This window comes from Necator americanus, chromosome IV, assembly GCF_031761385.1.
Source record: "Necator americanus strain Aroian chromosome IV, whole genome shotgun sequence".
Taxonomy (NCBI): domain Eukaryota; kingdom Metazoa; phylum Nematoda; class Chromadorea; order Rhabditida; family Ancylostomatidae; genus Necator; species Necator americanus.
The window spans coordinates 30,793,418-30,859,731 of record NC_087374.1 but is presented as its reverse complement, the minus strand read 5'-3'; the positions used below and the strand labels follow the sequence as shown (position 1 = coordinate 30,859,731).

General features: G+C 40.0%; 3 protein-coding genes across 8 annotated transcripts; 1 reads left to right on the top strand and 2 right to left on the bottom strand.

Annotated features, from left to right (window-relative positions):
- Positions 1 to 2,808: 2,808 nt before the first annotated feature.
- Positions 2,809 to 31,298, bottom strand: RB195_003301 (uncharacterized protein; the record flags this gene model as incomplete). Of its 4 annotated transcripts, XM_064200900.1 has the most annotated exons (29): positions 2,809 to 2,866; positions 2,936 to 3,040; positions 3,103 to 3,264; positions 3,330 to 3,410; positions 3,549 to 3,620; positions 3,706 to 3,803; positions 5,844 to 5,949; positions 6,064 to 6,108; positions 6,170 to 6,227; positions 6,278 to 6,372; positions 8,565 to 8,639; positions 10,560 to 10,609; positions 10,669 to 10,718; positions 11,492 to 11,537; positions 11,592 to 11,653; positions 11,719 to 11,749; positions 11,818 to 11,916; positions 16,824 to 16,862; positions 19,293 to 19,407; positions 19,465 to 19,501; positions 20,641 to 21,701; positions 24,830 to 24,904; positions 24,990 to 25,065; positions 25,115 to 25,270; positions 25,347 to 25,478; positions 29,065 to 29,131; positions 30,802 to 30,903; positions 31,081 to 31,182; positions 31,239 to 31,298. In XM_064200900.1, 29 exons carry the CDS (start codon positions 31,296 to 31,298, stop codon positions 2,809 to 2,811), a joined length of 3,315 nt encoding a protein of 1,104 aa, XP_064056779.1. The 4 variants fall into 4 exon arrangements, with proteins under 4 accessions (XP_064056779.1, XP_064056781.1, XP_013294114.2 ...); XM_064200898.1 differs by lacking the exons at positions 2,809 to 2,866; positions 2,936 to 3,040; positions 3,103 to 3,264; ... (6 more) ...; positions 6,278 to 6,372; positions 8,565 to 8,639 and having other exon boundaries at positions 10,553 to 10,609; XM_064200899.1 differs by lacking the exons at positions 3,706 to 3,803; positions 5,844 to 5,949; positions 6,064 to 6,108; ... (19 more) ...; positions 31,081 to 31,182; positions 31,239 to 31,298 and having other exon boundaries at positions 3,549 to 3,583.
- A 4,387-nt stretch (positions 31,299 to 35,685) lies between these two features.
- On the bottom strand, positions 35,686 to 41,085 carry RB195_003300 (uncharacterized protein; the record flags this gene model as incomplete). Of its 2 annotated transcripts, XM_064200896.1 has the most annotated exons (6): positions 35,686 to 35,870; positions 37,960 to 38,077; positions 38,157 to 38,236; positions 38,299 to 38,494; positions 39,164 to 39,238; positions 40,894 to 41,085. In XM_064200896.1, the coding sequence occupies 6 exons, from the start codon at positions 41,083 to 41,085 to the stop codon at positions 35,686 to 35,688; spliced, it is 846 nt and encodes a 281-aa protein (XP_064056777.1). The 2 variants fall into 2 exon arrangements, with proteins under 2 accessions (XP_064056777.1, XP_064056778.1); XM_064200897.1 differs by lacking the exons at positions 38,157 to 38,236; positions 38,299 to 38,494.
- Positions 41,086 to 55,737: 14,652 nt separating this feature from the next.
- On the top strand, positions 55,738 to 64,595 carry RB195_003299 (uncharacterized protein; the record flags this gene model as incomplete). Of its 2 annotated transcripts, none has more annotated exons than XM_064200894.1 (8): positions 55,738 to 55,788; positions 55,867 to 55,925; positions 59,163 to 59,235; positions 59,308 to 59,457; positions 61,663 to 61,793; positions 62,919 to 63,030; positions 64,348 to 64,491; positions 64,545 to 64,595. In XM_064200894.1, 8 exons carry the CDS (start codon positions 55,738 to 55,740, stop codon positions 64,593 to 64,595), a joined length of 771 nt encoding a protein of 256 aa, XP_064056775.1. The 2 variants fall into 2 exon arrangements, with proteins under 2 accessions (XP_064056775.1, XP_064056776.1); XM_064200895.1 differs by lacking the exons at positions 55,738 to 55,788; positions 55,867 to 55,925 and adding exons at positions 61,511 to 61,517; positions 62,723 to 62,728 and having other exon boundaries at positions 59,214 to 59,235; positions 59,308 to 59,398.
- Positions 64,596 to 66,314: the final 1,719 nt, after the last annotated feature.

The window sequence follows — 66,314 nt, the reverse complement described above, 5'->3', positions numbered from 1 at the left end:
GTACCCTGCTTCCTAAACCTAAAAGCTCTGCCATAGAACTAGCTTTTGCTGCTAACGACGGTTCTTCTCACTTCTCTTTAGCAATGTAAGCATTGAAAGATTACGCTGTCTTCGCACAAAAAGTCTCAAAAAAGTAAAAAACTAAATCGACGCGAATTGAAAATCGACCTTGAAAAACAAGGCGGTGTGCTAGGAAAATGGTAGTTGCCGCAAAGCACTCGTCGGATAACGATTGCCGCTTGTTCGGCTTATGTGAACAGACGAACCTTTTCATTGCTTTCACGTACAGCAGGAACCACACGCTCCCTCAGTTTATGCCCATGAGTCACCCCATCCAACGCCTGGAGAGCAACGCAAGCAAAAGATTAGAACCATGAAACTTCAGCTCGACTACGTTTTAACGAGAAACATTCCTCACTCAGATATCCAAAAATCTAGAGCTATTTGAGGTGTCACATTCGACTCTGCCCACCATCCCACTCTTCCCAACTTCAAGATATCAAAGTTTCACAAGGGAAGTTTCACTAGTCCCCTTGATCGAAATTTGACATGCTGTGAAAGAAAAAAGAGAAGAACCAGGAACCTTAAGGTTCTGAGACTTTAGGGCACCCTCCACTGAGATAGCGAAATTCGACAGCGCAGAAAAAAAGCTGCGTCGACGTCCGTTTGAATACTTTTGGTGTAGAGCAAGCCGTAATAAAGATCTTTACGGGGCGAAACCATCGCTACCATCACATCCGTCGAGGAGGACCCAGTAGTCGCAACTGCAGAAAAAACACCGGAAACGACGTCAACTTCAGTACTTTAAACTATTACGAAGTCATTTGTCATTCTTTTTCGTCCGTGCACTCGGGGCGCAGCGCCTCGAACCTCTGTCCTCCTTTCTATTACTTTGTTTGTTTGTTTGTTAGCCGTTGGTGTTGGCAATAATGTAAAGCGCAAATAAAGTCCAGTTACCCAAGTTTGAAGTCTCATCTGGGGTAACGAAATACTAACGGCAATCAATCGGCAAACAAAACTCGTGTGGCACTCAATCAGAGGGAAGGCGAGCACACAAAGAACAAAGCCGTCATACAAAGATAGAAAGCCATTTCCACTTCTTTGGTTACATCATGATAGGATCAGCCCGCCTTCTTCAATGCGTTCTGAAGATTCCTCCGGTTGTTGTTTCATTCGAGTTTAAAGAGACGTTAGAAGAAAATGGAACGTTTCCAAAATAAAAACTCATGGTTTTAGACAAAAAGATCTAATCAGTTCTCCAGTACTGCATAAATTCATAAGAAATTAAAAACAGCGAACAAAGTTGCAAATCGTCATCAACATCATTAGCGTTCCATCAATTAAATGAACAAATTATGTGCAAGAAATCAGTCATAGTCATAATCGAAAAAATCGTAAACATCTTTGCTTTGGTTACACTTTGTAGGAGTTTCAAATGCCCTCTCTTAGCTTGGAGGTGGTAACAAGGGAATATTCCTTAGTTCTGTTGTCATGCGGCGAAGACTTCGCGCTTGGCCGTTCAAGAATCATTTTTTAGAGTCTGCCAAACGCTTTCCTCCGAATACGCAGATACGTTGAAATACTTGACAACAACCCATGCGTAAGGTAAGATTCTAGTTCAAAGTTTCTACTGAATTTTGCCGTTAGAGAGAACGATGATATCTGAAGTATAAAATTTGTTTCTCCTCATGCGTTTATCCTCTTTTCTATCGTCGAGTAGAGCTCCGCAGTGTCGTTTGGGAACACCTCTTCCTCCGGGGAAACTCCGGGGAAATTTACCCAGTTTTCCACACTTAAACGCCAACAATGATTCAGCTTTCTCCCGTGATACGTGCTTGAAGTTAATCTCTCCTTAAAATCAAGGTAGTGCAATAACTTTCTGCATATGTGTCAGAAAGACTCATTTTTATTTTTATAATGACTGGTAATTGAACCCGTAGCACTGGGGTATTTGTTCTCAAACATTTCTTCAATCCTGTAGAAGTTCTTGTCCTTCAAATCGCGCATCTATAGCGGCGCGTTGTTAGTGAAGCATTGAAGTTGTTGTTCATATGATGTTCGCGAACTTGCACTAGCAGCTGTTCAACTGCTGTGGCTGTGCGAGAGTTTCTTTGTTGGTCACTCTCTCGTTCCACTGTGCTGCCGCTGTTGCTATGAAGAAGTTCTCACTCATATCGCCATCTTTCTTCACATCTCCACATCACAGTACAGTTTCGTGCCAAAAAAAAACATTATCTTGAATATGAGCACTCCGACATATAAAAGGAACACAGATACAAATACAACCTGCAGAACAGAAACAAAAATACATCTAACTTTTGTGCGATAAACTCCCCTCTGCCAACGAATTTTAGTAGTTTGCACTATGGTGGGAATTCCTGCGACACCTTTTGTTGATATAATACCAACACTTTTAACACCTTATAACGAACAACACTCACGATCGGTTGGCGCGAAGTTTCCACTACTGCGAGTTTATGCGATATTTCTTCTAACACAATTGTGAAATCAGCTTTTGAAATCCTTTCGATTTGTAACGAACTGTTACGATCCTAGCCCCAACACACTCCTGCACCTTCTTTGAGAAGCTGATAAGAACAGTTAACCTTGTCCAAGGAACCACTCCACTCTTTATTAAATCCATTGACTCATGTTCGACACTTTAAACAACATTCAACATTATTGAACTTTATTGATTCGCTTAGCAATGTTTGACTCCGAGTAGTTAACAACACGTCAGTATTTGCAAAAACATGGATTATTACTTGAGATTCAAACCAAAAAAATTTTTTTCAGAGCTTCAACATATCAACGATGAAATTTCGGATCTGAGGGGGGCTCTCGAGTGGGTGATACTGCTTCAGGCCTAAAATACAGAAGTAAATACAGTCTGTTACAGTAATTATTACTATATCGAACATCGAATTAAGCTCACTCATTCGGTGTCCTGTCATCTGGTTGGTCAGGAGAACATCCTATTACAAAAGGCTTGTACCTTTCTCCTAGTAACCAACCCATGGTGTAATGGGGAATATAGTCCCTAAAATTCGAATAAGGATACATTTCTCTATTTTCCCCAAATATTTATCATAGAGCACTTACTGGTCTTTTGCTAATAAATCGCTGTAATTGAAACTGGCTCGTGGAGTTCTTGTCAAACATGATCCGTACATTCTCTGCCATTCGTAAGAAAATATTCCAATAATTGTAGAAATAAGTCCAATAAGCTTAGGGTACAAGTACACGAAATAGTACAGAAGGATCCTAAACCTTGCCGTATTCATTCATGATTTTTCAAATGGATATTTCTAAAAAAAAAGTATTATTACTGCAAAACTCCTCCGGACAACAGCATGGCTATTGTCGCTGTGAATTTCACGTTTATTCTGGGGGATGTCGAAGCGAGTGACCTGTAACACTAGAAAATAGAAGCGCTTTTTCGCCGACTTATCAGTCTTTTCCCGTCCTCCTGGTTTTAATTCTACTTTCTTTACTTAGAACAGTACTGAAAATGGAACAATAAACTTTGTCAAACCACTGAAACACACGTGTCAGTCTTCTCCGACTCATCAAGGAATTTCATGTCTTTCTCACTGAACTTCACCTGTACATTCACTGTGCTGAAATAAAATCGTTGTGCATAAAAAAAACTGCACTCAAAAACTACGTCAAACAACTACGGTATGAAGCATAAAACATCGTGACCTGTCCGGAAATTCGATGATGTCTTTCTGTCCTTTTTTCATTGCTTCATGCGTCAAGCGTGCCAGTACTTGGTAAGAAACTATTAAAAATGAGGCCCACTATGATATGAACCTATTGATATCCATTGTTGATTTAGGCACTCTTCTTTCTCATATTTACGGAAACAAACATGAAGATCGGTCAAAAATGCTGAGATCAACAAGAAAATCAATTTTGTTTTCACATACATTATCACGCTAGATATGAAAGGGTTTATTACGTTCTTGTTTATTTTGTTTATTTAACAAGGTGTACAAGGAGAGCCTTAGGTATTAGAAGATGTTTTTATATATGTCTTACTGGTTATTATGAAACATCAAGTTTCTTGCGTCTAGTGATCAAAATTATTGGAGTCTTTTAAATTTCTCGTTAAAAGCAGCGTATCACGAGAACGACATGGTGCGGAAACCCCAGGAAAAACGTAGAGTTCAGGCCGTAGATTGCGGAACCCAGCGCAGTTTCGCCCATCTCCCCCTAATCGTCGTAAGAAAACGACCGTACTAGTTAATACGAGGTACTCTCACGTTCGGCTTCCCTCAGCAGCCTATTTATTGGTTTTACTCAGGTGGGAAGACCTCACTGATCTTCCACTGCTCGCTCGTGGATGAGACGCGTGGACACGTTGAAACTGATTTCGTAGGAAAGAACGCCGAACGAGCGCGCTCCTTTGTACACGTTCAGCCCCCCTTAGCAGACTACTGATTGGTTTTACTTGATCGTGGATGCGGTGCGTGCAAAAGAATGGCGCCTTGCAACTGGTTTCCCAGAAAAGAACGCGCCTTGTCTTTTTCGTTTCGTTCGAGAATGTCTATTTTCTTTTGCATTTATTTGGTCGAGGACCGTGTGAACCACACCCAAAATCTGTCATGCTGAAAAGAGCATGATAAGTGTTTTTTTTTTATTGATTGCACATGTATAATTTGTGAATACCACCAGAAGAACTCCTTTTGATATTCAGCAGAAAATTTGCGCGCCTGCATTTACCTGAAATTTTTGAAGGCACAACAGATCTTTCGAATAAAGTGCTCCAAGTCGAGGACGATACGAACACAATGAAAACACTAGTACTGGTTTGAAAGCTCTCTGTGCAAGGCAGAATTGTCGGCAATCAACAGCAACAAAGTAAAATTATTTGCAACGCAAAACATAGGGTTTTTATATGTCAAAATTAACAGAAGTCGACTTGGAGAAGAATGGCGGAACTACATTGACTTTCGCAATCTACTAACCGAATTGTACGTCCTCGCTGTGGATTCCGCACCAGATCAACAAAACGCTGCCTTTAAGATGGGTGTCTGTAAGACTCAAGGAATTGAATGAAGCAAGAAAGAGAACAGGATTGCGAATAAACAGAAAAAAATACAGTTTGTGAAGAACGGGTACTGCGAGGACGTAGGAGTACAACATGATGGCTTCTGAAGTATTACCGGCGCACACAACACATAGCTGGTCTTCGACTCCGAGTTTGAACGAGCAATGTCCTGTCTCCGCGACCCAGCGGAATACCTATGGAATGCAAAGCGTAGGCCGTTCACATTATGAGAAGAATCGACGATGAATGGACTTAAAGAACGCCAGAGTGGATCCTGAAAGATCCTCGGGGACCGCAACCGCTACGCAACTGTATATAAGCTGATTTTCACTCGACTTTAACTACGTTGACGTCAATTCTTGCTTTCCTTATATCCATTTTATTACGACTGTCAGGGTCCGCGAACGATTTCAGTTGGATCATTGGAACTCTTCATCATACAATGGTTTTGCGCGCCACTCTAAAAGAAAAAGCGATCTGAATCTTGAAATGAAATGAAATCAAGCTGTAACTAACTTGGCTTAACCACTACCAGTTCTAATATTGATTACGGTGGATTTGCTACCTTCATTTATAAATGTTCATTTTTTCGCTCCCCTCGTATTACTCTTTTTCACACAAATTTGTAATGCAATCGTTAAGAAAAATTTATTTTCACTGTTCATTTCCAGATCATACTGCTATCAATCAATTGATCAATTGGCTATGAAGTCAGTTTAAAGCGCTTGACGCCAAATAGGTAATGACCAATAGTTAATCCAATGCATAGAGAGAGGCAAAGCCACACCGAGAAAGTCATGAACGAAAGCATCAACGTATAAGCTAATACACTCTGAGCGAAGTATAGAAGCGTGTCCAGGTACTGTGCCGAATTCAGCATATGCGAGTACCACCTGAAATTACACTGCATGTAGTCTATTTTGTGTTTAATCAAATGGAACCATGAACAATGCGCTCATGTGGAGTACTCTGAACTCCTATCAAAATGCTTTAGAAAGTTTTCTCACGTTTTTTCCTCAGCCCGGCGAACTTGAGCAACCCATCGAAGCCATCTAAACTGTTAAACTTCATCGGAGCAAGAATAAGTGAAGTTGCACAGAACAATCAGATTACCTCAGAGCTTCTAGCACAACCGCCAGCACAGCAACAATTAGGCATGACCATACCATCTCTAAAAAGGAAGAGTGATTTAGGGAGTACCCGGACGTCTCGGACGCTCACTTCCAGGGTCATGAATCCACCAGCTCTTGAAAAGTAGTGTGTCGTTCAATTTTGTGTGGAACCACATCCACATCATTCGGCCTCCCTCGTGCATTCTGGAAATCCTGAATTCAGCACAGTGGGAAACTTTTAACTCAAATCAATCAATTCCAATCGTGGATCTGTTGAAACTGTCAAGCAAATTGAATGCTATTTCATCTTTTTGTTTTTAGTATGTGTAAATTAGTGTTATGTAGTATTTGTACATTTGTGTGAAGTATATCTGGGACAAGAAACGGACTAGTATCGCACTTAAACTCATAGGTAAGCCAAGGACGTAGTTGATGACGGCTTGGAATTAGTTGCTCGCCTTTCTCCGAGCAGAGTGTCACAGTATATTGACTGCCTAACTAGAGTAAGCACAAGCTTGGGTAATCGAACCTTTATTCTAGTGTAAACAATTACATTGACAAACTATGACATACATGAGTACATTTACATTGACAAATGATTAAGGAAATGATATTAAGGTGGTGCGTTAACAGAAGATATCTGAAGTGAAGAGAAAAGGCAAGAGGAAGGAAGCAGGAGGCTCTAGTCACATCTGGTGGAAAACAAAAAATTCTTATGGCACGAAGTCTAGATCTATGAGCGAATGTAGCGGAGCATTCCTGAGGGGGGTGCTTATACAATGTGGACCGCTTGGGTCAGATGTATACTTTTTGATTGGGACCCAGAAGCTGGTGCAGCTGTATCAGCGGAAAAGAATCACGCACATCGCGAAATCACATCTGGTGGAAAAGAAGAAATTCTTATGGCATGAAGTGCAGATCTATGAGTGAATAACAACGTTGCAGTCGTTATATAGTTTCGCTCCTTAGTCAGACATTATAGTTAACAACGATGACCATTCTGTCAAATTTTGCGATTGTCATGCTATCCTTTCAAAGTCGGCAAAAGTACTTAAAAACGAAAACATGTTTGATTCTCAGTCTTTCTAGCTTTAAATAGGTTTCGGAAAGTAATTCGTAACTGTGCATGCAAAAACGAGTTGCAAGGAACTTGTCAACAGTCCAACATGAAAGCATTTCACTGCAGCTTCGCCAAACGTTGAACGTTATGGATGGATCCTCTTCGTGCAATGTGCAATATTTAGCTAATGTGACAAAATGACGTTTAATGTTGAAACATTTACATGGATCTTAGGGGTACAAGGTCTCTAAATGCGAAGCTTTTAAGGACATCCTTTATTGTATAAGAATTCGAAACTATATGATTAGATTGTAGTGTGGAAGCTGAGAGAGAAAGGAAAATAAGGAAAAAAAATTCTGGGCATCTCCTTCGAACGATATGACATGATGCAAATACCGCAGATAAAACATACACTCACAATGCAAAAAGAAAATCTGCGAATGGTTTTATGCATAGTTTGCGTGGGCAACTGCCGAAATAGTTGAAGTAGAATTATTACATTAAAGTGAAGGCAAATCCAGCCAAATTATTATGAGAATATTCTTTTCCCTTCGACACCTCTCTTAGGCTGCTTCACCAAACCGCAATGTACACATTACATATTTTGTTTCGCTTCTGCATTGTGAGCGCATATTTTCTACATGGAATTTGCTTGCATGAATCGTTTCACGAAGAAATCAGTTTCATCCGATATGAAGTTTTTTTTTTGGAATCCTCAAAGAAGGTCCTTAGAATGTCCTTAGAAGATGTTGTCGTTGTGTTAAAGAATGTCCTTAGAAGATTAGGATTCAAAAATGTTCCAAGCAGATGTTTCTTATTGGTGATTATTGTCGTGATGCTAAAATTAATATAGAAAAGAGTTATCTAAAAATTGTCGCAGTTATATTCATAAGATTTAAGAGGCTTAAGCAGGACGTGATCGAGTTCAGTGTAAGAATTAGATAGTTAATAAATACTGGTATTCTACTTCGATTTTGACTTGGAACCCCAGACATTCTTAAATGCCTACCGTGATTTCGTAGAAGACGGTGACAGTTTAACGAAATTCTGTCAGTGTTGTTGACGTGATGCAAAAGCTGTGATGCGCACGCATTAAAATCTCACTTCATAAGTTTCGTTCTCTAAAATCCAAGCTCTGAGGCCAACACTAATAAAATCGATAATTTCCGTAGGCCGATCTTTCAATTATTTTTTTAAGACAATTGGAACTTATATGATTAACTCCAAATCATCCCTTCAATCAGAAAAATCCGAGAAGACGTTCTCAAAATTGGTTGCCTTCAAATTCAAGACAAGAATAAATAAATAATGGAAAATAAAAAGATATAAGAAGTACCTTGATGGCTTGCAGAGAGTGAACAGCTCGATCGATTTCAAGTGTCTATTAAGCGACTGATAACGTAAAATTCTGCTGAACACGAAAGAATAGACCTCTGAGCATGAGATAAAAGGTAAAATAAAGAAATAGGCTTTTTTTCTAAAGAGTCAAATTCGGATTCAGAATTCTTAAACAGCCTTCGTCAGTGAAAGAACACAATATTTTGCTGCTATTATTTAATCCTTGGAAAATGACCATTTTCACTGACTCATTACCAGTAGCGTGGAAGTTTTGTTAAACAAAAAAAAAAAGATTCACCGTTCCACTGAGGATTTTTCTCTTGTTGTTTTGCTGCCTTTTGGCTAATTTCAATCATTCTCATTCCGCAGATGGTCTTTTGATCCACCAGAGGCGGTTGTAGCGCAGTCGGTAAGAGATTCCGCTCAGACTACACGATCGATCGATGGTTCGAAAACGATTTATTGGCAACTCAGTCTTTTGCCCCTACGGGGTTGATGATGTCAGAGTGAGAACAAAAATACTCCTTTATTCGTGATAGAAGATCCAGTAAGTGAGACACCTACCTTATTTAGGAAGGGAGGGGAGGGGAATGAGATTCGATGGCTCGCATGTTATGATTCGGACCAAAACTACCTGACTTGTGTGGCGATCATGTAAGTGGCCTCATTTGCGGAGGTAGACCTCCTCCAATCATATAGAGATTGGAGCTGAGCGAAAATACCACGCAATGTCGCTATTATTCAGTTCCTTTTTACCCGATTGAATCAGTTCCTATCTGACATCAATTCGATGAAAATCCTTGTTTTTCTAGCTAATAGGTAACTGTAAACAACTAGAGATCTAATGTGACAGACATCTGTAGAGATTTTCACATTTTTCCAGGAGATAGACAAATGTAAAAAAGAAGGAGAATTAGCAAAAATACATGCAAGAAGAGAATCCTGCTAGAATCTGACGACAAAAGAAACAAATCATGTTATTCGCTTTTTGAGTAGTGATAAACAGTAAAAAAATGAAAATAGGTGTTCAGATGAAATGAAAATAGGTGTTCAGATCCGTATTAAAAATCTGCTCGGTAGATAAGACGACACTTTAGGAAGATACTGCTCAGTTTCGTGTTCGTAGCACCGGGTCTTTCTCCAGTCGTAAGTCGATAATCGAAGAAAAACTGAACACAGTTCTAAGGCTCGCTTCTTTTTTGTATGTATTTTTGTCTTTCCAATTTTGATTTTGATAAATCTTAGACCGTTTTAAGGTTATGGAATTTGTTTTACTACACTTTTGTCTGCTTCACTTCCTTCCGTAAGGGAGCTGAGTTATAAAATGATCTCGAACGCCTTCTCGAAATGATGTCATTCATCAGTAATCTTCCAAATCTGGAGGAATTTGTGGGAGCACTGAAGGTATGGTTGAGTTTCTTGAGTCAAGCTTGCCTACGATGAGAGTTGTGAACAGATTTGCATTACTGAAAGCCAGCTATCACCCGTTCCATTCCGGAAACCGGAATTATTTTCCGGTTTCTATGTGGAAACAGGCCATATGATGCATCTGGACACACGGATAGGTACAAATAGAAGAAATAAAACATTTTTAGGAGGCTATAATTGAAGATGCAACGAATAGATGCTAGAGCTTTCGGCCTTTCTACGAGAAAGGCAAGAATTCCATGCAAAAATTTTTAACATTCTAGCTTTCAGCACCAGCAAAAGTAGGGACAAATTCTGAGGAGTTTACCGGGCTGGATTACTGCTAAACTCGTTATTTCTGCATATTCCCAGATATAAGTATATTGCCGCTCGGAATCTAGAAATTTTACAGCAGTATATGATTGCTAACGTCGAGCTGCAAAAGAAAAACAAATATTGAACGCGTAATCTCAAACGCCTCAACGCAAAGAAGGTTATAATTCATCGTTTGATGTCAGCTAATCCTTCAGATTTCAAGGACCTCAGAAAGTCGTCAATACACGTTTATTCTCGCTGCACTCAAAACATGTGATCAGTCGAAATCTTCGGCATGTTTGCTTTTGGTGGTGAATCGATCTGAAAATGCTGATAACTTATTCAGTGAAAAAAACTAAGCTATAAGATGCTAAAAGTACATCAGGTTTCTCAGGATCGTGACCAGAACCGCCCGGAGTGTCATGGGAAACTGAAAAGCTCATGTCATAAGAACATACATATACAATACTTCGACACAATATGTTCTATAAAAATACAGGTACCGCAAAAATCCTGCTAAGAACCTCTCCAGGTTCCACAAGTACAAGTATCTCCTACAAGTGAAGTTGATGGCATTGTGAACTGTGAATTATGAGTAAGATACTATGAATGCGTCCACTTTCTTGTTCTTCAAACCTGTTCTCAAGGTATCCGGCAAGCCGATGAGACATCTCCTGCTCAAGAACAACCTACACTATGGCCCACCACTTAACGATAACCATCGCGATGGTATAAGAACAACGGAGAGATGAAATATATCAGAATACGCCTGTTTGCGTAGTTTCCTGAAGGTTTCGAAGTGATACGTGGGCGTAGAACAAATCGAGGGGTAGCCGGACGTGAATTCATATTGCGGAACTTGCGAGGTTTAGCAAATGAAGCGCTAAAAATGTCTTGATCGAAAGCGGAGGCATTTGTTGAAATTGAAAAGGAGGCCCCACAACTTCTCCCTTCACCATCTACGTGCGTCTCCCCTAAGAAACAATAGGAAAAAAACATCTCGTGTACATGCTCCTTTCCAGAGCCCGCATCTCGTAATGTCGGCAAGGAGAGGTGCAGCAAAAGTAGGGCCCGCATGTAGCCCAGTAGCAGAAGATCACCATTATTTTTCTGTGAACTTCCGCTGTATAAAAGTGTTGCTTGTGCGCTTGAAAACACAAACAGTTGTATAAGTTTCTAGGTTTAACAAGCAAAAAAACGCACTTTTGATTTCATCGGCGTTAAGTAATGGTGCTCCGCTTTCTCCATCCTGGAAGAAATCCTGATAACTACTAGAATACAAAAATCAGAAATAATATGTTACCTTTTGTTGGCCATCCTTTCGATTTGAGCGCCTACCAGAAATGGTGATTGGTGTGAAGTCAACTGAAGTGTAAAGAGGTTTAGCTGAGGTGTAACGTGTAAGAACGGATAGAAGAAGTATGACGAACCTGGTTCGTCACATTTTGCTGTGGACTCCTGCTGCAAAAAGCCACAAAATGTCGACTCAACAAAAACTATGTTAGAAGAAAACATTAACTATGACTTACTTGCGGAGGTGGAGACTGCGGCTTCTGCTCCTTTGGCTGCGGCGGCGCTGCTGCCCTGGATGTAGGTTTACCACCACTTTGTCGATCCACTAATGGGGTCTAAATATCCTCCTATCACAGATTGTTAGAGAGCATGAGAATCACTGATGAGAATCATCTTTTTGTTGGTATTTTCGTGCCCATCTTCGTGGTAGGGGGCGGCTAGAGGTTTCGCTTGCTGCACGACTGATCGGAGGTTCCAATCCGCCGTAGTGCTCACCAAGCCTTTCATCCCTCCGGGGTCGATAAATTGATATCAGACTTGTCTTGGAGGATAAAAACACTGACTTAACACATCGGCTAGCTACCGCAAGTCATTGTATAGGCCAGTTACACGTTCGTAAACTTCAAACGATTCTGAATTGAAGTGAACGTGGGGGCGCATCGCAAGCGGATTGATTGACGCCAGACACTTTATCCTTTTTATCCTTTATCCTTTGTGGTAGGGCAGGATTAGCCCTGGCAGCCCCCTCCTTTATTATCTCCTTCACAGTTCAACCTACCACCTCATTAAAAATGATTTAATTCCAAAACAAGAACAGAGCAATTTAATGGCGAGGAGGCTAGCCGATGTGTCAAGTCAGTGTTTTTATCCGCCCAAACAAGTCAGGTACCAATTTATTGACCCTGGAGGGATGAAAGGCTTGCTTGGCACTGTGCACTGTGGGGCCATTCAAACCTCCGGTCGATAGTGCAAACAGCGGAACCGCGCAACACTCAACCCAGTGGAACAAGTACATGTAAATATAGGCCGCGTTATTTAACTACGATCCACGAATAAGGGGGGTTTTTAGAAAAAAAAAAAAAAGAAAAAAAAAAGGGACCTTTTCCCTCTCTTGACACGCGAATGGATTTAGGAGACAGGCTAAGGAGGCGTTTTGGAATAAGCATCAAATGAGCTCTATTCGTCCATCCAGAAGCACTTTAACTCTTCCCACAAAACCTCGCGATGATAGGAGGCCTGCAACGTGGACGTAGGTTGCAGGCCTTCCGTCCTGCAACCTATGTCCAGGTTGCAGGACTTGACATTGACCTCGTAAAGGTTAATACGTTCTCTGTATTCCTGGAATACACAGTAATTAGAAAAAAGCTCCTGACTCCGGAAGACAAGCCTGGGTAGTGCAGCGGCAGAAAGGACTGGGTTGCAGAAAACATCTAGATTGCCCAGACGTAAGAGGACTAGGATGTACTTACAATGCACGTTTACCTGCATTGGAAGCGGCTATTGGAGATAAGATGATGCAAGCCAGGAAGATTAAGAACAATGTCATCGGACTGACTGAAACGAGATGACGTCATCCATTAGATGCCGAATATTATTTATACATATACCGGATATTATACTAGAGAGGCCTTAGAAAAATGCGACAGTAAAGGAGTTGGTGGAGTGGTACTTGTCAACGCAAATACGGCAATAAATGTCGACTTTTTCGAACAACTTACAACCCGAACAGGACGTCTTTGGACAAAAAATTTGGTTCAACGCCTGATTTTATTGTTTTCATCGCTTACACCCCAACGTCAGGCTACGAGGAAGTTGAAGCTTTCTATATGAACCTAGACAAGTTCTACAGAGAACGTATTACCCCTTACGAGGTCAATGCCAAAGTCGGTCCTAGAAGAACGGCTGAAGAAAAGGAGATCTTGAAAGAGAAGAGTAACAATATCGGCTGAAGCAGCAGAGGTAGGTAAAAGTCACGCTCATCGGCAGTTTGTCAATGGTGGAACGAAAAGCTACTGCTCTGCGAAACACACATGGGACAACCAAAGCATAAGGAAAGATCGTTCACGACTTCTAACCAAACCTTTTCGTTTGCTACGTCTACTCGGCTCCTCACAATCTCAAGGACATGTCATTCCGAAGGTCTAAGATCGATGTGCCTCAATGTCAGTGGACAATTGTACATTAACCGTTCCGGAACCAAGTCTGAACATTCGAAGAAGCTACCACCTATCTTTAAACTTTCAACTCTCCTTTCTTTTTCAACTCACTGAAGCGGTTCTTTACCTTTTATCTGTCGATATACAAGACTTCAAAGCAAACAAAAGCAACAAGCAGAACCGCCTTGTTGTGTAAAAAAAAGGGCGATCAGCAAGACAATGGCAACTATTGCTCATTCTACTTAGTGTCTGTCATCTACAAACCCTTCAAAAGGAGAAGACAAACAAGAAGATTAGAGAAGATAAAGGACAGGTAAGCTTGCAAGCAGGACTTCGAAAATGGTTCAGTTCAGCTAGCCGCATACACGCCGTCTCAAAACTCATAGAGGTATCGCGAGAGTGCAAGACGCCGCTGTGTCTCAATTTCGTCAATTTGAAGAAAACCTCCAATACAGTTGAGACCGGAACGGTCATAGAGGCGTGGGACACCCAAGGCGCCCCTGCTCCATACATGAAAGTACTTCAAGTTATGTAGCAATTTCACGACCAACATTTCCCCATTCAACAATGATGTACCAATCGAAGTGAAGAGAAGGGTTCGATAAAGTGAAACAACTTCGAACTAAATATTTGGAGCAAATGTGGAAGTGAAAGTTAACGGTCCGCAGCTACACCATCATCGCCCCGCTGATGACTTGATTCTGATAACACTAAGTATCGATCAAGCGGAACGAATGTGGCCGAATTTGACGTAACGTGTAAAAAGATCGGTCTTCAGCTGAGTCTGGGCAAGACGATGTTCCTGAGGAAGGATGAGTTCCTGATGCGCCATTCAGAGAACTAATATGTTTGAAGCTCCAGGTACATTTAACTGGAACGGGAAATTAACGTAAAGAACGACCTGACCTTTGCGCTGGGCTGGAGGAAAGAGCGTATAAGAGCATTCGTGATGCAGTGAAGAAGACCAAAACAAACGGCTCTAAGACGACTTAATACTTCCTGCTTTGATCCACGCTTCGGGAACCTGGGCACTTCGCAAGCAGGAACCAAATCCGGTCAGCGTCATTGAATGCTCAGTTGAGAAGGATGAGAAATTGCTCGGAGTATTCCGCTTCACACGATTGAGGGAGATTTAAAGATTGGAAACGCCGACTGATTTCACAAGGAAACCAGGGTAGAGCGGACAATTGATGCGTTTCAACGACAACCGTTGGTTGAGAGGGGTGGCCGGCTGGATACCTCGCGACATCAAAAGCGCCGCAAGAAGACGGCAGATCCGATAATTAGACCCTTTCACAACATTTAAAAAGAATATGTGATGTTCTTTGAGACAATAGCGAACAGAGGAACTACTGGACAATCCTACGCGTGATCGGGAGAAACGCAGATACTGCTGGTGCTAGCTCAAGCAAATCGACGAACAACAAGAGCATGTGTGATGCAGGTGATTTGACTTTTGATTTGATTTGAATCATACACAAAGCGCATCGCTAAGTGATTATCTCAAGATGGAATTACTAAGAACAACAGCATGAAACGAGACAACACAGCATGTGAGACTGAAACGTATTTTGATCACCCTTTTCGAACGTTCAAGTAAAATACAAAGCCAATTCATTTTTACATCATTTGATTTTATTTTCATTTTTATTAATCGATCTTTTGTCCTCTACTTCTTTTTTTTTGCTTCGTTTTTTTTTTGCATGTTGGGTGAACATTTCAAGGGTTTCAGATTTCATCCCTACCCTATCTTCATAGCCAAAATTCTCTCTACTTGGCTATGTTTCTCTTGTTAATTATTAGGTTGAGGAATAAGTTCTTGCCGTTTTAATCGATCGTTTGTTTACAGCGATTCTTTTGTCGTAAGGCCAATCGTAATATACCATTTTAAAGAGGTTTTTCTGCTCTACAAACCGGTTGTAACCATTTTTTCGATAACTAAATGTTGCCTTAATTTCAGGCCTCTGAAATGGACATTCCAGGCGGTAAAAAACAACATTTTCGACACCTTCTTTACTTCGCCTTTCGCCGAGGTCAAAAAGCCACCGAAGCTGCTCGGGATATTTGCGCCGTGTATGGAGAGGATGCTATAACTGCGAGGACTGCTCGAAATTGGTTTGCCAAATTCAAAAATGGCAATTTCGACCTGGACGACTCTCTACGCTCTGGTCGACCTTCTGACTTCGACGAGGATAGTCTCAAAGCGCTTTTGAAGGAAGACGGCCGTCGATCAAGTCGGGAATTGGCCGAGAAGATGTACTGCGACCAAAAGACAATTTTGAACCATCTTCACTCGATGGGATTTGCCGAAAAACATCCTGCTTCACGACAACGCACGGCCTCACACAGCAAACATCGTCAAAGCCGCCCTCCAAGAGCTCGATTGGGAAGTCCTTCAGCACCCACCGTACTCTCCGGACCTTGCGCCAACAGATTATCACCTTTTCCGCTCGCTGTCGAACCAAATGCGAGGTGTTACCTTCGACAACAACGAGGACCTCGAAAATTGGCTCAACAACTTCTTCGAGTCCAGGCCCGGCGGTTTTTGGCAAAACGGTATTAACAAGTTGGTCGAGAGGTGGGAGCAGGTCGTAAACAATGACGGAGAATACATAGTTGATTAATTGCTTGTTATAATTGTTGTAAAATATCAGGATTTTTCAATAAAGAAAAAACGGAAAGAACTTATTCCTCAACCTAATACTTAGTCAAGACTTCGGGTTCTTAATAGGTCCCAAATTTCAGAGCTAGCTACGAGATTCAGTAGTTCTGGTGTATGCGTGAAATTAATAATACTCCAGCGCACAAGAACATATACTTGGCATATCATTCAGTTATCTCGAAGAAATAGGGCGGACATCGTTACTTCAAACAACCTCAAATGTGTACATATGTAGAAATTGAATGTCAGTTATTGTGGAAAATTCTACTGGTCCTATGCTAGTTGGTCAATAAGCTCCTAGAAAAAGACTCATGTTTCTCTATTGGCTCGTAATTATAGCTCACCAAGCACCAGTACACTTCTCTCATTTCCACTTTCTAACTCCAACACAGCGAGAAAAGTCTACCTTAGCACTAAAACTTACCTTTTCGTCACTCTTTGAGCTACTTCTGTCTGTTGGAGCCTAAATATCATGTTGGGATAAGCAAACTAAGCAACTGTAGCAGTCACACCAAAATAATTTAACAAAACGCTTTCGTTATGAAAAAGAAATTTCTAGGAATGTTTATGAAAGAAAATAAACGGTAAATTTCGAACAAGACTAATTGAAGAACAGAACATTTTGCACTTTCCTCTTTTCAGCAACATTAGAAATCGCAATCAAGTTTGAATAGCGTTTTGAATCATACACATAACTGTGTACAATTCAAAACTTTTTTTCTTCCAAAATGTTGTCGACTTCACAACAAAACGAAGATATTTGAAAGGAAAACTGAAGGAGCACAGGAACTCTGCGACTAAGGTACTAGCGCTTACAGCTTAAAATAAATGTTTGAATGATTCGGCGACTTCAGTGGTACCTAGGCATACGTTGCTTTTTGACTACAAACACACAATATGACATTGTTGAATAGGTGAATGCAGCGATCAGGTTTTTAACAATATCTTCTTTGCTACCTCTAACACATAACTCAGAAAAAGGGCAGTTGCAGAATCTCTTTAATGGTAATAGGAAGAAGAAGTTCCTACAAGATATGAATCGTACGCTTTTTATGCGTCTGAACATCATACATAGACAAATGCATATAATTTATAGTTCATAATCTGTAGACAAATATAATGTATAATTTTGGTGAGGAATTTGAAATTTTTGAGAAGTATTTCTTTCAACCAAATCTTTATGAACACATTGACACTATTTCCGACTGTCCAAAACAGTCTTGGAAGTTGTCAATGCGCATTTGAGAACATGGTTGCCGTTTAAGAAGTTTATTTGGAAGAATAAAACAATGGTTTATGGTTAGATATACAGGGTGCGCCATAAATATTGTCACTCCATGAAAGGCGAATTATTTACGCGAAATTGATCAGAAAACAGCAATACTTTGATAATAATTCATCAACAATCTAACTAAAAAGAAGATTGGTTTTTGGTCAATATGATCTACCTTAAAGGCATCACCCCACTAATCTGGAGTGGTACGGATTTCCGGTGGAGTATTCGTATACGGGATTATTAAGAGAAGGGTGATTCCGTTCATTTCTTCCTAATTGCCGTAGAAAACGGCCCGGAAGACACGTCTTCGAGCGTTCCGGAGCACTACTTTCCAGAAGGAGTTCGATTGGAGCGCGCCAGCCTTGTGCACGCACGCATCTTCCGGGCCGTTTTTTACGGCAATTAGGAAGAAATGAACGGAATTTCCTGCTATGCTTTTTCCAGTGAGGACGTCAGAGTTTGAATAGCGGTTTGAATAAACTTTTAGCACAGCGTTTTTCATCCAGAATAGACCAAATGGAATAGTTCACAACATTGAAATCTGGCTCTGGATTTGCCGGCCATTCAGACACAGAAATGAAATTTGGAAACATTCTCCGCGCACCAGTTCTGCGTCCTTTTGAACTTGTGAGCAGGCGCACCATCCTGGTTAAAGTTCTAAGTTGGAATTTAAAGGGTTTTTGAGCTCAAGGAAGCATTTTTCCGTCAGAATGTCATTAAGGTAGATGTCTGTACTGACTTTGGCACCTTTTTCAACAAAAACCTATGGTGTCCGTCGTGTGGCGCAAACTCCATTCCAAACCATCATAAAAGCTAAATGAGAGTTCCTGAGAATTGTTTTCCCGTTCCTTTTTGCATCTTAACCGTTTTTGGCCAACAACCGCGTATTTTGACAGTTAAAAACGTGCTCAATTGGAAAAAAAGTTTCTCGTCGAGCATAGGCAGTGGTCCGCCATAGAGTCCCACTTTGACCGTCTGAAGGCTTTCATTCGAGCCAAGGTCATATTGAAAAAGAAAAAAACAATTTCTTTTTGTGAATCGGATTACTAATGAATTATTATAAAAGTTTTATCAAAGTCAAAGCGGTTGCCACGCGCCGCCATTGTGCACGCGTCGCATCCAAGTGGGAACGGTCGTGCATTCTCGTCACCCTATTCAAACAAAGGGCTGGTGTGGCGCAATCGATTAGAGGTCCGTTGTAGCCACACGGTGGTCGATGGTTCGAAACCGCACTAGTGCAAACCAAGCTTTTCATCCCTTTGGGGTCGATAAATTGGTACTTGTCTGGGAGGATAAAAACACTGACTTGATCATCGGCCGGCCCCCGCAAGTCATTGTATAGGCCAACACGCGTTGCAAAACCCGAACGATTACGAATTCCAGTAAAACGCGTTGGCGTATCCCAAGTGGATTGATACGTCAGTGACTTTTTCCTTTTATCCCTTTTAATTCGCCTTTTATCGAGTGACCATATTCATGGCGCACACTGTAGAGCTTTTTGAATAACTGAATCAGTGGAAATTTCGCTTTCAGTACTAGCCGGAGTCAACCATCTGCTCTTGTTGAAGACAGTTTACCTGTTTGAAAGAAGAATGAAAATTTTGGCTAAGACCTTACCGTTTCGGGTTCTATTAAGAACAAGCAGCAAATCAGTATGAAAATGATAATCAACGCTAGTATTATGATGAGGATTAAAAGTGGGACAAAAGTAGGTCTCCACTGAGATCCAGATCTGAGAATAAATAACGTATTAAAACGAGAAAATCAATGTTAGTAGTAAACTGCATACCCAGTCGAACCTTTGCTGTCAGAGCTTTGAGCGTCCCCTGTAAAAAAAAAACGCTGACTGAGGTCTCAGAAACTTTAGCAATGGACATAAATCCTTGCATAATCTAATTCTAGTTCTATTATTTAGCACACAGCCCCCCATACCTCAGTATTTATGCTGTTCGGGAATCAGCAGTTGAAGAGTTAAAGAGTTACGTCTCTTGACGGTATCTTCAGCCGTACTCCTATCACTTATAGTTCTTCGCTTTTTTTGATCTTTCTCAATGCTTTTTTGAATCAGCTTTTGTAAAAATTAGCGCATCGTTGTGTCATTAACGAAAGGTTAGAAATCTAGGTATCTATACACATCCCTATTCTGGATTATTCGGTCGTACCTCAATAACTCGGAGTTTTTCGCCTTTTTTTTAATTTCCAATGTTCTGTGCGTCAGTTTTCGTAAAAATTAGCGCGTCATGGCGTTTCAGTAGCTCATTCGAGGTTCTCAAAATTAAAAATTGAAAGAAGATCTAGCTTTGATCAGGTGCCAATCAATATTTTGTTGATGGGAACGAGTATATTGTTTTAATTATATGGAGCAATACGGCAAGCCATTTCTCTTTGACACCAGCTAGTCTACATTTCCTAACCTCTTCAAAGGAATTTCGCTTATAGGTGGCTTTGTTCATCTACATATACGTTTCTTTTTTTAGTGCGACTCCATAAGAAACGTAATAAAAGAATGAATGATGAAGCCATAAATTTACAAGCAGTTGGTACAATCTCCCGAGAGCAGGCGGCGATAACAAAGGTTGACTATAACGACCTCATTTTTTTAGGAAAAAAAAGTGTTGATTGTGTAGCAGAAAATCATAGCGCTTGCTTAATAAGTAATTGACGTAATTGGAAGTGTAGCAAGACATACTCAGAATCGTCGTTATGGTTAAAAAAAACTGAATGAAGTATCATTCATTCTGTCGAATTTTAACCACAGTTTAGTGGACTCAAATCTACACCATCCAATTAAGATCATGTATCTTTTTTTGCAGAGAATTAGCCTCCAAAAGCACACCTATTGCTTACCATCGAACTTATTTAGAAAAACACAACCACCAAAAAGCAATTACTGTACTGCTGATCCCTTTTTAGAACCTTCTTATCACCAGGCACATAAAAACAGAATAATGTAGATTGCATCCACCTGAACTTTGTTGTTGCGATGCATCATCGCCTCCTTGATGATGTTTCCATTGAACTTTCCGAGGTGGCCGTGAAGTTGTATGCACCTTCCGCTCTTTTTTAGGTTTGGTTTTTGGTTTTTCTCCCTGTTCCCAAGGAGCCTTTTCGACCTCTGCCGGTTTTATCTTATGTCGAGTATCCTTGGCGACACCGTGGCGAGCAGTTGATAATGGCCGTTTGGTTCTAACAGTTGTTTTTGGAATCTTTTTTTTCAGATCATCAATTACTTTTGCATCAATTACTTTCGCAGGTAACCGCGGTGCTGCAACCGAAGATTTGGTGGCTAATTTATCAGTTGCACGTTTCTGTGGCACAATATTCGGAGAAGAACCAGAGGTTACACTTTTGTTTCTAGCTTCCGTTCTCACAATGGTCGAGGAATTGTCAGATGTCTGGTCGCTCTTTAGAGTGATTTTTGCGGCACTAACAGAAGAGTTAGATACCGTAACGCCGATTTCTGCAGCTGTAGAGGTGTTTTTAGTTCCGTTTTCCGCAACTGCATGGGATTCTACAGATCCTGCAGCATTGTGCATGACGGGAACTTTGGAAAATACTATGTGCTTAGCTGCAGAAGGAGACTTGGACAGCGTTACACGATCACTCTTAGAGGGAGTTTTGGACAGTGTTGCGAGCTTAGCTCTAGAGGGAGTTCGGGACAATGTTACGCGTTCAGCGGAAGTGACTGGCTTTTCTTTCGAACCATTTTTCCTGCCTCCTTTTTTTGCTGGAGTTGTATCTTCGTTGGGAACCACATTTGGTTTCAATTTACGATCCGCATCGTCGTGATATTTTTCTTCTGCCCACGGAGCTTTTTGCCCAGAAGTACCATGAGCGTTTCCGGCTGAATCAGATGATTTTGCCACTCGCATATTAGATAACGGTTCGGGTGGCTCGAATTTGTCCGTAATTCCTCGGGCCGTTCTCACTCTAGGTGGTTTTGGAGGAAAGGCTTGTCTTCCAAATGCTACTCTTGTCAGTAATTCAGTGATCTTCGCATTGTCTACGTCCTTCTCTAGTGTGGAGCTGAAAAAAGTAGGTTCAAGCAAAATGGAAAGGAAATGGAGTTTGATTTCACTTTCTGTTGGGACAAATATTGCACCGATAGTAGTAGTAAAAAAGACAGAAACTAGCTGTATGCTAGCTGAAGACGGAAATTCAAAATTTATTATATTTTGACGACTATAATTTCACTTTCTCACCTTATAGCAAGACTTAGGATGGCGAATGGCAAAATATTGCCACTCTACAAGAATTTCATCATTGATTGACCATTGCGCTTTGCTGGTGACATCATTCTCATAACATCTGATATCTGTGAAGGGGAATGAACGTTGACCGAAACATGTGGATGCATCGGTCTTCTGAATTAACGCTCAAAGGAACGAACATATCCGAATGCACCAGCTACGTTTATCTGGGTGGGAAATTAAACATGATGAACGACCTGACCCCCGAGCTGGGCAAGAGGAGACGAGCGGCTTGGGGAGCGTACAAGAGCATCGAGGATGTAGTGAAGAAAACCGAGAGCACCCGGCTTCTTGCGCACCTCTTCAACACCACCGTACTTCCTACTTTGACTTATGCTTCAAAAACCTAGGCATTTCGCAAGCAGGAAGAAAATGCCGTGGCGTCATTGAACGCGCAATTGAAATAGTGATGCTAGGAGTATTCCGCTTCACAGAAGTAAGAGACACGATTCGAAGTTCTCTCCTACGTCAACGATTGAAGATAAGAGGCGCCGCCACGTTTGCCAAGGAAAATAAAGGTGGACGGACACGCGAAGCGCTTCAACGACAACCGTTGCACCAAAGCCGTGATCGAGTGGGCTCCCCTCGATATTTATTTTCTACAGGAAGATCACCGACCCAATGGTCAGATTTCTTCGGCAAGTCCTTCAAAGAAAATTATGATGCTCTTCGTGACTCTATAAATTGACATGCTTATTAAAGAGTGTGTATCATGATTTCGCAGGTGCGGAACACATCCAGCGAAAGCGTGAAGTTTGGGAAGAAGATTGCGGATTCCAGCGTGATTCCGCTCATCTTACCTTGATCGTCGTAAAAAAATGAATGAAGACGGTGTTCTTTCCTACGAAAGCGGTTACTACGCGCCGCCATTGTACACACAAAGCGGGAACGGTCGTGCATTCTCACCCCTTTCGAACAAAGGGCGGGTGTGGCGCAGTCGGTTAGGGGTCCGCTGCAGCCACTTGGTCGATGGTTCAAAACCGCTCTAATGCCAACCAAAACTTTCATCTTTCCGGAGTCGATGAATTGGTACCAGACTTGTTTGGGAGGATAAAAACACTGACTTTATGCATGGCCCCCGGAAGTCATTCTATAGATCAATTTTCGCGCGTTCCAAAACCCCAAAAATTACAAATTGCAGTAAAACGCGTTGGCAGATCTCAAATTGATTGATGCCCTTTTTTACTTTTTTACTTTATCTACTTTACTTTTTATTTTATCAAGGTTTTTTTATACTTTTTTATTCAAGTAAAACCAATGAATAAGGTCCTGAGGGAACCGGAACCTGTACATAGAAGTGCGTTCTTGTAGGAATTAAACCTGTTCGCACGCCGTTTTTTTTTAAGACGATTGGGGAAGGATGAGCTGAACCACGCTGAGTTCGGCATTCGACTACCCAAGCTCTACTCTACTACCCATTTTTGCACCTACACTTTCGCTGTGGGTTCCGTGTTGAAATCTTTGCCTTTAAGTGGAGCCTCAGGCACAATTCACTTCCCATTAACACCGTGTCTGCAGTTGCGTGACCACACGCAACTGCAGACACGGTGTTAATCGGAAGTGGTGAGACGGGTAAGCTCGCCCGTCTTCTCCACGTACCATATCCTGTGGTTGTTAGAGCAAAGAATGACAGCGACGGTCAGAAATGAATGGAAATTTTGACGGAGACTGTATGAGTGTAGCACATTTCCTCACTGCACCATTGCCTTTCTTCGAAACTGTCTCAGCAGTCGAACAAGCTTTTGTCAAAATCTTTGATTTTGAGTCCTTTTTCCTGCCTTTAGAGGTAGCATACCACGAATCTGGAGTGGTACGGATTTCAGGTGGAATATCCGTATACGAGGTCGTAGATTATGAAGATAGAAGTGGTTCCGCTCATCTCTTCCTGCATCACTGCTACAGCCGCTCATCGCTGCACATCGCGATGGTCATCTCGATTCCAACCCTTTTCTCCACTTCATCACTTCGAGCGCAACCGCTTACGTAACTGCACTGTACTTTATGCCGTTTTGACCCAACTATAGATGGTGATCCACAGTTACTGTGACGCAAAAATCTACTCACAACTCCGCACCAGTTAACCCAAATAAGGAATATTTTTCTATTCAATAGTCAGCAAATTTGGCATAAGTTTTCACACATCAAATACAGGATGACCGCCTTTAGCTTCAATACAAATATCCAGTCCTTTCCGGAAACTTTTGAGGATGTGCGCGATCAGTTCCAATGCCCATGCCTTACCCAGGGGTCCTTCCAGCGAATCCAGTGCCTTCTGCTTGAAAGGGCAGGCTTTTTTGCACTAGAACCGAACAAAGAGCAAAATTCCAAAAGATCAAGATCGAACGAGATTTACAGCCAAAATCCGTTTTGGAATCCGAAAGAGTGGTCTCACATTTCAGTGTCTTCTTTGCACCGCGACCGCGCACCCAATTTTGCTCGAAGGTCCAATCAGCATCCTTACCGGCTCCTTTGGCTCAGAGAATCACTGCATCTCTGGATTTTCCACAGCCCTCCGCCCTTCACGCGAACCACCTTATATATCGTCACATGATGTAAAAATGCGAGCCAACGCTATTAGAAGTCAGAAATCTGCAGCGGAATGTGTAGATTCGGTTGAGTTTAACTTTTTGACATCCTGCTGTGTGACATCCTCATATGAACGAATGTTCGTTTGTATTTTTGATGCAAATAACGTTTTCACACTAGCACCACTACCCTTCAAAAAAAACTTATGGTTAAGAGGATACAAAGAACCACCTTTTCTGTTCAATAACCAATGAAGTATTAAGCTTGAGAAAGAAGATAAGAACTCTATCTCTTTATCATCTTTCTAATTTCTCATTTTACTTGAGGCGTTTGTTAGAAATCAAGCTACATGTAATAAAACAAGTTGATTTCACCCACAGTTCTTCATCGATAGTGGTGTCATCCAACAAAAACACGTCGTTGATTTGTAAACCTTGTAGTGTACTCTTAATCCTAAACAGCTTTTTATTCCTTGTAAAACATTTCGTCTAAAAATACTAAAAGCTAAGAAAAAAAAAACGTTTTTTTGAGGACATACCATCCCGAATACTCTTGAAGAACTGAATCCATCTTGTAAATGTCTTCGAAGTTAACATGAGTGGTCAGTGAGGTCACTAGTAAGGAAAGTGTTAATGATATGAGCAACTGTAATCAGAGTGTTACCTTTAGTCTCTATATTTGCCCACTGTGGAACCTTCACTCGCACACCAACGTCTCCAATCTCCATTGGATTCTCGATCGCAATAATATCGAGAAAAATGTTGAAACGGTTCTTGTTACGTCCAAAAAATCTCCGGAATTCTGTCTCTACTTTACATCCTGAAAATAAACCGTTTTGTCCTACAGTGAACGTTCGCACCTTCTTCAAGAGTGGAATGTTCCGAAGGAAAATTACCTGGCATGTCAGTGACCGGTACAACAAAATGTATTGGAGTCTCTCCCAAAGTCGATCCAGTACCAGCAAAGTGTGATGTTACTGCTTTGAACGCATCACGCAAAAAAACACAAGGCTTGGTGTCTCTACCACCTGCAATTTCTTACATGCATTTGTAAAAGGTCTAGTGGTATCTATCGAGTGGAATGACACTCTAAAGGTCACTGAGTCTACAGAGCAGAAATGGGGTAGACCTGAGAATGAGCCCGAACGTCCTTAGCTGTAGGTGCACCACCAACGTTAATCGCAAAGACGAAAACGATCAAAGATATATTCGGGTCATAAATAGCTGCAAATTGGAACAGTTGCGCAAAAGTTTGCTGAGCGAGAGAAGGTGCAGTGGAGCTGCCGGTTGCAATCTAGCGATCTTATAATCTCGCTCCGCCTGTACTGTAGGGATTAGTGAAGCTAACACGGGGCCTCGATCACATTTCGATCGCAACCGTCAGCTAAATTGTGCACGGCTTCGAGTTCAACAATTAACGCAACTGAACCCGGCTCCAGGTCGTTTTGTCCAGGCTACAGGCAAAGAGATTGACCTAAATGGAAAAAGGCCCATCTCGATAGTCAGTTCGATTCTCAGTAGCAAGCAGTGAAACTATGTGACGTTCAAACGATATGAATTGGGCTGTGAGCATGATTGGTGTTTCAAGGATTTTTAAGGGGGACACTGACCTTGTAATTGCGAGTGTGTTAAATAGGTTTACCACCAATCGTTGGCGTTCGCATACTAAAGGTAGGATCACAATATCCCAGTGGATACATAGGAAGTTATGCCAAGAATTCGCCAATACAAACACAATGCAGCAGGACAAAGATCATTTGATCAAAGCAGTTTACGTACTCTTTCAGAACGACTGACCACCTCATAGTGGTACGGAGTTGATTCTGGGCATCGAACTGCGATCCGCAGAAAGGGAAGTCCTGTGGAAGTCTCCAAGCAGGGAAAGAGTTCGACAACCTCGAAACTTTCGTCTTCTTGGAAGCCTAGCAGAGAGTAAACCACTACTAAAATTGTCATCTGTTTCAAAAAAAAAGTTGCGAAGGGATTTGGTGATCCATATAGATTGGCACGACCTGTGTTGAGGCCAAAATTCGCCATTGTAGGGATGTTTAGTGTAGAAAAATTTCCGTGTCACGTACGAATCGCTTCAGTTCCACGCTCTCTGCGACCTGTCGTCTCAAACTTCGACGGACGGTATTGCGGTCGGTGAAACGAGATCAAATATCAGGTTGTTCGGGAGGTTTTTGATTCTAGACTGCGCCAGGCCACGCGTGCATCATTCGTCATAGAGACTGTCTCAGACTTCAAAGAAACAATGCAAGAAGAGTATCCGTAGACGCAGACCTACATCTCCCGGCTCATCTCAGCCCCGGGGCTTATCAAATTCTACATGATTGCTCGGCAAGAGGTCCAGTGCAGAAAAAGCGATATGCGGCAGATGAGTGAGGATACACTGGTCATTCACGGAGAAATGGGTCTACAACGACATGTAAGGGGCTGTGAAAATAAATAAAATAAAAATAAACAAATTAGTAATGTATTTGGAGATAGAGAAAGATAACCGTGGCAAGAAGCCCTTTCCATCTTTCTTGTCCGAGTTTTCAACACAAAACTATCAAAGGATGAAGTTGAGGAAAGTAGATTTGGTGGATTTAGATTAGGGGAGCGTTTGGGGTTAGGAGACCGGAATGAAGACGGTAATCGTCAATCGTATAGCCATGTTGATGGCGGCCTCTTTCATAACAATTTTCTTTCAAGAAGGGAGATCATTGTCGGTGGACAGCGCAATCGCGCAACGGCAGGACCGAGAGATCGAGCACATAATAGCCAGGCAGATGTGTGTATGCTCGATCTACTCCCTCTCGGTATTAACATACTTTTGTAGTGATTACGATCACAGTCCTCTTCGAGCACTGAGCAAAAATACCAGAGCCAGCCAGAGAATGGAAAAGAAAATCTCGACTCGAAGTGCCCGTCGACCTACGACATGCTTCACAGGGAACAAAATCAAGATTGCGAGCATACATAAAATGCCTCGAAACCATATGTGGCAAAAAATTTGGATTGAATTTTGGAAATCGTCAGAGGATTATTTGATAGAAAAAGGACATCGACGCTGGATCAAAATGCGTCAAACACTGTGGCAAAGACCAACTTCAGGTAAGCTAAGCAAAAAGATCTTTGTAATGACAGGTACAAGGAAATTTTAAAAAAAAAATTTTACAAAGAAAGAAAGAAGAAGGGATTCGCATTTTTCGTTTTGCAAAAAAATTCACTCGATCCTTTTTTGATCATCGACTTCTGTGTCAAACCCGATCATTCCCGCAAGTGAGGCTTCAGTTGGTGTGGTCGTCCGCTTCATGTAATTTTAGCGTCGTACATGACGTTCTATCTTCAGAAAGAAAGAAATCCGATCAGGAAACTGCGAATTGTACCTTTCTGTAAGAAAGGTGACAGAGAGAGTCTTCGAAACTACTGTTCTATATGCTTGTTGAGCATTTTGTACGAAGTAAATATCATCCTCGTCCATATTAATCGGTCTCTGAGTGGATCCTAGCTCCAGGAGCAACCTGAATGCCCTCTAAATTCAGCTGCATGGACCATATTGAGACCATTTCGGAAATCGAAGATAGAGGTTTGTCGGGGCAATCACTCTTCGTCCTAACCTCCTATGAGAGAACTTCTACACCGCGATGGCAAATGCAATACTCTCTGCGTTAGGGGGTACGACAAAGACGACAATAGGACACTGTATCCCCAAAGCTGTTCACTGCTCACAGCTTTGGATAATGATGTTTGGAAAGAAATTGCACTAGTGTTGACTGAAGATTTTGCAGCATTTATACCCTGCAGATTGCAGCTGACCAACACAGTTCTTTTTAGAGCTGCGTCACGCAGCGACGGACACCGCTGCCATCTAAGAAGCTACTTACTATGAGAGATCATTGAGAGATGTCTCCTTAAGTTTAGTTTTCACAACATCTATTTTCGTAGCTCTGATTTGAAAGAAAAATACCCTATATTTGTGACCTAGCGGAAAGTGCTGGATACGGCGGACCTGACGAGGTCCTTGAACCGTATACAACTGAGAATTTTGTTGAGATTACGGATAATGAATACGAGGCAAAAAAACGACTGAAAATCTGGGATCCGTAAGTTCAGCGAAGGCGGACACCTCAGGATCTGAGAAAATAAGTTCACCCACTGCCCAATTTATTTCAACCAATTTTTTCTGTTTATAATGTCACTGCTTCTTCCTCACTTGATTTCTTTCTTTACACTTTTCAGAATGGGGGCACACCAATGTGCACAGACGTATGTATGCTTTTCAGCTCTTTATAGTTTACCTTTATAGTTTGCGGTGAGGCATCTCTTCCTGTCATTGTGAAGATAATGTTCAAGCAATTTAATGTGATCATTCGTTCGAAAATGAGGAGAGAATATTCTTGTACATTACTCTCAACGGACAATTTTGTACATTGTGCCCATCATACCTCACTTCATTATTAAGGCTTTGTATGTCGCTTTAAATTACCCTCAACTGTTCTAGGAAAGTCATGTGAATAACTGTATTTTGTGACGACGTTTCATTGCTATTACCGAGTCTAGAATAGGAAAAGGGCCCAAAAATTTTCCACTACAGTAATTTTGAACGTAAGTGAACATGCATTTTACCTAGGTAATATCCTCTAAAGAGAGTGTCAGGGAATGCAGCACTTGTTTGCCATCCTGCCAAATCGACCTTAACATTAAGTATTACTTACACGTAATTCACAGTATTATTTGTACTTGCAGTTATGAAAAAAAAAGAAGCAGAAAAGAAAAAGCATCCAAAAGAAGAACTATGAGATACGGATTTGATTTTCCGCCACATGTTAACTTCATTACGTACACGATTAAAGGGTGCAGCAGAGGAAAGTTAGTGCAAGCCGGGAACTGGCAAACGTTATCAGATTCTTCATCTTACAGAATCTGGGCGTAGTCTTATCTTTTGTGTAAGATTTGTAAGATGTCGCAGTTCATCCGTTCAACATGGATCGATGAAAGGAAACGTGTCTTATAGAGCTGTCATAGTTTTCCGCCACAAGAAGTAATCCGTAGCAAGTTTTATAACTATCGAGGAGTTCAATTGTTGCGTTTTTTTTTTGCAAGGTTTTGAAGCGAATTATCCTGCACCGACTCATTAAAGGCATCACCCCACGAATCTGAGGTGATGCAGATTTCAGGTGGAGTATTCGATACAGGATGGGAGACTACGGAGAGAGGGTGGGGGGGGGGGGGATTCCGCCCATTTCTTCCTAATTGCCGTAAAAAAAGGCCCGGAAGATACGGCTTCATTCGTTTTGGCCCACCATTTTGTACAAGAGGGTCGGTTGGAGCGCGCCAGTCCTGTGCGGCGCCGCATCTTCCGGGCCGTTTTCTACGGCAATTAGGTACAAATGAACGGAATCACCTCCCTCTCCGTAGTCTCCCATCCCGTATACGAATACTCCACCTGAAATCTGCACCACCTCAGATTCGTGGGGTGATGCCTTCGAAGATAACGAAGATACAACGCGCGAACAACCAATTTCACCCTGCCGATCCACAAATGACCGTGTAGACAGGAGAGTCATCGAAGTGTTGTAGCTGTACTCGAACTTAACGCAGTTAGTTTCGCACACAGACCAAGGCCGTGATGTTAGAGTATACAATGTATACTAATTTGCTTTCTTCAGGCTAGGTTGTAGAATTTGCAGTTGGACCTGTTTCACACTTCTCGACCATTGTTGCGCAACGGTTCGATGTTCCACTGGTGATAATTTGAACGCTCTCAAAGCCAGCCAAAATCAGTGACCTGGCATCAGTTTTCTCCTGGGAAAGATCATGGTCTCGATCCAGCGGCAAGCCTCCATAAGTCATTTAAAGAGTCACGTGCGCGCTCCTAAACGCCTATGATTCTGAAATGAAGTTGGAAGTGTTGGGGTGTCGCAGAAGTATTCGTCGAGCACTTCATTCCTGCCCTTTATCCCAACCTGATGATACTGTTATATCAACGAGATTGAAGATGATTCTTGACGATAGAACATTAATCACTTCTCCCGACAATAACTTTGAGGCTGGTTGTTCTTGCATCTGATATCCGAGCTATCATCAATATCATCATTTGAGTTGTTCCAAGCAGTGAGGTCTGGTGTGGTTGTATAATCATCTGATCACTTCAGCAGCGGTAAGCAAAGCAGACATAGAACTGGACTACCCAAAGAAGGCAGCGCTGGTTGAAACCCCTTTTTCAAATAAGCGATGCGTGATGGATAAGTTGAGCTATGTTAGTTTCCATTGCGAATTTCTTAGCAGCTGCAAATTAGAAAGTTTAGCAGATAATATGATAAATATGCTTAGGGACAATGAATAAGTACAAGAAGTTCTTGCCTTGGATGACTTTCCGGGAATATGTACAGTAGCTAGTCGATATTGCTGCGATACTGGTACTTCACACGAGATGGCCTTGTATAAAAACTGGATCCGTGATACCTAAATGGACCAATGTGAAAAACATTGTGCGCTGAAGTTGCGTCTATTTACGGAACTATTTCAATGACGGCATGGCTATACCGTCCCGTCAGAATATGACAGATTTCTTTTCCCACTATAGTTGCACAGCTCCAATAGGTTCTATTCAGTTTCAGACAAGGCTAGTTCTCAACAAACCTTGTCTGCTCCTAGAGAGTGATCGAGAAGGAATACAAAATCGACTCCATGTTCAGTGCCGGAACCAGAAACTGGGCTACATTGGGGATTCGTCGACTCTTTCTAGAAGTAACGGAGGCAGTTTTTTGAAATTGATAACATTATGAACTGAAACAAACCGCTGAACTCTGGCAGAAAAGTAAGAAGAGTACCACTGGTATGCAAGAAGAAGACCTCATAACATGAACGATGAAGTACAAATGAACATTACACAAGTCACTTTTATGATTGTAAACACATGCACTGCTTCGCTCCTACGAATTTATCGTGATTCTGTCAACAACAACGAAGCCTTTCATTTTTCCTCTGAACTCGATGAATCGGTACAAGTCTTGTCTGGTAGAGCAAAATCGCTGGCACGAGAGAACGGCTGGCTTTAGCAAGTCATTGTGCAGGCTGCACGCGTGTTCATCAGTTTCTAACAATTCTGGGTTGGAGTCAATCACGTAGGTGAATCCCAAAGGGGATAGGTCAATATGTTAGTCAATATGTACCGTACCTTATCCGTGTGCAACTTATCAACAGCTTATTTTAACCCTTCAAGTTGCCTCGATAATTAAAAATTTCCATTGGTGAAATTTATTTATTACGCAGTTAAAGTGAATTAAAGTTATGACATATGGGATATGGTTTAGTAAGGTAACAAACAGCACCTTTCATTAAAAGGAAAGGATACATTGCTTTAAGAACATTGCTCCGAAACAGGGAAGCTTTTTTTTGAAGATTTTGCTGGTATAATTTCATACCTTTTGGTCCGAAACTAATATGGAAAATATTAAATACATGAAGAACATCCATGCAAGGGATCATAAAGAATTTTACCGAGAAAATGGAAAATATTGAGTATGAGGGAACTAATAAAAGAGTGACTATCCGGTATCTATAGTGTGCTGAACCTGATTGAGGCCCCTGGTCCACAGCACTTGATGGGGCAACGTGATGCATCACCGTCTTTATTGCGACCGTAAGGAAGCAGGGACCCTGAACAAAGTGGAATTTTCGCATTTAGTGTGAGAGAGTTAGAAGAACACATTTCCCACCCGATAATAACGAGTTTATTATCACCACTCGAAAAAGCAGCTCCGATGCTGTTAGTGAGGGAAAAAAGATATCGGGACACGCGCGGAATTAGGGATAAAATTAGTATAAAGTAGGCTCCATGAGTTTTGCTCTCATAGTAAATTTCATGATTAAAACAGGCTTCAATTTGTAGAGAGAGACTTCTTCTATATTCCCTCAGGATTTGATGCTTCTAGATTTTCTAGTTTTTTTTTTGAAACCTAATGGAGAAATATTCTAAATTTTGCCTTAAATTTTCGAGTTTTTCTGAACTAGCCTCTAAGAGATTCATAACACTTACAAAGACAAAAATCTGCAGTGAAGGGTTTTCCTTGATGCTCTATCAAAATAAGGCATCAAATTTTTTAACCGCGCTACCGTCATATCGCGACGGGAAAAAGTGCGAAGTCTCAGATTTTCAGCAGCGCGTCGCAATCTGTGCGACTTCAAACAAAGTCCAATAACTCAACTCATTGTTTGTAGAGATGTAGTTTGTTTCTGAAAAAGATTTTTGCTGCCACAAATCATTTTTATTTTCCACCAGATAGTTTTCGTTCTCTGAAAAGCTAGATGAGAAAAAGTTGAGAAAAATGCTAAATTGCATAACTTTTCTCAGACAGCTTTCAAAAGAAAAACGAGAGGGGTTCTGAAAAAGATATTTCAACCCTTCTATAAAGCGAATCTTCTTTTACAGAAAGCAGCCACCTTTGTCTTCATTCGTCCCTTCTGTAGTCCGTTATTTATTTGTATTTTAAGTTACTAAAATCAAACTAGTCCAGCAGTAATTTCCAATCAGGGCCTGATTCTAACTGCTAAGACGACATCTAAGCAACACCTATATGCGGCGAACAGTGCTTTAAACAAATAAAATTTCAGAAAAACAGCCAGCTTCTCAGTAACTTTTTTCCCGTTTTTTTTTTAAATTAGGATTTCGGCGGGGATCGAACGACTCATTCTCTGTAATCAATGTCTATGAGTGAAATTGTGTGTAGGAAGTAGAAAATAGTGAGAAGATGCTTCTAGAAAGTGATTTGCGACGTTATTAGGTTTTTTTTTTCAATCCGCAAAAAAGAAAAGTTCCGGCGGGGGTCGAACTCTCAACGGGTCGTTTTCATTGTTGGTGAGTAAAGTTGTTTGTTAATAGTAGGAAATAGCGTGAAAATGGTTATAAAACGTGTTCTCTGTCGTTTTCAGCTGTTTTTTTTCCATTTTGCATAAATAATGGTTCCTGAAGGGATCGAGCTCCTGATCATATGTTATCACTGTCAAAAGAACTGTAATCACTGTGTCGTCGAATACACGTTGAGACCTTCCTCATCAATTCAGGTTATATGTGCGCATATATACCGACTTACTCCTAATCCTTACAGTGAGCTATCAGTGGCGTCTATATTTTATTACATTTTTTATATTTTTATTTTACTTGCGACACTTCATATTAATATCCTGTCCAATTTGTTTCTTTAATTCTTTTCATTGTAACTAATTACATACCTGCCATACAAGAAAGATTGAGAAAGAAGGGGTCGTTTCCTGGAGGGTCTTTTTGGAAAGGGTCGTTATCAGGAGGGTTTTTTTCCCAATTTCTTTGACTCTTCTCCGAAAGTTATAAGACCACGTGTAGTATACACGATGATGAACTATAGTCAACCACCTACCAGTCGAAGTCTTTGTTTCTTTTTTTGATACTGCGTCGTAGGGGAGGTTGCTTAAAGGCATCACCCCACGAATCTGAGGTGGTGCAGATTTCAGTTGTGGAATATTCGTATACGGGATGGGAGACTATGGAGAGGGAGGTGGTTCCGTTCATTTGTTCCTAATTGCCGTAAAACACAGCCCGGAAGATGCGGCGCCGCACAAGGCTGGCGCGCTCCAGTCGAACTCCCTCTGTAGAAAATAGTGCGCCAGAACGCCTGAAGCCGTATCCTTCGGGCCGTTTTTACGGCAATTAGAAGGAAATAGACGGAATCACCCCCCCCCCCCCCCTCCCCTCTCCATAGTCTCCCATCTCGTATACGAATACTCCACCTGAAATCCGTACCACCTCAGATTCGTGGAGTAATGGTTTTAAGTTGTGCTCCAACAAGTTCCTCGGATCCCAACCATAAAGAAATTGTGGACGCGAAGGTTGTAAATGCTTGACGCGTATCTGCCACGAAAAAGACTGCGCCGGGTTCCACTAACAATGAGTTTGCCGATTCTTCCTTGAGTGTTTTGGCATAGGCAAATGTGTTTCCTTTTTCTTTTTAGTGCACCATTCGTGTATGTGAATAAATAAAAAAAGGGCAACAGGAATGATTTCCAATCAGCACATGCTACTTTCACAAAATTGAAGAAAAACAAGTACCGATGACAACAGCTTGTTTTTCGAACAGATCTTAGATCACATCTTTATTCCTTCGGAACGCACCCTATCCATGAATCCCACCGCAGTAAGTCTGCTGAGGTAGCATGTCACGAATTTGACGAAGTTGGGGTCTATGTAAAATGTAGAGTTCATATTATATAGCAGATTACGAATGTGGGAGTGACCCCGCTCAATTGCCCCTAATCGTCTCCAAAAATCGCGTGGGAACCGCCTTGTGCCTAGGAGGTTCTTTAGAACATGCTCTCTTGTAAGCACTACTGTTATCTCAGCAGCCTGTTCACTGGTTTTACTTGAACAGGCTGCAAAGTAAGGTCTCATTGATTTCCGACCGCTCATTCGGCAAAGCAGTGCGTGCAGGAGCGACGCGTTCTAACCTATCCCGTAGAAATTAAAGCTGTTTCCCACGCCGTTTTTCAGGACGATGAGAGGGATTAAGCGTGGCCAAGCTCATTTTCTTAACCTTTAACTCTATACTGTCCTGCAGAGTCTTTACATCGTCAATTTCCTAATATGTTGCCTTTAAATCGGTCCTTTCTTTCAAACAGCCCTTCTTTGTCTATTCCTTTTCTGATTCCAAATACTATTGGTAGGTCCAAGAATCACTCCGGGTACTAATGTAGAAAAAAATGGGAGTACAGTATGACAACGATTTACTCGTATTAAATAATATTACCAGACGGAGAAGATTTGAGAATCCGTGTTTGGTTGAATTAACGTCTTTCAAACAGCCCTTTTGTTTCATTTTTAGTGTTCAAAAATAATTGCAACCGTCACTGCATCCGAACTATATACACACTGAATTTTAAAATGCAAAAATTATCATCTATAACAACGCTCCGAATGAGCTCTCCTAAACTTTAACAAATCCATTGGAAGGTAGGGCTAGTATGTGATAGAATCGGCTAAATTGAATAGAACCCCATGCGCATCACGATATTGTCCTTCGCTATATCCGCTGCTTTCCCTTTCTTTAAACTTTAGAGCGGTTGCAACATGTAAAGAAGATCTTATCTTTATTTTTTTTTTGAAAATATTGTACTGATTTTAATATTTATCCTGAGCTGTACAAGGAAACAAGACAACATTGAACAAAATAAGCTTAATGACCCGTATAGAAGAACTATGTATTTTCCTTTGTCTCATAAATTGTGCTTCTTTAACTGTGCAGCTTTCCTTTCCATCTTCAATCGATTGTAATCCATAGCATCCTCCTCTGAACAAGTCACGCAAAGTTGGATTGATGGCATTTCCAATATGTCCATAGCGTAACTTGCAAACATCATCACCAAGAAGATATATTCGCACATTGCGTCATACGGAGCAACTGAAAGAAAGTAATGAAGCGTTGTAGCGTTTCGTTGCTACTAAAACTCGTTAAAAACAGCATGCGACGAATGTAACGTGGAATTTGCAAGAAAAGCCAAAGATGAGGTTATAGATTGCCGGATCCAGAAGAAGGCGTGGAAGACGCCGTTTCATATTAACTAATTTCAGTTGCAACGCGCCACCCTTGCGCACGCCCCGCATCCAAGTGCGAGCGGTCGAGGATCAATGATGTCCTCTCACCAGTCTATTCAAGTAAAACTAAAGACTTCTGGGGGTACCGCAAACATGAACAAGGAGGAGTGTTCTAATCTAATCTCGTAGGAGCTAAAGCGGTTCCCACTCCGTTTTTTACGACGATTAAGTAGAAATGAGCAGAACATCGCTCCGAGTCCTCTCCCACTGTTTCTCCCTATCTACAATCCATCCCTTTTCCTGCGGATTTCCTTACCACGTCAGATTCGTGGTGTGGTGTGCTACCCTCAAGTTATTCATGGAATATGAATAACTTGAGGGCAGCAAAAAATAAAAGTAACATATTCTATGAAATTTTCTTTCTATAAACAAATTTTCGGACGTTTTTGAAAACCTTCCGCACCTTTCTTCTGTGTAGGAAACACTGATTCTTACGTATATAACTCTGTCTCATTCAAAAAAAGTGTAGAAGAGCAATGCAATATACAATGGAATGAAAAGAGTTTAGTGTAAAATTTAAAACATTCAAAAAGAAACAACCCGAATACGGTCAAATGGATCAAAGGAAGGCTGAAAAGAGTAGATTCTACTGAAAAGAAGAATTTGTAGGCCCATTTTCACTCCAAGCCTCACAAAATTGAGGTCGCATGGTGCCTCTCTCGATTCTTTCTTCCTTCTTAGAATCTATTCTTAGAGTAACAAAAATTCGATTACTTACAAAAAAATTTAATATAAATGAAAGTAAAGAATAGGAACTTTTGGGGTGGACCAATGAAAATAATCTTAAGAAGAGATAAAAAGGGAAAGAATTCAATAGATTCCATATTGAGCTGATTGATTGCTGATTGTATTGATCATGCTCAATTTTCCTTAATAATCCAGGAAAAAAGTGTGAGTGAAAAGGCATTGGCTACGCTCGGACCCACTGTACCCAACGTAGCAATTTGTTACGCAATAGACAATTCCGCCTTTGTCTGACATCCATCCAAGGATGAAGGATAAAATGAACATTAATCGAATTCAACTCAGAATCGCTTAAGGTTTAGGAACGCGCGTGCACCCTACATTTACTATGCTATAAATGGATAAAGGCCAAAGTTTCTGGCGTTAATCAATCCGCTTGGGATGCTCCCCAACATTCACTTCAATTCAGAATCGTTTGAGGTTTACGAACGTGTAACTGGATCATACAATGAATTGCGGTGGCTAGCCGATGTGTCAAGTCAGTGTTTTTATCCTCCCAGACAAGTCTGGTGCCAATTTATCGACCCCGGAAGGATGAAGGGCTTGGTGAGCACTAGGGCGAATTCGAACCTCCGATCGATCGTGCAAGCACCGGAACCTCTAACCGCTACACTATACCTACCCATATCATGCTATGCAACATACAATATACGTTGGGATTGGGATTGGGACTATATGTTGGGATTTCGAAACATCGACTACGCTGCCTAAGTCGAACCTCTCACCGATTGCGCTACGCATTCTCATGTCCAACTGATACAACTCGGGTAAGCAGCATAACTTCCCAACCTACTCAATCGTAGACGCGTTGCGGACTGCTTGATTCGACTACTCAAAGCAACTTGCATCGTTCGGAAAAAGAGCGAAGCTGTTTCGCACGTCTTTTCCTGGATTTCTAAGGTGATAACATCCACATTCGTGAGCTACATCAATACCGCTAAACTCGCTTGGGAACTCCAAAATCTTTGATTTTGTGATATGTTGCCTTTGTTCTCCAAACGCCGAACAAAGCGGTAAAAAGTAAAATTAAAAATCGCCGAACAAGGCGGGGGGCAATATATTGCTTCACAACCGCTTATTTCTCATGAAACATTCTTTAGCAAAGAAGTTTTTGCTGGCCCAACCAGCAACATACTATGTAGGATTCGTACCCATCTGATCGCAGTTCATCGCGTATGTGAAACTGGTGACGTTGTTCAAGATGTCGGATACGATAAGAATCGTTGTCACTCCAAAAATTCCACGTATCATAGCAAAAGTGGTGCTTGTCTGAAATAATCACATTACATTACAGTGTTGTAGGAGCCTAAATGCATCTTGCTGTTAAAAAAATTCGTCCGTAGATCACCTTCAACAAATTCGACAGAACCATTTTTGATGCAAATGACATTAATGCAATCATCACCGAAATTCGAATGAAGAAATTGTCTGTAACAGTATTGATTCAGTATAGGATGATTACAAGTTATTAGAGCATAAACAGTACATACATTTGAAATCTTGCCAAATATGTAGAGTATAGAACAAGAAGGTTGTCAGTACATGCAAAAACTCAATAGATAGAAGTAATGGAGTCGCGACATTCGTGAACGTCGGTGAATCCATCACATTCTTATATCTCAGTGCCACACGTACAAGAAAAAGACGATGACTGATGGCGAGTAGTAAAGCTATACGGATGGGCACCTATAAATAGATGTGGAGAGCATTTCTGGAAGTTTAAAATAAAAGTACTCCCTAAAGGCATCACCTCCCGAATCTGGGGGTGGTGTTCCGACCATTTCTTCCTAATTGCCGTAAAAAACGGTCTAGAAAATGCGGCACGTGCACAAGGCTGGCGCGCTCAAATCGAACTCGTTGTAGAAAATAGTTCCCCAGAACCAGAACTCGAAACCGCATCTTCCGGGCCATTTTTTACGACAATTAGGAAGAAATGGACGGAATCACCCCCCCCCCCCCTCCTTAATCTGCGACCCCGTATAGGCATAACCCACCTGAGATCTCTGCAGATTGCAGATTCGAGGAGTGGTGCCTTTAAAGAATCTAGGTAAACATAGGATGTTCGAATTTTCAAGTTATTTTCTCACCACAAGAAATGCTTGTTTGAAGTGTTTTTGTTGCCAATAATGTTTGTTTATTTCTCCTTTCTTTTTAACCTCAACTCCATGTTGTTACAAATCATTTAAGTATTGTTGTTAGACGGTTAATTTTATTTTAAAAAGTTTGAAACGTAACAAAGAAAAGGACTCGGACATTCCTAAACCTTGTCCGGTTTTCTGAGGCGTTTACATTTATTCCTTGGACGACTTTTCGGAATGCGAACTCCACTGCCGTAGTGAACAGAAGAAGACTCACCTGTACAATAATAAACAACTGTGTTGAGCGAAATAACGATGGCATCCATTCGTTGTCTGGTATCTGTTCGCGATTCTGGAAAACCAAAGATTCCGATGAGTAGACAGCTACAAAATAGAAACGAAAAAAGTTATTTGTAAGGGTCATTTCTCACCAGAATCTGGCGCTGTTCTACGCTTCTTTGTTCTAAAGTTTCTGAAGCAAAATTTTCATTTAATTTGACTTTAATTTTTTATTTTATTTTTCTCTTTTAGTTTTTATTTTACTTTATTTTTACTTTTTAACTTAATTTTTTATTTTTTTTTCGAATTCGCACACGTAATAGGCGTAATCGAATAAAAGAAAGTAGAGCAGACGAAAGCTGCAAAGAGAGAATTGTGAGAATCTGAAAATAGGCGAATGGCCCAGAAAATTTAAGTCGAAAGTTTTAAAAATTCTCTTAAGTAGTTTAAAAAACGTAAATAGTTTTAAACTAAATTATGACATGTTTCTTTTCGAATATCTCAGGAGGTTGTTCAACGGCACTATGCTGTGACAAGCAGTCAAGAACTCTGAAAATTTAATTTCTTCCGAAAAAAAACTCCTTAGTCGACTTCTTATCACTTGAGTGTTTATCTGCGATATAACCGTTGGTTCATGTCATGAACAGTTTTATTCAAATTTGAAAAGCTTCGAGTCATGTGCTGCAGTCAATTTATTATATCAAAAGTTCAAAATTGTTTACTGAAGCGAACTTTTCGCGAACCGTAAAGAATCTCGGATCATTTCAATCTAAAACGTTCGGAGATTTTGTAGAAAAAGAAGCCATTGGTAAAAGATTTTGTTCAATTTGAACGAGAACTGTTGTTTTTTGAGGACTTAAACAGCTTAATCAAAGCTTTGACTCTCTACACCTCACAAACTAAAGTTTTAATAATGGCGTAGCTTTTTCCATACTACTGATTAGTAGGTCTACTCGTCTATTTACCAGTCAAAATTATAGGATCGGGATTGAAATCTAGAAATGAAGAGATAAGATTTAACATGTTGCTCTCTTTTTCTACATTATGTATTTATTATATAATTAATTACTTTTTGAATTTAGCAGCTGAAATATCAGCAAGAAACAGGAATCTTTCTAAGGAAGAGGATTTTAAGATGTGTTAGACAAACCAATTATTGATTAATAGCGACAGTTTGGAGAAAAAACTTCTGGAGTTCCGTTTTGCTGTTTTTGAAAATGAGTACTCTTCAATATTTGCGAATTTTCTGTTGCTAAATAGAAAACCGTACCCAACAAAAATTATTGAAAGTATTTCCATAATCATAACGATATTTTCCATCAAGAATATTCTCAAACCAGGAATCTATGATGCCGGCGTCGATGATACCAGTTTGAGGGTTAGTGAAATTATAGGAATAGGAACCATTTCGGAGAACCTGTAAAAACAATTCTGAACTATAAACAACTTTTTCTGAGTGATGATTTAGTCGAAAAATTAATTAGGTTCTCCTTATTTGCAGCAATAAAATACAATATATACATATATATAATAAAGTGAAAAATTTTCAAATGTCATCTATGCTAGGGCATGTTTTGCTGGATTTAATCATCACCAAAGCGTTAAACATACGTTCATCAAAATCTCCATAAGGATGTTTTTCAGAAAGAAGAATATATTCACTTTTTCTTCCTCTGTTTTTTTCCTTCCAAATGAAAATCTTTCAAATCCCCGTATTTGTGAACGTACCTCCACATTCTCTATAAGATAACGGGTCATAGTATCATTATTTCCTTCCCATGGCTCTATTTCCTTCCGTACGTTGCTTAACGCTAACGCTGTAAGAAGTATCGACGTTACGAAAATAACGATGCCGGGTACAGAAAGTCTGATCGATGCATGCGCATAGATCTCTTCATCCGCAAGTGAAAGACGTGTCATTCCTCCTCTGCCTTCGCTCCCGAAAATCCTAGATTATTAACATTTAAAAACGATATCAACGGCAGCTGAAGGATCAGCGAATCAAGAAATGGAAGCGTTATAAACCACAATAAACATAAACATAAACAAAACAAATGCGAGGAGTTTCATCAATTTGTAAGCAATTAATGCTATGTACATATACAAACATAGAAACAAGTGCTTGAATAATACGTCAGTGACTTAAACCAGTAATAAGACAGTAACCTTTTCCACACTTTTTCCAGTACAGCATATATATAAGGTTCTTCGGAAATTAATTTAGGATAGCGAAATTTGGTTGGATAATAGGAAAATTTCTCCAGTTTTTCCTTGGATTCATTTTCAAGTACCAAACCGAAGCCTTTGTTTTGTTCCATCATTTTATCTGATTATTATCAATTAAAACTGTTTCTTTAAATGTTTTCCTGTAGGTTGGAAATGGAAGCGTCTAAAAATCCATTCCGTTTTCTTTATTTTTATGGGTTCAAACTGAGATATAGTGCTGCCCTGACATTCAGCGAAGTATGGGACCCGGACGGTGTTACGAAGGCAAGCCCTGCGCAGCGTTGGCTCCAAAAATTTCTTCTCGGAGGCCACATACACTTTGGAACGTGAGGAAGGAACGATATTCTGCTGTTGATGACACGGAGTTGAGGAAAGTCGTGAAGAAAAATCCTCAAACAATTGTTTGAAAACTGTTTCATACTTATTTATCTATCTATTTATTTATTTATTTATTTATTTGTGAACAAGTATACTATTTTTCTTGAAGAAGACAAGACGAATGAAGTCATATCGATGTTCATCGTCCGTTACGATATTATATGAATCTACTAAGAAGTGAAGTTTAGAAAAAAAGAAGGAATTGTTGTGAATTTTCTCCAACCCAATTTAAAAAAATCAACTGAAAAATAAATAAATAAAATTCAATCATTCAAATCAAATTCACTCAATTAAATCAAATAAAATTCAACCATTCTAAAAACTACCTCCAACTATTTTTCACGGAGAGCGATTGAAGTTAAGGAGAGAAGAAAAGGTTGTTGTGGATTTGGTTCTTCAAATGAAAGTACAGTCATTTTCATCCAATGATGTCTAAACACACATTCAGTTCAAATTTTGTTGATGCAATCAAAACGTTTTTATGCTTCATCACAAAAGAAACGAATTTGTTGCTCTCATAGTGTTCTTCTCGAATTTTAAGCGATTTTTTCTACTCTCAGTTCTTTTCACCTTTACGTACATATATATCCCATCCTTATCTCCATCTCTTCTCGATCATCTTCCTGAGCCGATATCCTATCCGAATTTGCGGAAAATATCCACGATCTAATTGCATTACCATTCGTGTAGAGGATTGGCAGCTACCTGTCCAGGATTCGATCTAGTGATTAGTAACTTCTCCGCAACATATCCACTTATCAAGAAGAGCTAAACCCCGCGCAACGGTAGAACTAAAACCAATAAAGGATAAAAGGATAAGGTGTCTGCCAAAAATCAATCCACTTGGAATGCACCACCAGAACGTTCACTTCAATTCAGAATCGTCTGAGGTTTACGAACGTGTAACTGACTTGCGGGGGCTGGCCGAAGTGTCAAGACAGTGTCCCAAACAAGTCTGGTACCAATTTATCGACCCCAGAGGGATGAAAAGATACAAAAAAAAGATTGGTTATATGAAAAGATTGGTTGGTACTAGAGCGGAACCTCCGATTCACCATGCTGCCGCCATAGCGGAACCTACTACGTTAAATCGCGCCTCTATAGTTGTATCCGTAAAAAAATAGCTGACTTTTAAGCAGTAATTACCAGATGTGTGATCTCCAAATCCTACTGCGATGTCGAATAGTGAATTCTTATCAGTAGAAATTTGCAGCGGGTGATGGAGGATTTCAACTTCTCAGCATTATAATGATTTAAGATGGCGGAAATTCTTTTTAAGAATCGTTTCGACCAGGTGAGTACAGAAAAGAAACAAATTTGTTGCTAAAGTCAGAGTGAGAGGTTTAGAGCCAGAAGAATATATTTTATGACTATTTGAAAAAATTTACGATGATTAGTTTGTTTGTGTCTAAAAGATCATCAGTACCTGCGTTTTTCGGGATTTTTCCCTTCAGATGTGAATTTTATAGCTTAAATCGTATACTAAACTACCAAAACTTTATTCTTAAGGAAACTAGGTAATTGGTCTCGCTAAAACGAGGGCCTTTACGAGAAAACGCTCCCAGCAGAAGAAGAAATCTTTGTTCACCACAGTAAGATCAAGAGAGACCTCGAATCGGCATCAGGTACCACAAGTATTCTAGCTGCAATCCGTACGAATCAGTGTGTAGTCGCTGGTTGTCCAAAAAGCTTGCGGGAACATCGAAATCCGTTCATATACGAGGATTCGTAACACTGGACCGATCAAGGACGTAATTAGCTCATTTAGGTTGGGCGATACGGCGATACGCAACGGCTATAGATCAATCGCATAGCTCAATTAATCAGCAATGAAGCCCTCAATATGATGGAGATGGAACAGATAGCCGTCCAAGTGAGGAGAGATGAAGAATCTTCGGTTCTTGGTAAGCTGTCTTCGTCCAGAAAAAATAAAGGGTCGATGTCGTCACGCTTAACATTTTAAATATTTTCCTAGGGATTTTTATCCTTAATCCCGGAGGTACATACTATTCCACTTTACTCCTGGGTAAGTAGCAGATTACTGCTACATAATTCGCGGGAGCCTTAAAATTTTAAAAGTGGAGACTTCAGAAAAAATTTTCTCTACTATGCACCATTTATTTACTTTCGATTTAATAGAATTTCCCGACCAAAAAAAAAGCTCAGATTCTGTGTACATTCTTAATTCTGAAAGATCCTTAATTTTAATTCTATCTCCTTTAATTCCCGCTCCACTTTCCCGTCATCACAACTTCTTCCTTCTTCTAATCCACACCCATTCTTCGGAACGATGCAATATCGTTTTCTTTGATTTTGAAAAGTGTGACCATCAAATGAGATGTTCCATAAAATGCTCCCCATTAATTCGTTAAAAAAAAATACTTAGTCTGGCAACTGGATCAAAACTGTTGCTAATTAGGCTTAATGCACTGGATCTAGCCTCCATTTCTACAACAACTTTAAGAGCGACTTGACCGGTTCTATTTCTTCACACATCAAGCATCATCCTTCCTCAGAACCACAGAAAGACCCCACACACACAAAAGAGTGGATACGAAGAATTGGTTCAACTCAACAATGCAGCTGCAACCACCTCTATAAACACAAAAAAACGAAAACCACGAAAAATAAAGAATAAATGTAAGCAATTTTCTGAAGAAGTCGTTTTTAAGAGGATGCGAACCGAAAACCGGAGGTAAGTGCATCAGAAGGAGGTTTGAGGCCTGTGAGGTCTCGTGAAAAGATTGCTTTTGAACTTCCAATACACGAAATCAAAGAATCAGTGATGAGGTGGAATTAGTAGGCTAGAAATGATTCAAATACAGGTCTTTAACTACTTTTTAAAATTATTTTAAATTATCAAATTATTTAATTATTAATTTAAATTTTTAAAATAATCTTTTAACACGTCCCTCCATTTCGCCAACCCGAAAATAGGAAGTCTAACGGAAACGTAACGCGAAGTGCTAATTTTTTTCAATCTTTTTTCAAATTTTTAATGTTGAAATTTTTGAACGTGTACAAACATAGGCTAGTACCGGTGTAGCGAAAACACAGATTGACATTTCTCACTTGTTTTTCTGGATAATGTGAGGCGATAGCATCTTCTTATGCCCAAAAACTTGCCAGTAACCCCACCTAATGAGAGATGCCATCGTCCGAAAATTTTGTGGTTGACTGTAGAAAAGTGCTACCAAACGGTGAACTCGCAGTGTTTTATAAAATAAAAAATAAATAAATAAATAATATATATAATATGCATATAAAGTATTATATATTATATATTGTATTCTAAATAAAAGGCGACGGTACTTTCATAGTTCAATTCACATTCGAAAAATGGAATACAACTCATATATTATGAATCTACATAGCAATTTCATTTCGGAGAAACTTATGGATTGAGATATTGTGGTCAAACTACACTGCTCATAAAACTAAAGCGATAGAAACAGAAATAGCGCAGACGTGGGCACAGCAACCAGTTTCCGGTCAACAAAAAGTCCTCGTAGGACTGCCTCATCGCACGGTTGTCACGTTTTGATGTAAGCACGCATATGTGGTCATATCCATTCGTTTTATGGATTTCATGGCTTATACAAGACTCTCTTCCCGATAAATCGGGATGTATCAAATAATTGCAAGGATCCATTTAAATATTAGATTTCATCCCTTTTGAAATATTGAAAACCAGCTTCTGATCAAAAAAGCGCAATTGATTTTCCTTGAGATTTTTCTTTAATTTGATTTGGTTTTCTGATTTCTTGTATTTTCTCTCTTCAAAAACTATGATAAAAAAACAACAACAAAAGAACTAAACTAAAAAAAAAACAAAAACTTGCACTAAAAAAATTCTATCGTCGAAAAATCAGCTCCACTTTTCTTTTAACAGATGATTTTTGAATAAACCTTGAAGGATAGAGAATTACGTTGATCAATCCGTCCATTCGGGATTGCTACGCCTACGCGTCCGACTTCAATTCAGAATCATTCGTGTGTGCAGCTCTCACGATGACTTTCAAGGTCAGCCGATGTATCAAAGTCAGCGTTTTTATCCCTCCAGACAAGTCTGATACCAGTTTGTCGATCCTGGGACGATGAAATGTTTGACTGGTCGGTTTCGGATCGTCGATTGTGCAGTGGCAACCGAACCTCGTGCAGACAACGCTATAACCGGGCCTGAATGTACCCTATAATTCCTAAATTTTGAGGAATCTCCAATGGATTTGGTGAAATTTCACTTCTTGACTCGGTGCGTGGATACGTATATGTAGATAGTTTTTCTTAAAATAAGTGATAAATTGTGTTTTCACACATTTTTGAAAGTGACATATGTCTACTAGAAATCACCAGATTTCGTTCCAGTACATTTTTAGCTACTTCAAACGTTTACTTTATCTAACTGCTAACTATGGATGTTAAATAAACAAATAATACTAACAGTAAATAAAATATTCCTGTTGAAAAGAAATAGGGAGAAGAAAGAGTTTATGAAACGTACAGCGAAACAAAAATGTAGAGCTTATTCTCGGTATGCATAGTTTTCCCTTCAATTTTACGATTAAAGGAAAACAGTGTCATTTTCATTTCGAATAGAACAGTCAGCGTTAGGATCATTAAGAGTAGCAAAAATTTTGGCTAAAATCATCATCGATCGTTCTTGTAAATAATAAATACAAAAAAGATAAATAAAAATAAATACAAAAAGGCGGACACAGTGACTGCTTATGCTCATTTAAATAGGCACCGATAAAAACGTTGAGTTATTTCGAAAGAAACACTCAGTACCGTCACCTTATTAATTAATTTTTTTAAGTTAATGTTAAGTTTATTTAACTAAGGTTTTGTTGATAAATGATAAATAATCGATTTCCATGAATAAGAGTCTTTGCTAGAGAAATCGATCATAGATGCTAAATCCATGAGGGAATCACAAGAAAAAATACCACTAAAACTAAAAGAATGTTACTAAAAAATCTTTTCTTATCAAATTCAACTATGTGAAATCAAGTCGAATTGTTAGGGAGTTGGTTGAATTGTTTTCAGGTTTTTTCAATATTTTTTTTGTATTTTTAAGAGCTTCTATTTTACATATTATTTACATATTATTTATTATTACTCATTTTATAGAGGTTATAGGAACACAGTTCCTATAACCCAATGCGCTTTCGTAGGAGGGGAAGTCCGTCAGGGGGAGTAGGAATCTCAACGGTGTTACTTTTAACTCTGAATATCTGTTTTGAAGATTCAGAGAAGATATAAAACTGTTTCTTTGTTCAATCTTTCTATCGTAATGACACCATGAATCAATCGGTGATAGAAAGAGAATGTGACTGAACGGAAAACAGGAAATGAAAAGGAAACATGGTTAGGAAACAAATTCAAGCGAAAATCTCTTGAACAAAGAAAAAAAAAATTCAGGTAATTCAAGCAGCAAGCAGAACTCCCTCAACAGCCATTCATATGTGGTGAAAAATTCTGAATGACCAATGCAAGGTGATGGTCATTGCGGTTGTGTTACGCCCAATCGTATACGACGATAGCCACGCCCGCAACTCATTACGGAAATAGCTGGATATTCGGATGAAGACACCCGATTAAGGACTTTATGTTACACCATTACATGCTTCTGATAAGCGAAATAGTCAATTAGCCGGACTGAGGTCTTTCGATCTGTTCAATGTCTGAATTTCTAACGAGTTGTTTTTTTTTGGCTTAAAAGTTTCATTTTCGAAAAAGTCAGTCTTTTAGAGCTCGATTTTCCTCTAGTCAATTTGGTTTTTCTGTCATTGTTTGGGTTATTGGGTGAGAAAAGAAATTCTTTTCGAAAAATTAGTAACCCTTAAGAGGTAAACACTTTAAAATTCTTTAAAGTTCTGGCTAAAGCTCAAGAAAATCAATTAAAAACTGCGTTTCAACATGCCAAGATTCAAAGACAGTCGAACATGGGCAATACCTTAAAGTCCACTTCCGGCTGAGTGTTGTACCTCGTTTCCCTGGTTGGTCGTATAGACATTACGCTATGAATCGCATGGACATGCCTTGTACATTGTCAGGAGAAACGATTAGCGATGCTTTTAGGTGCTACTGCAATTTTTCTGCAAAATTACTCCACAAGCTTGAGGACTTGGATTGAATTTTTGAATTTGAAATCTGAATCATTGGAATGGAGCGAGAGAATGGGAAAAAGAAAACAACGATCAGTGAGTCAAACAGCTTTGTTTTTATTTTCTGCAAAATGCGACTTTTACTTGGCCAAAGTGGGTTAAAATACTTCAGGAACATGATAATCTCCATGCAATTATTCGGTTCCTGTAAAATTTCTTGGTATTTTTTTTTCGGCGGAAGAATTTCTTTTTATCACAACTGCCAAAAAAAGTGCTTTTAATCTATTCGATTTTCACATGCATTAAGAACGGCGCCGTGCCTGTTTGCAAAAATCATTTTTTATTTAGATAATTGAATTTTTAAGATCAACCTTTCTTTTGAATAAAATTCGACATTGAGACTTTGTAAAACTAAGAAAAAAAAAACCAAAAAACAAACTATAAGGGCTAAAACAGAAGTTTTTAGCAAAGAGCAAAAAACTTTTTAAAAACAAAATGACGGTAATTTCCGCACCAACTGAAGATGTTTGGTTCTAGGTTAGACCATTTATGAATATCTGAGTTAGTCAATTATGCGATCGTTGATCTTCGATGTTGTTATTAGTTTTGTAAGGGTTTTGTATCTATCTACATATATGTATATACAAAAATGGTCACATCTTTGAACTTTATAAATCAGCATGTTCTGCAGGTAGTCCTCTTAGTTTTGTTTGTTTTTCCATACTGATTTTCTGGCAGCTAACTTCAAAGAACTGTACTGTCCACAGTGAAGACACTGAAGGAGTGTATCTAGGTGCATAAACCGATGTTTCTGTGTTATTGAAATACATATAAATGTATATAAATTAATAAATTAAATAAAATAAATAAATATAAATGTATATAAATTAATAAATTATACCTCTTTAAACTTTTGCCTCTTACATGGAAAGATTGAATAAATCAATTAATTATATTAATTATGAATTATTATATTTTATATAGGTATATTAACTATTCAGGCTAGGCTGATGAACTGGATAAAAGATCGTCGATGAGATAAGAGTTCAGGTGCTAGCGGGGCAAGAGATTAGAATGCGCGAATCGAGTCCGATTGCGTGAAATGTCGAGAGCGCATAGCAGTGAACTTGCTGCTGAACTTGATTTTGACTACACGCATAGCTATTACGTACCGCAGCGCACGCGACGACAAATTTTATTGCCGAAAAGGCTAATAAAAAGCTGGATCACAGCACTGGATATGCACTTAGAAGAGGAATCCTAGCGTGACGAACCTGAGGACAAACATACGAAAATAACAGGCACTCGTGACAAAATAGCATCCATTAATTATTACTAACTTTTCATTTTGCACATTTTATTGTTTATTATTCATCTTAGCCCTAATTTGATCAAACATCCTCTTCAAGCATGCCATTCCTCCTTTTTTCTTCTCTCTCTCTCTCTTTCCTCCTCCTCCTCCTCCTTTCTACTTTGTACTTCTTCACTGTGATTCCCAAGGGAAATATTTGGGAATTGTGAGCCCTCTCAGCGTAATACTCGATGGTGAGTTCGGACAAAAAAAAGAATTGTCATTAGATTTTTTTTCGCGCTTTTACAAAGAAAAATAATCTTTGGTTTGAAGAAAAGTTCCGTCTTCATATTGCCATCCGCATCCTACAATTCTCCCAACTGTTTATAATCGACTCATCCAAATATGTATTAACGATATGTGTAAGTCAATCTTAGCGGAAACGAGTAATTTTTAACGAAGGCATCAAATCAGGTTCACGAAGATATGCTTTGTTTCTTAGAACAGAAAATCTGTAGCAGGGGTAGAGCACTACGTGGATGTTTGAACCCCGTAATTACTCGGTCTGGCTATTAAAGGCATCACCCAAGAATTTGAGGTTGTACGGATTTCAGGTGGAGTATTCGTATACGGGATCGTAGATTAGTGAGAGAAGGGTGATTCCCTTCATTTCTTCCCAATTGTCGTAAAAAACGGTCCGGAAGATGCGGCGCGCGCTCGGGGCTGGCGCGCTCCAGTCGAACTCATTGTAGAAATTAGCGCGCCAGCTCGCTCGAAGCCCTTTCGTGTGGGCCGTTTTTTACGGAAATTAGGAAGAAATGGACAGAATCACCCCCCTCTCCATAATCTGCTATGCCGTATATGAACACTTCTCCTGAAATCCTTCAAAATGTAACAAAACGAAAACACGACGTTTCTCTGGCTGTGAGTATTTGTCACTTATTCCTTTTCAGTTCTCTTCCATCTTTCTCTTTCGTCTTTTTCCCTCGAAAGTTGCGATTCCTTTTTTTCACTTCAATTCACTGCAAAGAATTGGAATAAAAGAGTAATTTTTAACCAAAAAAAATTATTCAAAAGCCTTCAAAACTAGCATTCACAGACTATCGCGCAGTGCTCTTAGCCACTTTCGAAGAACATACAAAGATTTTCCATCAGATGCTTTTTTCTATCATTGAATTTTTATCGTAGAATGAGGTTCCCGAGCTTCTAATCTGAGCTGATCCAAGCCGTGATCTGCATGCACTCGCTTTGGTGATGTATACATGTCTTTTGTAATAAGAATTACTAAAAATTTACAAAGAAAGTACTCGAATACAAACATCCGGTTTTTTTTTGAAATGTTAGTAAAATTTACTAGTAAAATTTCAGGATGAAGAACTTTTAATATTAGTCAATGAATAAGTGACAAGCATCTTGACACTCAACGTTTTTCTTTCCTACCATAATTCGCTCCTATCCTAGAGTTTCAACGCGGTTCCCATAAATTCGAGGCCGATTCACTTTTCTCCGAACAGATGATCCGCGAGCATCAGATTTGAATAGATTTGTACGGCTACAGTGAACCTCCGATGCGAAAGGGCATGAAGTGCGAGGCGTCCTGAATAGAGTGTATGGATCATCACCTCGGCGATTTCGGACATTTACAACATTTCGGATCGGAGAGAGCGCCGAGGGAACTTTCACACGAGACATTTGAAATACGGAAGCAGGCTATGTAAATGATACGGCGTGCACAGACTTGGGATAAACTTTTCTTTTCTTTCTACTCTTTTCTTTTAATTATTGAAAATATGAGTACTCGCTTTCATCTCACTTTAAAGGTATCACTCCACGAATCTGAGGTGGTACGGATTTCAGGTGGAGTATTCCTTAGATTAAGGAGAGAGGGGGGGTGATTCCGTCCATTTCTTCCTAATTGCCGTAAAAAACTGTCCGGAAGATGTGGCTTCAGGCGCACTATTTTCTACAAGCGAATTATCTACAAGGAGTTCGACTGGAGCGCTCCAACCTTGTGCGGCGTCGCATCTTCCGGGCCATTTTTTACGGCAGTTAGGAAGAAATGGAAGGAATCACCCCCTTTCTATAGTCTCCCATCCCGTATACGAATATTCCACCTGAAATCTGCACCACTTCAAATTTGTGGGATGATGCCTTTAGGTCAATAATATTTGAATTTTCAACGGGTTCAGACAATAAATTTCGAACAACGGGTGTTTGCAGCATTTTTTCCCCATTCCTGTCAAGACCAACCGATTTCGCTTAGTAAATGTGCCATATTAATTTTTATCAATCCATTGTCACTATCACAGCTATTTATTTTTCTCGCAGTCATTATCACAGTCCAATTTCTCTCAGCGCTTCAGTAACGTGAGCTGAAATCTATGTAGTTCCATTCATTTAGTAAACGTTATTGTTTTTATCCTCTCCATATCATGATTAGTCGCCCGGTAACACAAAACCCTTTGTCGAGGGGAACCACCCCAGGAATCTGAGGTGGTACGGATTTCAGGTGGAGTATTCGTATACGGAATAGTAGATTATGAAGAGGGGGTGATTTCGTCTGTTTCTTCCTAATTGCCGTAAAAAACGGCGCGGAAGATGCGGCGCGTGCACAAGGCTGGCGCGCTCCAATCGAACTCCTTGTAGAAAATAGCGCGCCGGAACGCCCGAAGCCGTATCTTCTGGGTTGTTTTCTACAAACGGCAATTAGGAAGAAATGAACAGAATCACCCTTTTCTCAATAGTCTACGATCCCGTATACGAAAACTCCACCGGGAATCCGTACCACTCCAGATTGGTGGAGTGATGCCTTTAAAACATAAATTAATGTGCTATGCTATCACAGAATCCATGTGAATCAATGCTCGCATGCTTAGAATCGTTTTCTCTCGGAGATTGACGGCTGAAACCGTAGAAATGCTGGTAATAAAAATATGATATGAAAAAATAAATATGACATAACTCGTATGAAGAACATTATCTCGTCTGAAAGTGGTGGTTGATTCACTTTAATTCGTACATTGTTGGAATATTCATCAACTAGAAGATAAAATGATAAAAGATGAGGTGTCTGGCGTTAATCAACCCGCTTGGGATGCGCCACCATGTTCACTTCAATTCAGAATCGTTTGAAGTTCACGAATGAATAATTGGCCTACATAATGCCTTGCGGAGGCTATCCGATGTGTCAAGTCAGTGTTTTTATCCTCCCAGACAAGTCTGGTACCAATCTATCGACCCCGAAGGGATAAAAGGATTTGTGAGCGCTAGAGCGGATTCGAACCTCCGATCGACCGCGCAGGCAGTGGAACCCCCTACCGACTGCTCTACACCTCTGCAAATAAAGTGTAAAGTAAAGTGTCTGGCGTTAATTATTCCGCTCAGGATTGTTCACTTCATTTCAGAATTCCCCCTGTTCACTGCAAAACACCTGTACCATGATTTTCGGTGGTAGCCGATGTATCTGTGATTTCTTCTCAAACACAAGTTTGGTACCAATTCCTTGACCCCAGATGGGTCACGGATGTAGGAATGAAGGGTTTGGTTGGCACTAGGGTGGAATCGATTATTTCAACCGACCATACTGCAGCGACAGCGGGACCTCTTACTGACTGCACTACACCGTCTAAAGTTCTAAATATCAATACAAGACTATATACAGATTATAGGATATAAAATTTAACCGTACTACTTTTCGATTTTAGCTGATCAACTGTCAGCTGACTGATGGTTATCTGATAAAATGCGTTCAATCGCTTCCTATAGCTCACGATAAAAATCTGAATAGAAAAACTACTGTGAAAACTTTCAACCACTCACATCTCCCCAATGATGCCAAAGAAAATGCAGATGTAAAACACTTGATGCAAACCATTTTCTCCGTGGCCGGATGTGGCGAAGTTGGAAAGAGGCTTGAAGCCGTCTTAGAGCCACCCAGACCTTTTGCCCGACCGGGATCGAAAAATTGATACCAGGCCTGTCTGGTAGGATAAAAACATTAACTTTTATCGGTTGGCGCCCGTTGACCATTGTCAAGGTTTCTATCCATCCCTTTAGTGAGGGAGATCCGAGGGTCTAGACTGCATACACATACGTAAACCTCTATCGATCCCGAAATAAGGTCGGCTTGGTTCGAAAGCATCTCAGATGGATTTAACAACACCATTTATTCTATCCTTTAATCGCCTTAGCGAACAGTCATCTGGAAGTAGACAGAGACGTTGAAAATCCTAAAAAAAACTCAGTCATTCCATACAACTCCATCTGGTTCTTTAATACCGACATGTCATAAGAGTGATAAAGTAATAAAGCTTCTTTTGACACAGATGATCTATTAATGGAGATCTTTTTTTCTGCTCGACAAATCGGAACATTTTTGTTGTTTCCGACTTTGCTGCGAAGCCGAAACCTGGTAGCAATTCATTCCTACCTTTAGACACATTAGAAGCATGGAATCAAGAGAATCTCTAGCTTATCGGTACATATGGAGGATACGGAACCGTAACTCCCATACCAACGACGGTTATTCTGTATTCCGTTCCATATTTTCTTCATTTCACTAACTCTACTATGAGTGTATGAAACGAGTATATCAACTTTATTACCATCATTGGCAAAAGCCCAAAATTAAATGCTTAGGTAATGTATGTAAATGGGTTCTTAGCAAAAATGTGGCGTAGTATCCTAAGATTAGTTTGAACCCTTAACTAGCACTAGTATGGAACATAAAATAAATCTCAATGACACAATAAGCTTCAAAGTTCTGTTCAAATTAGAAAAAAACCCATTTAGGTACATTACCTCCTAAATAAGGCGCAACTTCTGCGAAGATGCAAAATTGCTCACGAGGTTCTCGGCGAAATTCTCAAACAACAAACTGAAAACATTGAAATCAGAGGCTTCAACGTTCAAGCGTTTATGAAAAATTGGTTCTACCTTCTACTGAAGCATTCTCATTGCTTGTGATGGATTAATTCGTTGGAAACGGATCTTGTAAACCCTACTTAGGTGCGGTAGAGTGTATTAGGACAGGTAAAACAACCTCAGCATTATGTATTCGAACAAACTCTCCAAGCTGTAATGTTAGCAGAGTTCAAGTGTAGGAAAAAAAACAATATTTGGGATTTTTGCCTGTTTTCATATCCATTTATTTATTCATTTATCTGCGAGAAATGATTTGCACAGAGATGGTATGGGACCAAAAAATGGGACACTGCCAATTTGTCACTTGGAAATTTTTCAGCAGTTTTTGTGACTGTAAGTGTTTATTTTCACCATTTAATAATGTTATGACATTTTTACACGTTTGTAAAGGTACACAAATTTCTGAGATTTCTATTTCAGACGCTTTCGCGGATTTCTACATACTTGGTATTATTGCATCAACAAGAGCAAAGATCCAACTGATCTATTTTCATCTACTTTTGAATCATTTCTGTCTGCTCGGAATTAGTATCTATACATGGGAGTAAACAGTTGTTAATTTTGTAAATAACAAATGTTAATTTCGTAAATATTCTGCAGTATTTCAGAGTGTTGCCACGGTATGTTGTGCATAACAGAGCGCAGTGAATGATCTTGTTTTTCTTCTCTAGAAGAATTGTCACTCATCAGCTGCTTTTGACCGCTTCATTTACAAAAAACTGTAAGCATTTCACAGGTTTTCATTTAGATTTTCCACCCAATTCGAAATTTTGTGTACAGCAACACATAGATATGGTAAAACATAACTCAGACCTTGATCATCTGAAATTTCCATCTTTCAATGTGAATTCTAGTGTGGTACGCATTGAATTACATTTCCCACATAGAAATTTGGAAGGAAAAATGACCCTAGAAAATTTCAAGAAAAATCTGCACAAGGATAATCTTTCGGAAAAAAACCATAAGAGCTGAGCATAGACCCCATGAAAAGTCGACAATCCCCAGATAATACCATCACCATTCTGTGTCCCTTAAATAATGAATGGATTGGAAAGGAAAAATTACTATGAATATGACGAATAGTTGCCTAGAATTTTATACTGTTTATATTTATTATTATAGTGTTGTTATTTATTGTTTGTTACTCACTTTTTTGTCATATTTTATAATAATTTGATTGTTCTTTGGTTGAGGGTTAATATTGTTTGAAAGAGCTCGTCATGTCCTACAATACTGTGTTAATTGTTTTTTGAATAAATTAGTTTTAGTTCTACTCTTTTCGAAATTATTTCCCAACCTAGATTGGAAGCCAAGAGGGAAACTTAGTACTTTCGACACCTACTTTCGTTCACTTTTCATAGAGGCCAAAAAGTTGTTGCAGCCGCTCGGAACATTTGCGACGTGTACGGAGAAGGTGACAATCTTTAGAGATTGTTTAGGAATTTAGAAGTGTCACTTTTGTGCCAAGGTATAGTGAGCCTCATTTCGAAGGCGATTTTCTCTGCTGTTTCTGTTTTCCAAACTCTCAATTTTTGGACAAATCTCATCGAGTGAACATGGATGCAGAGTAGTCTTTTCATCGCAGTTTATTTTTTTGGCCAACTCACTACATGTTTGGTGATCGTCCTCCTTCAGAATTGCCTTGAGATGCTCCCGGGCGAATTCAGAAGGTCTTCCGGTGCAAAGCGTGCCGTGGAGGTTAGAGTCACCTTTTTTGAACCTGCCCGCAATCCATTACTGTGCAGTAGTTACTCCTATGATAGCATCTCCGTACAGGTCGCAAATCTATCTGGCGGATGCGGCAGCCTTTCGATCTCGATGAAAACCGAAGAAAAGTAGGTGTCGAAGGTGCTGATTCTGCCTCTGGCTATTTCTAAAAGTAAAAAAATAGCAAAAAAAAATTCACAAAACCTTCATTACTTTGGTACTGCAGAACAAAAATACATCTTTGAAATAATATGAACATTTCATCCAAGAGGTAGCAAAACATAACAAAATAAAATATAATATTATAAATGAAAGTGCGAAATTATTCCCCAACCTAATATCACATAGTTTTCATTGAACTCTTTCAAAGAATATGCCTAGTTTTGAAATATATTTTCCATTTTTTGAATTTTTCCTAAAGAATACTGCTCAGCTTCAGACACCATTCTTCAAGAAGTTTACAGGTACTGTATGACTCGTAAAAAGTCATGCTTTGGAGAAGTTACAAAAATCTAGAAAAAAAATCCCGGAACTTAATGGGATTTGTCTGGATTCCTTGGTCCTACGGTAAAGAAAACTATCATATTTTCGCACCATATTTTAACTGTAATTAGCTTCTACTCTTCTTGTTTACGCTTTGCAAATTATTAGTCACTGCTTCTTTCAAAGATATTGGAGAGTGGGAAATACAATAGAATAGACTACATTGTGATTCGTGCGTTGAAAACTCTCGCGTTCTACTTCGTATGATTCTCGGTAACGAAACTTTTAGGCATTTCACGGAAAGATTCTCCTTCTCTGAAACTTTTCGCGCACGCCGCGTTACGAATGTTTTATTATCGAAAAAGTCTCATCACTGACAGGACTGCTGGATCGCTGTCGCTACTATGCCGCCGGCATACCCTAGCGTCTAAGTCTCTAACGTTCCTACGTATCTTCCATCTTCTGTACCGTTATGACTTGTTACAACCACAATAATTTCGCTTCGCAGTACCGCTTTCCTAATTTCGATACTCGTAATTTCTTAACAATCTATTCGTTTCCATGCCTTCTTCAGAGGTTTCCGCAAAATTCTTAGATATTTTTCTTACAATTGTTGGGACAGGTTTCAATGTGGATATTACTTTTAGAGATGGACTTGGGCTCATGGCCATACATGATATTTGGGATAGCTACAATCCTTACAGTACCATTATATTTACTAATATTGTTAGCAATTCTATGGAAATCAAAAATGACACCGCTCTACGTACTCACAGTATCACAGGTAGCATGTAAAAATTACCATCATATCATTTGGAATGTTAAGTTAAATATAAAAAGTCTGAGAACAATTTTTTTCCTCTGTACGTAGATTGCAAACGCATTAGTGTGGCTAAAATGACAGGTACCTTGAAGTTGCAGCCGTCCTCCCTCATCTAGGTTTGTTAAGGGCATCACCCCACGAATCTGGAATGGTACGGATTTCCGATAGAGTATTCGTATACGGGATCGTAGATTATGGGAGGGAGGGTGATTCCGTCCATTTCTTCCTAATTGCCGTAGAAAACGGCCCGGAAGTTACGGCTTCGAGCGTCCCGGAGCACTATTTTCCATAAGGAGTTCGATTGGAGCGCGCCAGCTGTGTGCGACACCGGTTCTTCTGGGCCGTTTTTTTCGGCAATTAGAAAGAAATGGACGGAGTCACACCCCTCTCCGTAATCTACTATCCCATATACGAATACTCCACCTGAAATCCGCACCACCTCAGATTCGTGGTATGCTCGGCTTGTAAGGGGAGCGTAGGTATAAAGAAGGCGCAGAACAAAAATATTGCAGATTTTTTTTTCCGAAACCATTGTGTTCCTTCTATATATCCATAAAATTTCTTTTAAGATGCAAATGTATAAAACTCATCTATACTGAATCAATCAAATATTTCAAAAAATATCATGCTATATAATAACGCGAGTGTGTGTGTGTGTGTGTGTGTGTGTGTGTGTGTGTGTGTGTGTGTGTGTGTGTGTGTGTGTGTGTGTGTGTGTGTGTGTGTGTGTGTGTGTGTTTGTCTGTGTGTCACGGAAATACTCCATAATGATGCAAAACTCTGCGCCGGTGAGGTGCCTAACCACCGCCATGCACCTGATAGGCGAGCACTCTACCTTTTCACCATTGTCCAAAAATGGGCGAAAATGTATGTTGGCTTTGATAAGGCAAGTTAGTTTCTCTCGTATGTTAGTGAGGGTAAATAAACTTTTATGTTAATGTATACTTCCAAATTTGCTAGCTTTCATGCTGTATAATAAAATAAATAATATAATATGCTGTATAATAACGGGCTCATTCTGGCACGTGTGTGCATCTCTGTATTTGTGTGTCTTGCTCAAGAAATTCCAAAAAGAGAGGGAGACGAATACTATGGGGTCGGTTTGGTGTACTGGAACCTCAACGCGGTAAAACTGGGTGAGACGGATAATACGGCGTCGAGTTCGTGCCCGGAGCCAGACAGCTGTAAAATGGGGTGAGACGGGTCCTACTGGGTTGAAATGGTGCGTCGGTGCCAGAAAGCTATAGAGTGGGGAGGGATGGGTTCCACTGCGTCGTTTTGGTGCGCGGGAGCCGCGGTAGAATGGGTTTCTATGGTCCTTTTGCATATCTATTTCCCAGCATGTCTCCTAATGCTGCTAACATCCTTGAAAAAGAGGAAACACACGTGCGAACGGCTGATCAAATACAACACAATGTAGCCAACAGTTTACGTGACGTAGAACGTTATTCCTGTCACTACGATAGTGATATTCACGGCATTTCATGTTAGCACATCATTCTTGGCTAACAGTTGAGAATGGAGGAAACTCATAATTCGAATAATGTTTCCAAATCGTGGAGGTGTGAGAGAAACATAGATGTAAAATTAATAGCTGGATAGCTTCCCAAATATAAAATTGAGCGTTTAGAGAAAAATCATAAAATCTTTCATCTATGCTTAAATTTTTTTTAAATTGAAGAAAGCGTTGATAGGAGAAAGCAATTATAGTTTTCCAAAAATATGTAGTCGCTACTGTTATTTCTGTTATTTCTTATTGATCGGTGAAGGCGAGCGAAGCGAATACCAAAATAAGCCTGAAGTCCGGCTTTAGCCGGACGTTCAGAATGGTAGTTAGAATAGTTAAATAGCATAATTAGAATTTTGTTGCAAGTTTTCTATCACATACATATATTTATATGTGTACATTAAAGGCTGTAGCAGACATCGTTTTTCTACTTCTCTACAACTTCTTCACTATTTTCCGTGTGTTTGGACTAGGAAACGATTTCTACTGGGAAAATCGCGACGTCCTACTCAATGCTTCGTTTCTAATCATGTATTATATGCTCTATCTTAGATGTTTTGGTATCACGTTAATTTCCACACAGAGATACATCACTGTGCGCCTATGCGGAACAATGATCGAAATGGTAAGAATTTGTATAATTCAAGAGAAAAGTATCATTTTATACTTTTACCTAATATTAATGGACTATTTTAAGATAATGATGGAAACTCCTTTATTCGCTTTCGTGATGCTGCATTGGTTTATACCTTTGCTGATTACTGCACCACTTACCAAATCCTTTGGTGGTATTACGTATGAGTCCAGGGAAACTATGGAAGTGATTGTCCCACAAAGCTCATTAGCGGTATGGACGTTTCTTTCGCGAACAACTTTTTATTGGAGAGATACGAAAGAAACCGAAAAAAAATCTAACGAATAAGATGTATAAGAATAAGATAAATAAGAACACAAGAAAATAAGATTTCAAATGATGTTGTGCATCGGACAAAGCACAAAAGCTGGTTCAAAACAAAATCAGACTGATGCAATTCGTGACGTTGAGTAGAAACAAACATGTACATGCAGTAATTAGCAATATATTACTTCGAAAGATGGGAATATTTTTTATAAAGGGCCATATACACATGAGTACAAGGATACCACCTTAATATTGAAGTATTTTCATGGTTTAGTGGTCGTTTGTTACAGTACATGCTATCTGGGTCCATATAGTTGTTCAATGGTAATGCAAAACTTCATATCCGCTTATTCTTAGATAAAACTGTGGAAAAAGTGAAATATTAGAGACTGGAAGGGCCAATGAATCATAGGCTTTTGCAGCAATGAACAACGGTAACAATGTGCTCCGGTTATTAGAAGCAGGTGTCCTCATAAAGTCAAAAAATAGTGTTTTGTCCACGTTTGCGTCGAGGTTAAGTGAGACAAAGTTGAAGCATTTCTTTTTCGATGTTACTGATAGTAAACAAATATTCTTCTTCCCTTTTCTTCGAGTCGAGAACTAAATGGTGGGTGACCATTCTGAATCAACTAAAAATCTCTGCTTTATTGAGTTCAAAGACAGTCTATCGTCCATCCACAAATAAATACGGTAAAGGGTGGGTTTCACCAATATGAGCGCGATCGAGCTCATATTTTCCCTGGTTATCCAGAAAAGGAGCGTGAGGAACCGTCGTATTCGCACCGTTCTCTCCTACAAGACTTTTTTCAACGCTCCAGAGTTTATCGAGAGCAGGCACACTCGCCACGTCTCTCGACGAGTGGACAATTAAAAGACTGCTGATGCTGTTTATCCTGACAGAACCGTTCCTCATTTTGTTTTCCTGGATAACTACAGAGATTTGGGCGCGACTCCTCTCACACTTGCGAACTATATTCTTAATCCTATCTATTCGCTGAGAGATACCAATACTCCCGATTTCGTGGTGCTTTAACCTATTACAGAAATGTATTCTCCAGTGAGAAAATAAACCTTCCGCGTTTTTTCTTCAGCTCGCCAACATGATTTCGATGGTCTCTGTTATCGTATTATTCTTTATTTGCGTATTCTGCTATATTTCCGTCATTAACTATATCCTACGGAGCAGATACGCAGCTAGCATGTACGTGTAATCAATCTTCTTATATATAACAGTTTAAGTGTTCAGAACAGAAGAGTTTCATATTCCTTCGCCAAAACTACCCGACGATTATTTCCAGGTTAGCGTTAGGCAGACGCTAAAATTAGAAAAAAATCAATTGGAGTAGAAATCCCACAGGCAGGTGTTTGAACCACAAGAGTTGTTCTTCTATTCATGTAGTACTACTTAAGCGTACGAACTTTCTTCGAATTTTATTGGCGCGAAGCGCTTTAAGATGACGGTCTTGATAAGAAGAGTCAGAGGCTGCTTCAAAGTTCAGAGAAGCCAACTGCATGGGGTCCTAATACCGTTATCACACTTCGATCATTCTCCTAACAATGAACATCTGGTCAATCGTTGATTGACCAGAGCGAAAATATTTCAGCGAATTTGCGCTTACATCATCATTTCCCTAAATATTCATTTTTTTTTTAAATGTAGACCAGAACCTTCAACTCCGTCAGTCATTTTCTGCTGAGCGAGGTGTATAACGGTTGCGAGATGTGCATCACCTTATGAGCAGGCAGCGGTTGCTGGTAAAAATGACTGCGAAGTTGAAGGTTCTGGTTTACAGGTTCTGGTTTGTAGCGAAGTGTTGAAACATTTCTCACAGATTGGCAATGTTACCTGACCAACAAGACCGTTGGCAGTGTTGAGTACAGTCGAACACATCTTTATCTTGCCGGTATCCTATAGTAGTAGAGACGTTCCTCCGGTTATTGTTCTGCCGCGCCTTTTCGAACTCCTTCACTCTTGACGTCCATTCGCTTTTACGATCAGGTCTCAGGTAAGCATGCAACTTCTTCCTCAGATGTCACGTACAGAATTGTATGTTTAGGGAAGAAGTCGACGTAATCCACTATATTCTTAGTCCGTAATCCAATATTAGTTGATACCTACTGACACTTCTGCATGCATTTATCGTCTTTCAGAGCAGCCAAGTCGAGTTTCGGCTAGTGTTGAACTCCGCGACTCCTTTTCCGGAACGGTGTTATCAAGCTGAGAAGAAGATGGGTGGTGTTTGGAATCAGCTCTGGATGTTCGGATTTTCTAACAAACGAAGGTTCTTTGTCGGAACGTTATCGAGCTGAAGTTTAAGAGTTTGCGCTGCTCTTCCGGTATTAAAGAAGTCCCATAGCACGTAAGCTGATTGTCGATGATTCCTCTTGAACATGGAGCCAATGATAAAGTTTGCCTGCTTACAAAGAACCAGTTGCTTTTTGTCGTCCGTTGTTTGCTTTGCTAGACACATCACTTCTTACACCGCTTTCCACACGTACATCAGACGGTTGTTCGTCTCCATCTTTGCACCTGTACCAATTGTGAACATCAACACATTGACATCGTCATAAAAAGCGTCCCTCTTATAGCTCTTAGCGGTTTCAGGTGCATGAGCACTTACTATCCAGAGTTTGGGTTCTCTGCGATCCGGCAGTCGCACGTAGGCGAATCATGACAGTGTTGATCCAAACTGCTTCACCACCACAGCTATTGTGCAGCCTCCTACTTTCCTTTCATTTGCATCGGTGCGATAGATGCTATTGTTATCGACACTGGGGCATAGCATGTATCTGATGTTGCGTGTATCTTGCAGTGCAGCAAGCGATTCATGCAAACGTCAGAGTAGTCTGGACAGAGCTACTTGTTGGAGTTAACTCGATAGCTACTGATAAATCAAGAAGAAGATGTGTGTGCTGTTGAGTACTCCAAGCTGTCGTAGGGTGTTCGATCTGTCAGAGTACGGACTCTGGCAGTGCACTGGACGAGAGCACTTTTTTGCCATATTTGGGAAACTCACAAACACTAACAGCAGCGCTATATATCTTGTGCACTTCCAATGCATATTTTCAGGTGCCTGACTGGATTTAGTGAAAACAGAGTCACACTGTACGAGTACCCCTCAGGCTTGTATGCGCCACCGCATGCAAGTCCAATTATATGATACGATCGGTTAATGAGCGAACGAAGCCGTAGTATTTAGGAGAATTAAAGGCTCATGTACGTGCACTATAGGTCTATAAACTTCTTCCGAACGTTTGAAAGGTACACGTGTAACTTGAGGTTTACTAGCAGACGATGAATTTATCTATGTTTCTGAGAAACAATAATAAAAATCCCATAAGCAATTATCCACAAAATAAATCTTTTGTTTCCAATCCTTTATTTACTCCAACTATGCTGATTTCAGAAAAAAACGACATGAAATTCGACTTAGTATCCAGTTCGCTGGTTTGATGATCGCCTTCCTTTTTTTTTTTGTTTACAGTGTCGGTCAATACGTTTTCAACCACACGAGACAGGTAAGACTTCATTTTTAACGACATTATCACTGAAATGTGAATATACTCAACTCAATATAATCAACTTTGAACCAGTTTTTCGTTTTCTGCTCTAAACGGTACTTGACGTATTTGACATAATCTTCATGCTTATACTATATAACCGCTTGATACGAATGACCACATCCTCGCCTTGGTGTATCGCCGTTGAGCACAGCTTGATAAAACTTCACGATTTTCAGCAAGAGCTACCATAAAGTCGTTCCTTTCAACGGTATTTCATATCCTGCATAACCTGATGTCTCGTCTAAATTGCCTGCGCACACCAAGTGCCCTCAGGTTCCCTTCCAACACTTTCTTCGCTCCAAAACTTTTTGGCCAAGTTCTTTAAACTTGAAAACGGTGGATTCTTTAGAACATGTAGGAAGGTCGCCTGATGGTCTCTTCATAAAGTTACTGAAGAAACGGACATGATTTTCTGTGGCCACTTTCGACAACGGTACCAGTTAGCGATGCTTTCTACGGGCCGGTCCCTTACATTCAAGTCCGCGCAAAAATCTTCATTATGGCTTATCATATACCAAAAGTAGTCAACGTCATATAAGTCTTCTGCTCTCTCTCGTCGTCGGCAGCTTTCTTTCCATGCAATCGACTTTCGCAACATCTGTGGACGGTGCTGCCTAAGTCTCCGATCGGTACATCATGGTGGGGCGAGTAACGTATAGGTAGACCGACAGCTTGCTTTCGCAGGCGATGAAAGTAGAACACACATAGTTCCCCAAGGAGTCGAATGTGGAGCAGGCCTGAGCGCATCTTTCCTTCATATCTCCCTCGTAGCTGCCATTGCTTTGCAGCATACACCCCAGAAAACAGAACTCATTTGCTAACTTGGCAAGCAGGAGAGTCAATTTTCTTGATACTCCATCAGCGCGAAGCACGTTAAAAAGACGACCCCAAGAGATCAGGAAAGACAAAAGGTAAGTCAGGAAAAACTTTAACCACCGCCCCCATACTTCGATCACTCTCAGGAAGAAGAAAACTTGGTCAGTCCTTTATCAGCCAAGAGGAAGGCTGCCTTGTTCGTCTCGCCTTTTCTTCGCGATGGGTCGTCGACTCATATCAAATGGATGATCATCGTCATTTCACAAATTCCAGATGGAGGAATTGCCTCCAACATTTCTAATTTGTTGTCTCCACCAAACTTTGCTTTTTCCATTATCTGGATACAGAAAAAAGAAAACCTAAATGTTTCCTGTTGATGGAAACTGCATATTTGTGAGATAGATCGGATGTTCGTTTCGTCTATTCTTTGTTTTTTGTGTACAGAGTCTTGTTCAGATCGCCCTCCTCTATGAGTGGAGACAACTGAATCCTTTAATGAACTGCTTTTTGTCATGTATTCAGCCGTGGATGTGTCTATTTTTCAACAACGACATCAGAGGCAAATTGCTTAGAATTCTCGGATATCGGCGAAGTGAAGTGGTACAGTCTACAATGTTTTTCTTCATTTTACGAATATCCTTATTTTTATTTAGAAGCAAACCAGTTTTGTCATGCCAGTCACTTCGCACACTTCAAGGAAATGAGAAAGGAAAATGGAAAAGAGCATTTCGTGCGAAGCATAATGCAATAAAGGATTCAATGTTTGTAGACTTAATCGATCACAGCATGCTCAAATTAAAAGACTTTCAATGCCTGTAAGCTAATGTAGCGCTGGTAGTAAGAGGTTCCGTTTTGACTACACGATTGTCCGGTGGTTCTGAGCTGTCTCATCTAAAAATTTCGTAGGTTACAAGTTGATAAATTTCTACCACATTGCTTGAAAGAATAAAAACCATGACTTGACACATGGGCTAACCGCTGTAAGTAATTGTACAGGCAAACGCGTGTTCATGAATCTCAGCGACTCCGAAGTGCACTCAAACCTCGTTGGAGCGTTCCAAACAGATTGATACTCCGAACCCTACTCTTTGTCAACACACCCCAACATCTGGACTACCGCTGGCATTGCTTCTCTACATATCTTTTATATTTTCTCAGAGTCCTCCAAATCCTTTATTAAAAGCCTTGATGAATCAACAGCATGAGACTCCAGGTACTTGATGTAGTACACCAACTGAATTACAAAAGAAATTAGATAAAAAAAACATCACGAATTATCGTGTGGAGATCGCCTTCTTTCTTACTACTTCGTTGTGATCTTTAACGGCTTCATGGGTCTTGGTCAGAAGAAAAATATCCAAAGTCTTGTCCTCTAGTGTCCTCAAAGATAATTTGCAGAACTCGAAAACTCCACCCGAGATGTCTCGTTTATGGATATGAGACATCCGCAAAAAGGTTTGAAAAGACACATTAGCGCATTAAGCATAAAGCACTCCTTTCTATCTCCTCCTAAAACACTTATTTCGATCTCGTCATATCTTTGCGGTAAGTGGAGCGCAGTGCAAATGCACGGTTGGTGATTAAAACCTACGTGAGCCAACCAGAGTTGTTAATTTTGGATCGATAAATTGGGACCACACTTAGACAAAGTGGCTCACTATGAGGTGGCCTAATGCAGGAATATTGCTTCTCACGAGTTCCCAGCACCTAAATTTCCGCAGAATTAGATCACTGAAACAACTCGATACTTGGTGTCCTCAGCTCTACAGTGCAAGACATTTGTTGTTTACGTGTCAAACTCCGAAATGTTAGGAAAAATAGAAATAGAATCTGGTAATTATGCGTAGCTTTCATCCAAGATCTCTAAATACATAGAATAGATGTTTTACAGCGATGGGAAAATTGTAGTGTGGCACAGTAAAGATTCGTTAAGATTGCCCGATACTGAGAAAAAAGAAAGCTCGGTAGTTCAGTTTTGCCTGTCCCCCAGACATGCAAAACAGGGAGGGAATAATTTTGCCTCAAGCCTAACCAATCGATGCAGAAACTAAGGATTTGAACAATATGGCTATGAAACGAAGTTTGTAGAAAAACTGTAAGTTTAGAAATGCTGATCTGCCATCAAATTTACCGTTTATTCGCGTTATTTTTCTCTCACGCACAGAGGCAGGATCAGCTAAAGAATTGAATTGTTGAGTTCTTCTCCGTCCCCTGTAGGCTGCAGCCTAATCATTGCTATTTAGAAATCTACAACACTAAGAAGAGAGCTTTCGATTACTGATGCTCTTCCAGTTCCTGTTGCGAATCCTGCTCCGAAATTACACTCTCCTGTCGGGTTGTTCACAAAAAGAAGAGTGATGGTTCAGTTCTTTCAACGATGACAAGAATAATTTCGGCAGCATTAGTTACCTCCTCTGATCACT